The following is a 71,734-nucleotide window of genomic DNA, read 5'->3' as shown; positions in this document are numbered from 1 at the left end:
AACAAAGCAGTGGAAGTGATGGGCCGGTGCCTGGAGGATGTTAGGGCCTGGATGAGTGTCAACAAGCTCAAACTCAACCCAGACAAGACGGAGTGGCTGTGGATCTTACCTCCCAAGGACAACTCCATCTGTCCGTCCATTACCCTGGGGGGAGAATCACTGGCCCCCTCAGAGAAGGTTCGCAACTTGGGCGTCCTCCTCGATCCACAGCTCACATTAGAGAAACATCTTTCAGCTGTGGCGAGGGGGACGTTTGCCCAGGTTCGCCTGGTGCACCAGTTGCGACCCTACTTGGACCGGGAGTCACTGCTCACGGTCACTCATGCCCTCATCACCTCGAGGCTTGACTACTGTAACGCTCTCTACATGGGGCTACCTTTGAAAAATGTTCGGAAACTTCAGATCGTGCAGAATGTAGCTGCGAGAGCAATCATGGGCTTTCCCAAATATGCCCATGTCACACCAACACTCCGAAATCTGCATTGGTTGCCGATCAGTTTCCGGTCACAATTCAAAGTGTTGGTTATGACCTATAAAGCCCTTCATGGCACCGGACCAGATTACCTCAGGGACCGCCTTCTGCTGCATGAATCCCAGCGACCAGTTAGGTTCCACAGAGTGGATCTTCTCCGGGTCCAGTCAACTAAGCAATGTCGCCTGGCGGGACCCAGGGGAAGAGCCTTCTCTGTGGCGGCCCCGGCCCTCTGGAACCAACTCCCCCCAGAGATTAGAACTGCCCCCACCCTCCTTGCCTTTCGTAAACAACTTAAAACCCACCTCTGCCGCCAGGCATGGGGGAATTGAGATCCTCTTTCCCCCTAGGCCTTTACAATTCTATGCATGGTATGTATGTATGTATGTTTGGTTTTTATATTAATTGATTTTTAATCATCAATACCAAATTACTATTGTACACTGTTTTATTGTCGCTGTTAGCCGCCCCGAGTCTCTGGAGAGGGGCGGCATACAAATCCAATAAATAAATAAATAAATAAATTAGCAAGACTAAGGCAATAATAACTAACAACAGAGAGCAACACATCTGATTCCCTTTTATGGCTAATTGCAGCCCTAGCCCTTAAAATAACATTATACTAATTCCTCCAAACATACATTGCTGGTTAGTTCATATATTGACAAACCCAACCGGTGAAGTACATAGTACTGACAAACATTAACTTTATTATAAGGTATAGTAATAGAATCTTCCAGGTTGAAAACGCTTCTCTCATTGCCTGTCTTTACTTTCCAGGAACTCCATAGGGTTTCTTTTCCCTATCTTCAGTGGGCTGAGCACTCCCTTGCCAGGCCATTGTTTATGCTCTGGCTCCTCCTCCTCCTGCCTCCCAAGGTTATTTTCACATCCCATTACTTCCAATGATATGATGCCAAGATGTTGGTTTCGTTACAGTACTGACATTGTTAAGGACTGCAAGAGATACTTGGAAATGCTGGAGTTGAACTATAATTTTGACTTTTATTTTTATGATATTCTTAAAATTCAGGATAACTCCGATTAAAATTGCAGGAGATGGGTTGGAAATTGTAGGTTAGCAGTGTTAATGCATTAAATTAGCTAATTGAAAAAAAATATTATAAATATTTACAAGAGGAATGTGCATTGGCTAAAATTGCAAATTGCACTATATTCAGTTTAAAAATCTCTTGATTTCAAAGTTTGGTCCAGGTACATAAGCAGCATTTAAAATTTCTAAACTACAATCATTCTGGAAATGTGTTTTGAACAACTCCAGGTAAACATTATTTGGTATAGATAATTAAAAAGTACTGTTAACGTATATATAACATATCTGCAAGAATATTCAGATTATAGATAAAATTGGGAATCTTTGGCATAATTTTGTTTTGTTTTAAAGTTTTAAAACATTGTCACTGAGATAAAATTCCTGCTGCTTCCAATAGGTGTCTCTGCACCATTCCCTTAGAGTATCATTTATTTAAAGAAGTCTAATTAAATTTTAATGGCAACAAAATTTCCTAGGAGACTGTAGTCTTAGACAGTTTTTCTTATATTGTTCTATCCTTTCACTGATTTTCAGAGAATTTTATGTTCCACTTTTGAAGTTACATCTCCTTAGTTTCTCCCTCACTTACCATATTTTTCAGAGTATAAGATGCATCTTTTTCCTCCCTAAAAGGGGCTGAAAATTTGGGTGCATTTTATACTCTAAATGTAGCTTTTACAAAGTTTTTTTTCCTAGCCCTAACTAGGTGCTAACAATATTCCCAGCTTCCTGCTCCTTCCAAAGAAGGGTTTTTTTCCAGCCCTAAGTCTTTGCAGGGTTGTTTTCAAAAGGCCTTTTTAGCCCTAATGCAGTGCTAAGGATCTTCCTGGCTTGCAGCATTTTTGAAATTCCTACCTTCTCTCTCCAAAGCAGTTTTTCCTGCCCTAAGTCTTTGCAGGCTTGTTTTCATTTCTACTCCCTCTGAAAAAGGCTTTTTCAGCCCTAACCAGGGGATAAGATAATGTACTAAAGCTGAAGAGACTAAGGACACTAGCCAGATGAATACCTGGTAGGTAGATTTCCCCCCCTCTATTTTCCTCCCCCAAAATTAAAGTGTCTTATAGTCCCATGCGTCTTAGACTCTGAAAAATACAGTACTTTTCCTCTGGTGCTTTTATTTCATTAATTAAGGTAATCATCATTTATAAACAATGACATTGTAAATAAAATTGCTCTGGAAGAAGAGATGGAGTAGCATATGCACATACTGTACTCTAGACGTCTTACAACCACTATAAACAATAGAATACCAAAACACAGCCAGAGTTAAACTCAAACATTCACCAAAGAGAATATATTTAAGTCATTTAACAGAATAAGGAGTTGTAAGGGACCTTAGAGGTCTTCTAGTCCAACTCCCTGGACTAGGAAATCCTATGGCATTTCAGACATTTATTGTTCAATCTCCATTTGCTCTATTGTTGGATTGTGTTCTGTTTAAACCATTTCAGAAGTGAAATGTAACAGTGTATTTAAAATATAAATCGATATACTTGACCATCTTTAATGTGGCTTTAAAAAAGTAAATGTACGAAGAAATTCAAAATACAGTGGTACCTCTACTTAAGAACTTAATTCGTTCCGTGACCAGGTTCTTAAGTAGAAACGTTCTTAAGTAGCAGCAATTTTTCCCATAGGAATCAATGTAAAAGCAAATAATGCATGCAAACCCATTAGGAAAGAAATAAAAGCTTGGAATTTGGGTGGGAGGAGGAGGAGGAAGAGGAAGAGGAGGAGGAGGAGAGTCGCTGCCAAAGGAAGAAGGTGAAATGAGGGGAATCAAAAAAATTCAAAACTTTAAGGCTTAAAAAAAAAAAAGAGGGACTCTGAAATGCTGAGGAGGAGCATGCGCCAATACACCCGGCGTGAGGCTGCCTCCCATATACTGGCTGCTGCTGCTGTTACCTGCTGCCTCTTCCTTCCCATGCTGAAGGGCTCCCCTCTCCTGTCCTTTGCTGTGGTGACTCCTCGGCTGGCCAGAATGAAGGGAGCGTTTCTTTTTTCTGGACGCTGGCAGAGGTTTACTCCCTGTCCAAGCACCCAGGGAAAGGAAAATGCTTCATTCACTCTGGACTGCCAAAACCTCCTTAAGCGCCACGAAAAGGCTCCTCTGGCAGCCCAGATGGCTGGGATTAAAGGGGAGGAAACTGAGCAGGCCTTTGTGCTGCTCTCAAATTTCCTGGGAAATTTTTCTGGGCTCCTGTTCTTAAGTAGAAAATGGTTCTTAAGTAGAGGCAAAAAAATCTTGAACACCTGGTTCTTATCTAGAAAAGTTCTTAAGTAGAGGCGTTCTTAAGTAGAGGTACCACTGTACAAAATTCACAAATTCCATGGTTTAAGTAGCATTCAATGACTCTGGCGTAGTTATGTCCCAGAACCAGCAGAGGGAAGTCTTGCCTATGAAGAGAAATCAGGCAGGCTGTATGACAGTCTTATAGGATTGCTCATAGTTTGGAGTTCTGTAAAAGTTTGCCCTAGAAGTCTGTTAGCAAACAACAGAACAGAAAAGCAATTTTCTTATTTTATTTTATTTGTTCTGCAATGCTTTTTTTTACTTCACCATTCCATTAGCACCTTCATGGTTGTGTATTATGCATTTTGCAATATGTACAAATAATTATGTGACTATTAGAACCTCCACTCTTGTTATCATTCGTGATCTGTACATTATGAAAGTTACGAAGATTAGTTTGCATAGAGGCTAGCAAAATCTTTAAACTGAACAAAAATATAATACAGTGATCCCTCTATTATCGCGAGGGTTCCGTTCCAAGACCCCTCGCGATAATCGATTTTTCGCGATGTAGGGTTGCGGAAGTAAAAACACCATCTGCGCATGCACGCCCTTTTTTTCTATGGCCGCGCATGCGTAGATGGTGGAGTTTGCGTTCCCCGCAGCCCACGCAAAGGGGAAACCCCATTCGGCTCCTTGCTGCTGCTGCGCTACCGAGCAGATCAGCTGCTGGGCGGCCGAAGGAACCTTCCCTGGGTCTTCCCCCTCTTGCTGGTGGGCGGGCGAGCGGCGGGCATCAGCGAGGAGCCGGGGTTTCCCCTTTGCGTGGGCAGCCGGGGAGACCCAGGTTGGGGGTTCGGGGGGGTGCTGGGAAGCCCCCCAGGCCGGCTGCGACCTTTTAAAACGGCCGCGCCGCTTCCCAGCTGAGTCCTGAAGCCAAACACGGAAGTGGTTTTTTAAAAAATTAATATTTTTTTAAAAATCGCAATATAGCGTTTCGCGAAGATCGAGATCGCGAAACTCGAGGGATCACTGTACTGTACTTTCATGATGCCAGTGCAACCAGCTATGTTTGGCTTTAAGGTGCATTGAACTAAGCACCCTGATCTTTTGGTTTCCAGATTGTGAGTTTTCCTATCTGTTGATCCTCATCAGCAAACACCACTACTACACAGAGCGATTCAAATCTAGATTTAAAATAATATTTGTAGTGGGGGTGGTAGAAAATAATACTTTTAGCCCTAGCAGCAGCTGAATATTGGGTACCGAGGCCTTTAAGCTGTTTTAGCATTTAGAACATACATAATATTTCCATGTTATTATTGTTACCATTTTCTAGTCTGGTTTATACTGTAATTAAATAAATGAGTTATCTTAAGAAAACATTCAGCTTTATCCAGTCACTCCGACTCTACCCCAAATTAAAAGATTACAGGATTGTAAAGAGAAAGGTTTAGTTGTCTTAAAACAAGTTAAGAAATCATGTTGACAAGGAAAAGAAGAAACTATTGAAGAAACTAACAATAATAAATAAAATAATACTGACGAAACACAGGAACTCACTGTGTTCCAGTTCAGTCAGTCACTCAAAGCCAATGTGTTTGCTGCTTCTGGATTGCAAAATGACTCTTTGAGTTCAGAAGAAAGGTCTCTCCTGTCATTTGTAATTAAAGCTGCCACGGAGTGGAACATTTTATATTCTTTACCACCCTGGTGCTTTCTGTCCCTAGCAGATCTTGTTAGTAATCTGTTTTGGGATGGAATGTTTCATTATCACATGTAGAGATAGGCAGGTGTGAAAAAAAATCAAATAAATAAATAAATATATAACACACTGCCCAGTGTAAGATTGTGTGAGATGATCAGCCATATAAATTCGATAAATTAAATAAATAGATACTGTATCTTGAGGCAATCTTGACTATTGATCCATTGACATATATTGCTTGCCCATCAGGCTACTCGTTTTGGTTGTAAACAATGTTATCATGCAAAGTGTAGAAAGGGAGTAAGAAATAGTAAGTAAAATAAGTTAAATATGACAATTACCGGTAAAATGTTTAGTGAAGTCTAATATATGCCAACACCCTCTCCTTACAAATCTTCCTTTCTCCCACCAGATTTATTCATGCAGGGCCTTTTGATCTTTACATTTCTTGCCCCTCTTTTTCTGAGGAACTCAACTGTTGCTTTCAACCATAACTTATTTTTCCATTTGCTCAATTCATTCATTCCTCATAATGTTTGTTTTTCAGTTCAATTCTCATTCATTTGCTGTGAGCATATGGATATCATGAAGAGTTTTGCATAGTTCCCAGTAAGAATTTGTACACTGAAATAAACATCACATATCACTTCTGATTTTGATTGGCACAAGACATTAACAATAGCAAATTAGCATATTGGAGTGGAAATATATCTTGCATATGGAAACAGTGTTTGGGACTTGATGTTAGAAGAACAAACTTTTGAAGGATAACATCTTTGGGATACAATGTGTTATGTTAAACAGATGGAACAGGTGTTTGACAATTACAGGGAGTTCCTAACTTACATTCAGTGACCACTCAAAATTACAAAGGCATTAAAAAAATGACTGATATCAAATTTTTACACAAGCATTGCAGCATCCTCATGATCACATTATTAAAATTTGGATGTTTGGCAACTGGTTCACATTTATTGCTGTGAGCCGCCCCGAGTCTGCGGAGAGGGGCGGCATAAAATCTGATTAAACTTAAACTGAACTTAAACTATGATGGTTGCAAATTTCTGACAAGCAAAGTCAATGGGGAAGCCAGATTCACTTAACAACTGTGTTACTATTCAGCTCAATTGTGGTCTTAATTTGAGGACTACCTATGCTTCTTCAGCCATAACCACAGCAACAGTGATAGGAACTAGAAGAAATACAACTTTCCTTTAAGCTTCAGCTCTTAGGATTCACAAGATTCTCACTCCTTACCAGGCTGGTTCACGAATTCTAGAATCAAAGTCCATTACAGGATAGAGAAAACGGAGTGTTTCATTCTATAGCAATAGCATTTAGATTTATATACCCCTTCACAGTGCTTTACAACCTCCTCTAAGTGGTTTACAGAGAGTAAGCGTATTGCCCACAACAATCTGGGACTTTATTTTACCGACCTTGGAAGGATGGAAAGCTGAGTCAATCTTGAGTCTACCGAGATTCGATCTGCCAAACTGCTGGCAGCCAGTGATTAGCAGAAGTAGCTTTTAGTACTGCACTCTAGCCACTGCACCACCGAGCCTCTGATATTCTCTATATTACTGTTAATAGTTATTTATGGAGAAACCTATGCCTGGGTACCATCTCCAGGGGTGGGTTCTTTTCTTATCCTGATGTTTTGTACGCGCACGCATCTCCTTGTGCAATTTCAATTCCACTCATGCTCAGTAGCAGGATTCAGCCTGAAACACAGCTAAGGAGCTGATCAGCTGTGCTTTGGATGAAGGAATAAAGGTCAGTATCAACCCAGGGGCAGGCAGGATGGCTCTTTTTCAAGCAGCGGAAGAGGAGAAGTCATCCAAATATGGAAAAAAATAGCCAAAAATTCCCAAAAGAGATGGCGGTATCCACAGATCAGCAGTGACAGAAAACCAGATCCATGACGCCATCGTCACATCATCAGTGGGTTGGCAACAGTTTGGGCGATCTGGTCAAAATCTGCAGGTACCCACCCTTGACCATCTCCCATGGGGAACATGGAAAACTTTCAACACGTTGAGAACTAGCATCATGATGCAAGAAGAACTTGAAGATATGAGGAATGCCTTCACTAAAATTTATTTATTTATTTATTCTATTTTTATGCCGGCCTTCTCCTTAGTCTCAGGGCAGTTTACAACCTGTTAGCAATAGCACTTTTAAACAGAGTCATCATATTGCCCCCCACAATCCGGGTCCTCATTTTACCCACCTTGGAAGGATGGAAGGCTGAGTCAACCTTGAGTCAATGATGAGATTTGAACCGCTCAGAAAATAAATAATTTCTTGTACCAATTAAAATAAAAACAGGTGAAGCATATATCAATATAACAAATCTTATTGTGAACAATGCATACACTTTATGCAGTTTATTTGTTCTCAACTGGATATTTCATGGAATTCTGGTGGTAACCAAATTATTAGAACTGAATTTGTAAAAGGCAAAAAAATTATACAATCTGAAGAGAAACCAGAGTATTTGAGAAGGAGAAAGGGAGGGGAAGTAAATTAAGAAATAGAAATACAAAGGGAAAGTAAGAAGAAATAAGGAAGGGCTGTATGAGATGGGAAGGGAGGATTGTAAAAAAACAACAACCTTGAACTAACAAAACAATAAGATAAATACAGTGGTACCTCATGATACGAACCCCTCGTCTTACGAACATTTCGTGATACGAACCCGGGGTTCATGATTTGTTTGCCTTGTCTTAAGAACCATTTTCACCATACGAACCCAAGCCAGGGGCGTGGGCTCTTCTACTGTGCATGAGCTCTACCTTGTGCTCTCTTACTGCAGCAGGGATTTCCCTGCCTTGTGACTGTCATTTCCAGAATTTCCTCCCTGCCTCCCTCCTCTTCCTCCTCCTCCTCCTGTATTCCGCCTCCCTCCCAGCCTTCGGGCAGCATTCACCTTCCTCCGCCGCCATCGGCACCCAGCTCCTCCTTGTCTTCTCACTTCTTTACAAGTTGACAGTTGGGCGGCGGCGCAGCAGTTGGGGGCGGCGAGGGTGTGTGGAAGAGGTCCATGGGAGAACTGGGGGGAACCGCAGCCACCGCTCCGTGGAAGGGACCCGGCTGGGAAGCTCCCGAAGGTGGTCTTTGCATCGTCCCAAGAAAGCAAGCAGCAGGCATGGGCTGGGGTCTTTCCCCTAGGGGCAAAGGTGGTGGTTGTGGGGTGGTTTTGCTGCAGGCGGGTGTCTAGGCACTGCAGCTCCCCCCAGTTCTCCCGAGGACCTCTTCCACACACCCCGACTCCCCCAGCTTCTGATCTTTTCTTTCGGCTTCTGGATGGATGGGAGGAGCTAAGCGGCCAGAGGAATTAATGTAAAACGCCACTGGGCTGGCAACATCTCCGTGCTGCTTAGCTCCTCCTGTCCAGCCCAAAGCCGAAAGAAACGTGTGGAGGCTGGTAAACAAAAGGCAGAACTTTCGGCTTCTGGGTGGATGGGAGCGGCATTTTACATTGATTCTTCCAGCCGCATAGCTCCTCCCATCCACCCAGAAGCCGAAAGTTCTGCCTTTTGTTTACCAGCCTCCCGAAGGTGTAGTCTGGGGTCTTTCCGGGAGAGCAAGCAGCCCGAAGCCGAAAGAAACGTGTGGAGGCTGGTAAACAAAAGGCAGAACTTTTGGCTTCTGGGTGGATGGGAGGAGATAAGCAGCCAGAGGAATCAATGTAAAACGCCGCTCCCATCCACCCAGAACCCGAAAGTTCTGCCTTTTCTTTACCAGCCTCCACGCGTTTCTTTCGGCTTCGGGCTGCTTGCTCTCCCGGAAAGACCCCAGCCCACACCTTCGGGAGGCTGGTAAACAAAATGCCTCTCGTAGCAGCTGCTACAGCCGCCGGCATTTCACCTTCCCTCCCAGCCAAAAAGGAGCTGCAGAGAGGGGCACGCCTTCCGCCTGGGAAGTTCTGCCCCTTCATCCCCGAAGGCAAGCCTTTTTGGCTGGGAGGGAAAGTGAAATGCCTCTCGTAGCAGCTGCTACAGCCGCCGGCATTTCACCTTCCCTCCTAGCCAAAAAGGCCGGCCTTCAGGGATGAAGGGGCAGGACTTTCCGGGCGGAAGGCGTGTCCCTCTCTGCGGCTCTAGCCCCAGCCCCTTTCAGCCGAGCCTCCCCGGTCAGGCGGCCGCCTTCCGCAGCTGAGCCTGGCCGGCCCGGAAGATTGCGGCATGCGATGCCTGCGGTGGCCAGGGAAGCTGAGCCAGGCGTGGTGGCGGCGCTGCTGCTCCAGTTGCCCGGTCCTCTCCTGCCTCTCGTGCTGATGTTCCTCGCTGTGTCGGGCACCGCGAGCCCCGAGTCGGACGCACCCTCGCCGCCATCGCCACCGCCGCGCCCAGCCGCTGCCCGCCCCATCCTCGCTGGAGGTCTAGCCGGAGCCTGAGCCGGGCCCGCTCGGCCACGCCTCTTCGCCCGCCGCCCGCCCAGGATGCTGACCTACCTTGCGGCACGCCCGCCACCGGCCCTATCCTGCGCCTCCTGCTTCCCCCCCCAGCCAAAAATACAAAGGCGGTCTGCTGCCACCCGCGGAGCAATGGGAAGCTGAAGCCGCCGGCGGTTTCAGCCTCCCTTTGCTCCACGCTGGTCCGCCCTGCCTGTCATCCTGGCTCAAGCGGGCGGCGGCAGACCGTCTTTGTGTTTTTGGCTGGGGGGGGAGTAGGAGGACCTTCCTGACTCCCTCCCCCCAGCACTTCGCCCAGGACAACAGGCAGGGCGAAGCAGCATGGGGCAAAGGGACGCTCAAGCCTCCTTCGGTGGTGGCGGCCGGCTTCCGGGTTTCTGAGTTTTGGGCTTGCACGCATTAATCGCTTTTCCATTGATTCCTATGGGAAACAATGTTTCGTCTTACGAACCTTTCACCTTACGAACCTCCTCCTGGCACCAATTAAGTTCGTAAGACAAGGTATTACTGTATAGAATATACAGTATGTATAAAGATTTTGTAAAAGAATGAAATGATAACTATGTGAAAATGTCTGTATAAGAATAAAAATAAACTTTTTCAAAAAAGATAGATGATAGATGATAGATAGATAGATAGATAGATAGATAGATAGATAGATAGATAGATAGATAGGCAGGCAGGCAGGCAGGCAGATAGATAGATAGATAGATGTGTGTGTGAGAAAGAGAGAGAGAAACAAGCCCATATATATGGGTAATTTTGTACCTCTTTTGTTTTGATATTCCATTCATAAGGAAATATTTTGAAGAACCTCTCATTAAAGGTTCTGGACAGATGATAGTGGTGTAAAGGTGAGAAAATGTTCAGAACAGCATGATGTAGCTTATGTGGATGCCAAGTATGTGATCTCATAGCACATTTTAAAAAATCACAACATATTCCAAATGTCTGCTAGGGCCAGATGCTTGAAGAAAAATCATTTTGGGAGAGAAAAGGTGATACATGTTCAAGTGCTGATTAAATTTTGCTCAACTGTGAAGTTAAAACATATTACTCAATTCTGAACTATGCCTTCAGGAATGCAGATGTTTTGTGCAACCTAGACTGTGATATCACGTTCCGTGACATTTGGTGATTTCCCTAAATGAGAGTCATAAACACTGAATCAACTGGAGATGAGTGATTGAGTGATTTCCCTTTCTAGGTATACTGTAGCAAGAGCAGCAGAAGAAGAATAGAGTCCCTGGGGCTTTCTGACATGTTTGCTTGCAGACATTTTCATCACTTGACTTGGTAGCATCATCAGTGCCATCATCCATCTGTGTGTAATGGTATGTGGGAAAGAATAGAATAGAATAGAATAGAATAGCAGAGTTGGAAGACATTAGAGGTCTTCAAGTCCAACCACCTGCTTAGGCAGGAAACCCTACACCACTTTAAACAAAGTTATCCAACATCTGCTTAAAAACATCCAGTATTGGAGCATTCACAACTTCTGGAGGCAAGCTGTTCCAAGGATTAATTGGTCTAACTTTCAGGAAATTTCTCCTTAGTTCTAAGTTGCTTCTCTCCTTGACTAGTTTCCACCCATTGCTTCTTGTTGTACCCTCAGGTGTTTTGAAGAATAGTTTGACTTCCTCTTCTTTGTGGCAACTGTTGAGATATTGGAACACTGCTATGTTGTTTTCCCCAGTCCTTCTTTTTATTAAACTTGACATACCTAATTTCTGCAACCGTTCATAAAAACATAAGAAGAGCCATGCTGAATCAGGCCAAAGCCCATCAAGTCCAGCATTCTGTGTCACACAGTGGCCCACCAATTGTCCATGGGGATCTTGAGCAGAAAGAGAAGGCAAGACTCTCCCTTTCCCCTGACCCCCAACAAATGGTACTCAAGGGAATCCTGCCTGCCTCAAGCAACATAGAGGCGGCACATGGACATCCTTTTCAATAACCACCGGTACTTGGCATCCATGAATCTGTCTAATCCTGCCTTGAAGCTACCAAGGCTGACAGCTGTCATGACCTCTTCTGGAAGTGAATTCCATAAACCAACTACCCTCTGGGTGAAGAAATATTTCCCTTGATTTGTCCTCAATTTCTTACCTATGAGCTTTAGGGAGTGCCCCCTTGTCCTAGTACTGTGTGATAGAGAAAATATTTTTTCTCTATCCACCTTTTCTATCCCATGCATGATTTTATACACTTCGATCAAGTCACCCCTTAAACGCCATATTTCAAGGCTGAAGAGACCGAGGCATTGCCACCTGGTTTCGTAAGGGAAATGCTCCATTCCCTTGATCATTCTTGTTGCCCTTTTGCTCCTTGTATGTGTTAGCATCCAATCCCCTAATCAGCGGTGGGCTATGAGCCGGAATGCTAAATTGCACTCACCACTGCAGCTTGTTAGTTCTTGTGGGGCCAGCATGATTTTGTTGCTGCACCTGTGGAGGTAGCAAAATTGTGCACGGAGTTGCAGGTGCGCTTGTGTTTTTGGTGAGGTTTTTAAAAAATATATCTTTGTCACTCTTCTCTGCACTCTTTCTAGAGTCTCCACATTCTTTTTACATTGTGGTGACCAAAACTGAATGCAGTATTCCAAATGTGACCTTACCAAGGTATTATAAAGTAGTATTAACACTTCACATAATCTTGATCCTATCTCTCTGTTAATACAACCAACTATTTTTGATAGGTCGGACTGTTTTTTCCTTTTGTGTAAGGACACATGCAAAAAATGGGTTAAGTAGCTCTGCTTTCTCCCTGTTGGTTTTCATCTTCTTGCCACTCTCTTCCAGCAATGGACCAATTATTTCCTTGACTTTTTTTAATATGTTGGAAGAAGCTTTTTTTGGTTATGTTTTACTTTTGTCACAAGCTTTTGTTCATTGTGAGCCTTAGCTTTCCTCACTTCATTTTTGCAGGCTCGGGCTATTTGCTGATATTCTGCCTTAGTTTTCCCCCTCTTTCCACTTTTTATACTTGTCCCTTTTGTCTTTCAAGTTGTCAGAGAGTTCTTTATGCAGCCATGCTGGTTTCTTTTGAGAGCTATTATTTTTCTTCTTCATTGGTATTACAGTGATCCCTCGAGTTTCGCGATCTCGATCTTCGCGAAACGCTATATCGCGATTTTTCCACCCGATGACGTCACTCTCTTCCTTCCTTTCTCATCTTTCTTTCTCTCTCTCTTTCTCTATCTTGCTTCTTCCTCTCTCACACTCTCTTCCTCCCTCTCTCATCTCTTTCTTTCCTTCTCTCTCTTTCTCTATCTCTCCCCCTCTTGCTGGCGGGCGGCGGGCGGCGGGCGGGCGAGCGGGGGCATCAGCGAGGAGCCGAATCGGGGTTTCCCCGCACGCAAAGGGGGAACCCCGATTCGGCTCCTCGCTGCTGCTGCGCTACCGAGCAGATCAGCTGCTGGGCGGCCGAAGGAACCTTCCCTGGGTCTTCCCGGCCGCCCACGCAAAGGGGAAACCCCGGCTCCTCACTGATGCCCGCCGCTCGCCCCGCCCGCCAGCAAGAGGGGGAAGACCCAGGGAAGGTTCCTTCGGCCGCCCAGCAGCTGATCTGCTCGGTAGCGCAGCAGCAGCGAGCAGACGAATCGGGGTTTCCCCTTTGCGTGGGCGGCGGGGAACGCAAACTCCACCATCTACGCATGCGCGGCCATAGAAAAAAAGGGCGTGCATGCGCAGATGGTGTTTTTACTTCCGCAACCCTACATCGCGAAAAATCGATTATCGCGAGGGGTCTTGGAACGGAACCCTCGCGATAATAGAGGGATCACTGTATACTAAACTGGGCTTTTTTAAGAGCCTTGGTGGTGCAGTGGTTAGAATGCAGTACTGCAAACTACTGCTTATCACTGACTGTCAGCAGTTTGGCAGATCGAATCTCAGTAGGCTCAAGGTTGACTCAGCCTTCCATCCTTCTGAGGTGGGTAAAATGAAGGCCCAGATTGGTGGGGGCAATATGCTTTCTTTCTGTAAACCGGTTAGAAAGGGCTGTAAAGCAGTGTGAAGTGGTATATAAGTCTAAATGCTATTGCTATAATCTCACTTTTGAACATTTCCCAAGCTTCTTGAGTTGTTTTCCCCTTGAGGATTCTCATCCATGGAATCCTTCCCAAGCTCTCTCTAAGTTTATTGAAATTAGCTCTCTTAAAGTCCAAGACTTTGACATTGTTCTACTGCTTGTTTTTATATAATGTTGAATTCCAATATTGCATGATTACTTGCTCCCAAGGTTCCTGTAGCTTCTATCATTTCATCTCGTGTTAGTGAGACGAATGAAAAAATGTACCCAGTGACAGATAAGAGAGATAGGAGACCACAATTGGTTAAGAGAGAAAGAAACTTGAGAATAATCCTTAATTATAGACTCAACCCTGCTGTTCTGTTCAAAAAACCTTCCTAATCTTCTGTTCTGGGTCTATTTGACCCAGACTGAAAATTGTTCATTTTAGGTACTTATATTTGGTCTTTTTGAAAGCTTTTTTCACTTGGAAACTAGTTTGAACATTTCTGCACACAATGAAATGAAAATTGAACTGAAAAAAATTGATGCTTATTGGTTTATTTTGCTCATAAAAGGGCCCCCATGCTTATACTCAAATAGGCCTATACTCAAGTAGGTTTATACTCAAGTATAAGACCCTATGGTCTTATATTCAAAAATAAACTGATAAGAATCAATTTATTCAGTTCATTTGTATTTTTCTTATGATCAGGAATGTTCAATTTTATATATCAAACCTTTTGGGGGGAAATCCGTTGGAGATTTGTAGCCTAAAAAAAATATAAATTGAGACAAAATGCTTAAAAGTTTGTGGGGGGCTTTTTGATCAAAATAAACTAATAAGCATCAATTTTTTCAGTTCAATTTTCATATCATTTTGTTCAGAAATGTTCAAATGAGTTTCCCAGTGAAAAGGGTTTATAAAAAGACCAAATTTAAGTACCTAAAAGATTTTTTTTTGTTTTGGGTCAAATAGACCCGGGAACAGTACAAGAATAGGTAAAGTTTTGCCCAGAAAAAAGTTAGCTCCCACCCCCCAAAAATATTTTTATGATGATCAGCAATGTTAAATTTAGTAAATCAATGCCTAAGATATTAAAAATATTTCTGATTTGGAGCCTAAAAATTTTTTAAGGTGAAAATGATTGCAAGCATTGGGGAGGGGGGTGATTATTATCCTGATAAATAATCCTGATAAAAAATCCCAATAAGCATCATTTTTTTCAGTTCATTTATATTTCTCTTATGTTCAGAAATGTTCAAGCTACCAATCCTACACCAACTTTAGTAAAATTGAATGCATTTTTCAGGCTAAACTATCTATAAATTTTAAAAAAGTTCACCAAAAAAAGGGGGCAGCCTTTTATGAGCAAAATAAACCAATAAGCATTATTTTTTCAGTTCAATTTTCATATCATTGTGTGCAGAAATGTTCAGACTACTTTCCAAGTGAAAAAAGTTTTCAAATTGACCAAACATAAGCACCTCAAATGAAGAATTTTCGGTCCGGGTCAGGGTGACCCAGGAACAGAACTTTAGGGACTTTTTTTCCAGCAAGAAATAAGCCCCCAGCCCCCCGAAAAATTCTCATAGAGAGAACCCCAGAAATAATCCAAAGTCATGACATTTCAAGTTTCAGATATGCAGGGAAAACTTTTTACAGGGTCTCAAAGTTCAAAAAACTTACAGCAGAAGGCTATAAGTGGAGGGGGCAGGAGATTATACTTTCAGACTTGAAGGAATCTGCTAATGTAGACTTACAATAAAGTTGAATTAGGTCATCTGGTCAGGTTTCCTGTGTGATGAGATTAAGAGTTTTCATCATGTCTTCTGACTGCTTATTGGTGTTTGTGGATATATTCTGCTAGACTTCTGCCTGCCTGCCCTACCTACTGGCTCATAGCAGTCCTTATTCTGTATACTTTTTATACTTCTGTATAAGTATATTCTTATGATGATGTATATTCTTATAGAGTTCTTTTGGTTTTGTAGGACTAGTTGATTTGTATGCAATAGTGATGTAGTGCAGTTGCAATAGTATGTTGGTTGTTTCTGAAATATTTTTGATGTATGGTACGCTTTCCTTTTCATAGCTTGTGTTAGTTGTGCTGTAGTGGGTTGAGTAGTCAGGCACTGTTTGATAGAGTTGGGTGTGGGGTATCCATTTTGTTGGAAGATGTTGTATAGGCAGTCTGGGTCCTTTTCCTGGTGTTCTAGATTGTTGCAATGTGTTTCTACTTAATCTCACACCCATGGACAAACTAACCAGGAAACAGTGAACATCCCAGACAAAGCTAAATTTTAAAAATGTTTTTAGAATTTTTTTGTAAGTTTGGCATTGAGACAAATCAGCCAACAATAGACATCTAGAGATAAAGCATATTTAACTCCATTCAAAAGAGCCAATAAGGAAAGAACCTAAGGAGGAATCAAAAAGACCAAAATGCATCCTTTCTAGCAGCCTACAGCCAGAAAAATGCTGATAAACACAAACAATAAAGAATAAAACCATACCCTATTCAAGGAACTACCAAAGAGAAACCCAATACTGGCAGGGCAAGTTACTGAGCAAAACCTACACTCACCATCACTAATGATGTTAGCTAGTCAGGTGATAAAATGTTGCCAAGCAAACAACTAATGTTTAGACAGCATCAAGAAATCTACAGTTCAACTATGTGTTACATATATTCTTTTCTTTGGAGAGGTGTAATAAGAAATAAGAACCTATATCCTTTGGAAAATTTAGAAAGATATATTTTAGGATCTGGAGCTACCATGTTGAAAGCTTAAGTGCAGGAAGCCAAGCCTGTATTTTTGTGCTTTTGAAAATGGCAGTGAAGAACTTAGTCTCCTGGGCTTTTCTATACAGTGTTCCCTCGATTTTCGTGGGGGAGGCATTCCGAGACCGCCCGCGAAAGTCGAATTTCCGCGAAGTAGAGATGCGGAAGTAAATACACTATTTTTGGCTATGAACAGTATCACAAGCCTTCCCTTAGCACTTTAAACCCCTAAATTGCAATTTTCCATTCCCTTAGCAACCATTTAGATTATTACTCACCCTGTTTATTTATTAAAGTTTATTAAAAAAAATATTTATTAAAGGCAAACAAAAGTTTGGCAATGACATATGATGTCATCGGGCGGGAAAAACCATGGTATAGGGAAAAAAACCATGAAGTATTTTTTAATTAATATTTTTGAAAACCCGTGGTATAGACTTTTCGTGAAATTTGAACCCGCGAAAATCGAGGGAACACTGTACAGCCAATACAGTCTCACCATTAGGCCTGTGAGCCAAACTGATTGTGTGTGTGTGTGTGTGTGTGTGTGTGTGTGTGTGTCTGCTTCATGCATTATATTATGCCATGGTCTCCCTAATCATAGTTTACCACTTCCCATTTGATAACAAAAATGAGATTCCTAAAATATAGCCCTTTTTATAGTTCACAGAACTGTTTCACTCCTGAAATAACAATTGGCTCAAAGCCCTGTGCCCTTTTAAGCACTGCCCTTGGTACTCTATGCATACTAAACGAAGTCATAAACCATTATTTAGATAAACCCACCATAATGCCAAAACTTTATTAAGCAATACCCAAATAAACCACCCTTAAAAAAACCCATTGTGTCAATATGTCCATAGTTGGTTGACTGTACTAACTGGAGTCTATAAAGGACAATTATTTTCTCTTCTTTAAAGCATCTAAATTTGTCAAAAGATGCCCTATTTTGCCCTATTTGCCATCCATATTAGTAATCTTATAAAATGAATGAGATTAAGGTTAATTGATGTCTTAATCACAATCCAACAATGGTGCCTCTGGGTCCTTCCACTGTTTAAGAGGCACTACATCATGGCTCAATAATTACTGAAAGTGAAATAAGAAAATAAAAATTCAGTTTTCTGTTAGGTCAGGCTCCACGCGCTGAAAAGTTTAATAAATTGCTCTTGGTGGGTGTCACACATTGGCAATTGTGACACATATTTTGAGCGACAGGGAGCTGCAGCCGAGGGATGAAAGAGCCACATGGGGCTCCAGAGCCGTGAGTTGCTGATACCCGACCTAACCCCTTCCCTTGGAGCACTAAGCTTGTGCAGATTTTGCTTAATGGTTAGTTCAGAGGTGATTATGAAGCACAAGGAATCCTGAATATTGACAAAGTTTTGACACAACAAAAACACTGTCTTCTCTGAAAAGGAAATACCGTGGAGATTGATTACTGTAAGATTTAATAACCATCAGTTTCAGGGACAATAAAAAAAGATTATACCTGTTCAGAAAGAACAAGACTATATTTTTATTTTATTTTATTTATTTATTAGATTTGTATGCTTCCCCTCTCCAAAGACTTGAGGCGGCTCACAACAGGAATAAAAACAATATAGCAGTGGAACAAATCTAATATTAAAAACATATATAACCCTATCATTACTTAAAAACCAAACAGCAACATTCATACCAAACATAAAACGAAGTATAAAAAATAGCCTGGGGGAAAAGTGTCTCAACTCCCCCATGCCTGGCTAGTCATTTTTCTCACTGAACATTAATGCTGTTCTATACATGTTGAACAGGAGACTGTGTTCAAGTCTTATCTCAGCCATGAAAGCCAGCTGGGTTACTTTAGGCCAGTCCCTCTCAAGTCAACTCACTTTACATAATTGCTGTTGTGGAGAAAATAGGATGTAGAAGGTGTGCTCACCACCTTGAGTTGCTTGTGAAAATAATGATAGATAGACAGACAGACAGACAGACATAGATGATAGAAGATAGATAGTAGAGAGAGAGAGAGCAGGATGATAGATGAGAGTAGATGGATAGATAAATAGATGATAGACAGACAGATGATGGATGGATGGATGGAGACAGACAGACAGACAGACAGACAGACAGACAGACAGACAGACAGAAAGAATATAGATGATAGAAGATAGATAGTAGAGAGAGAGCGCAAGATGATAGATGATAGATAGTAGATAGATAGATAAATAAATAGATGATAGACAGATAGATGATGTATGTATGTATGTATGTATGGATGGATGGATGATAGATAGATAGATAGATAGATAGATAGAGACAGACAGACAGACAGACAGAAAGAAAGAAAGAAAGAAAGAATATAGATGATAGAAGATAGATAGGAGAGAGACAGGATGATAGATGATATACAGTAGATAGATAGACAAATAGATGATAGACAGACAGATGATGGATGGATGGATGGATGGATGGATGGATAGATAGATAGATAGATAGATAGATAGATAGATAGATAGATAGATAGATACAGACAGACAGACAGACAGACAGAGACAGACACATAGACACAGACATATTGAAAGGCAGAGACAAATAGACAGACAGGCAGATAGATGTAGATGATCTCATACTCACATCATATTTCTTGATATCCAATAATAATTTGCTTAATCCTTCATGAACAGAATGTGATTAGATTAGATTGGACTAGACTAGACTAGATTAGATTAGATTAGATTAGATTAGATTAGATTAGGGCTGGGGGGAAGAGTTAATAGAAAGTAAGGGTATTTCTTTCATGCATGTAGTGTTTTGAAACCACTGCTTCAAAGGGCTCCAGGCACCTTGGAGATGTAGCACAAACCTAATTTGACTTGCCAGTTGTTGGGAAGGCAATTTGGTCTTAAACAAGATGTTAACAGTTTGGATGAGAAGGATTGCTAGTCCAGATCTGACCTGTGAGCAGACATTCCTTGTCACGCTTTCATTGCTATGATTACTAATGGGTGAAGAAAAGGCCTTTTCACTTGATTCCTTATTCAGTTCTCCTTACAAATAGCAAAACACAAGAAAAAGAGACAGATGATAGATTTCTTTCTTTCTTTCTTTCTTTCTTTCTTTCTTTCCTTCCTTCCTTCCTAACTTACTCACTTACTTACTTACTTACTTACTTACTTACTTACTTACTTACTTACTTACTTACTTACGTGTTTATTAAACCATGCTCACTAGTGAGTACTTAAGGTGTCTAATTTTTTAAAAACACAGAATGTAAAAGGTTTAAAACAGATCTACAAGTTACCAATAAACCATCCCTTAAAATTCTGTAGTAGTAAGAATCCAGGATGAAGAGGTTTACTGATAAAATGCCTGCCCACCCACCCATTCCCAAAGGAGCATGTTTTGTAGCCTGAGAGCAATGCAGGAGAAATCCCTCTCTTGTATGCCAGAAAGCAAGAAAGGCCTTTCTTACCAAATCTTAGAGCTGGGCAGGTTCATTGTTTATATAATGTGAAATGTGTGCACTTGTAACTGCAGATCTAAGTGGCCCAATATAGCTTAACATAAAGAATTTCAGGATAGGAATCAGTCATGAGGTCACCAATTTCACATTTGCGTATTTTTTCTACTCCTTTGAAGGCTGAGCACTTAATAGTAAGGAGAACTCATAGCATCTTTCTTCTTCTTCTTCTTCTTCTTCTTCTTCTTCTTCTTCTTCTTCTTCTTCTTCTTCTTCTCTTTCTCCTTCTTTTTCTCCTCTTCCTTCTTCATCATCATCTCTCAATAACTCTGCCAATAGGATAAGACTCCAAGTCCTTAAATCACTAAAAACATTTTAAAGCCCTGTAAGTGGACCATGAGGAGATAGCCTATTATAATAACCCTTGGCTAATGACTAAATAATTTTGTATAGTGGTTGGAGGATGATAATTTCAATTTGGCCTTTCTAATCCTATATTACCTTTAAAGTTTTCATTCTTTCTTTCCCAGCTGCTTGAATTTTTTTTTCTTTATTTAAAATGGGATTCCTGCCTATAGAATACAACTTAATACAACTTGAGTTATATTTTTATATGCTTTTACTATTGAGATTTTTAGAGTATTTTAATATTAGATTTCTTCATGTTTTGTATTTGTTTACTGTGAGCCGCCTGGAGTCCCAGGAGAAGGGTGGCATCGAAATCTGATTAATAAATAATAAATAAATATACATCAGAAAATCAATGCGCTTCATTTGATTTCTGGTTTAAATCCTTTTCATAAAATTAAGGAGTTTGTATGCCCCTTTCCTGATTTCAAAGTTGTTTGGAACAACTTCATGACCTCTTTTAGCCTAAGATAGTGTGTGTGTTTTTGTGTGTGTGTGTTTGTGTGTGTGTAAAGTCATTTTATGATTCGCAGACTGTTAAGTCTGTCAATTAGACTTACTCCTTACTTACTCCTGTTAAATGTATGGGATTGCCATTTTATGTGAATCTGTGGAGAGGTAACCCTTTTATTAGATTAAATGAAACTACTGTATACAAAATTGCTATAAGCTTTAAACCATTTAAAGCGTTATGAATTTTTGTTCTGATTTAAGGACAGATCTTATTTACAGTTCCGGATTACAGTATTATGAACCGGAAGGTATTTTAAATAAATCCTTTTACATTTATTCTTACATTATCTCCTAAGCGTCTGCATGTTCCTCAGGCTCTGCTGCTTTGGAGGCTCAACACCTTACCCTGCAAAGTAGCCAAGCAACCACAGATAACCCTTCTAAGTTACAAGTGGGAAAGTGAGTGACAACATTACAGGCGTTGATTTTTAGTCCTTGCTCTCTGGAGTCCCTTTGCAACCAACCAGCAAAAGCGAAGCCCTATCTAGCCTCAAGGGCCTGGCTCATTTCTTTTCTGGAAGCCCAGAATCCTGTGGTAAGAGAGGATTCTCTCTCGTTCAGAGATAAAGGGAGATGGAGTGAAAATAAAGGTATTTTTGAAGGGCAAAGTGATGGGAAGAGAAATCTTCAACCTTAGATTGTCTACAGTTGACCTCTCTCCCTTTCTAAGAGGTTTGTAAGGGGTGTGCATAAGGGCACCATTGTGCCTACCTTCCCTGTCCTATTGTCCTATTGCCTTTTTTATGATTACTTTCTATGTTATGTTTATATAAACTACTATCCTATACTTGCTAAAGAAAGGAAGGAAAGAAAGAAGGAAGGAAGGAAAGAAGGAAAGAAAGAAAGAAAGAAAAAGAAAGAAAGAAAGAAAGAAAGAAAGAAAGAAAGAAAGAAACAAACTGGAGACTACTGGCTAGTTTTCTAGACTTCTGGCTTCCCTGAATATAGGAGTGGCAAAACTTTTGGATCTGGAGTGAAGGAAGACAGATTAACTTGGCGCCCAAGATTGGTGTCGATGGTCTCTCTCCCCCAGTTTGGTGCCGCTTTAGAAAGTTTCCTTGGTTAACTGGGCTAACCTGGAGAGAAGATTACTGGAGAGAACACGGGAGTTTGTGCTCGAAGTCCAGGCTGACTTAGGCGTCTAAAGAATGTGGGAAGCGTGGGAAGGACTCCATTTATCTCGGCTTCTTGCGGCGAGTTATAAATTCAGTGAAATTGCGAATTGCCTTGCCATGGCATGGCATGGCATGGCATGGCATGGCATGGCAAGGAAAGGAAAGGAAAGGAAAGGAAAGGAAAGGAAAGGAAAGGCAGCTGCGAGCTGCGGTTCTGCACCCGCTTACCAGGGGAAAGACTCACGTACTGAACTTGTGCTGAATTCAACTGTCTGTCCTTGAAATCTGCTAAAAAGATTAAAGTCCACAAAAATAGTTCTGGGTCTTGTTAGCTTTGTCCATGATGGCTAGAACTGAGGAGCTCCAGAGGATTCGCCGCGGGCATGGGTCGCCTCTTTCCATTGACGATACAGGCTGCTTCCTCTATATACCATTAATTAGGTCAGATAAAGGATAGCATAGGACAGACTGGACTGGAATAGAATAGAATAGAATTTTATTGGCCAAGTGTGATTGGACACCCAAGAAATTTGTCTTTGGTGCATATGCTCTCAGTGTACATAAAAGGAAAGATACACATACAAAGATATATAATGAGCCTCATCATTGTAAGCGACTCCCCTTCACGCTCGCAGAAGGAATGAGGCCAATGTCCCAGCAAGGTAGAGATATTGAAATTTTGAATTTAATGAGGCTTGGGTTCCCCCCCCCCAAAAAGTATTTAAAAGATTTTTTTTTAAGTATTCGACCTGGGTGATTTCTTTCCAGGAAAGTCAGCAGAGCAGCCGAGCGGCAGGACTCGGGGCTTTTGAAACGGCTTCTGAAATCAGACGCAGAAGGAAAGAAAACTCGCAAAACCCGACAGCCAAATCCACCAGAGCAGGTCGGCGACACTCGCGCGGCCTAGAGTCGCTCCGTGGGCAGCTTTTCCTTTTTCCGGACGCGAGGAAAGCGCCTCTGGATGGCGCAGCGGCCCATTTGCGCTCGTGGCCGGTCTTCTCATCCAGAGGCCGAGTGGGACCAGGAAAGGCGATCCTTAGAGCCACCGCGCGGAAGCGATACTCCGGGACCTTTATTCCACTACTGTGCTCGGGCAAAAGGGCGACCTCTGAAGCCCTCTTTCCGGCCACCCAAGGTGGAAGAAGGAGGCCGAGGAGGCGGCGGCGTGGTCTTCGCATCTTTGCAAAAGTGGTTCGGGGAAGCTGCGATCTCCCACTGGGCGCCTTTCTCTTTCTCCCCCGGGGAAGACGGGGAAAAACATTCGCCTGGACCTTTTCTCGAGAGCGCTTCGGATTCAGACGTGGCTTTGTCTTTGGGATGGTAAATTAAACCCGCCGTGTTCCTTGGGGAGGCGGAAGAGGACAGCCCGGTCAAGTCCAGAATGCCGCGAAAGGAGCACGGACAGTGGCTCTTCAAAATTGCCTCCAGATGGGGAGTTTTGGAGAGTGAAAACTTCAGAGTGGGCAAGGGCGCGCTGGAGGCGCTTTTGCAACCCAAGTTTTTCCCCCCTTCTGAGAAGACCACCATAAGAAAAGGGGGCAGCTTTGGGCTAAGACCTCTTCTTCCCAATTCCTCGAATGGCTTCGGAAGACAGGATTTTTCTCTCGCCCTCCGGGCTCCCTGGAAAGTGACTAATCTGGTTTGCCTTGCTGCCAGAGGGAGAGGAGCACATTTCCACCCTTCCCTTTTGCCAAAACCGACACTGCTAAGCGTGGTCTTAGTAGTCCCCACTCCACCTGTGTGAAAGTCAAGCCCCAGGCCGAAGCTACCCTTATCTTTAAGGCACTGGAATGCTATTGCTAGCACTAACAGGCCTCTATTTTATTTCGGCTCAAGGGAGAATCGCACTGGCCTTGTTGAGCTGTGCCTATAATAGGAGAACAGTCTACTGTACTCATTCACCAGGAAGAAACTTCTTACCAACTGAAGGGTTACTCCTTAGATTAGTTATCAAAGATGGGGCTGTAGATAGAATGAGCCCCCCAGGTTTGGTTTTGCTTTTTTGTTTCAAAGACACCCTCAAGTACTTAGGGTTTTTTTATTTCCACAAAGTATTCTATTATAATGTAAAATAAAAAACGTTGAACGAGACAAAATAATATCTATAATTAGATATTTGTGATGTGAAATAACTGCACAGCAATGTGGAATATTCATTTATTACTAAAGAGCAAACTTAAAGACGACATTTCAATATCTGAGATGCTTACTTGACAGTTGGCAAAAAAGGATATCCTGAATCCTACTCTACTTGACCCTATAGAAGCCTACATGGGAATACGATTGTAGGCTTATTAACTTGTCAACGCGTTTCAACAAGATTTTACCGTTTGGGGCTAAAACTTTATTCATTGGGTCTGTCAACTGCTTCAGAAAACAAATGGCTTATGAATTGCATAATTTAATAATAATATTTTAAGAGAACTAGAGTGTTTTCCCCCTCTGCTTAGTTCCGCGTGTGTCCCTCTTTGTACCTGAAATTTAATTAAGAGGAACAACACAATACAAGAAGCCAATGCACCATAAACATCTCCATATTCAGGGTATATAAATTGAACGATTACTATGAGGTCTTGTAGTATTTCCTCAAATGCAATACTACATATAGATATAAATCCAAGAAATGATGGTGGTGGTGGTGGTGGTGATGATGATGATGATGATGATGATGATGATGATGATGATGATAATAATAATAATAATAATAATAATAATACATATCCCAGATAAAGATTGACAGAAAGGCTAGCTGTGAAAATTGCTAGCTTGAAAACTTCTTTTTTGAGAACTCAGTTAAGGGTGGAAAGTGAAACCAGTCCATGATAAATCAGTCTGTATCAAGTAATATCTTCTTTCCTTTTTATACACCTTCCTTTGCTGAATGCTCCCAACTTTTCTTTCCCCCAGCATAAAGTCTTTAAAATTAAGCTCCCTTTGCTACAGATGTATCGCTTCCAGCTAGGGAAAAGTTTCAAGCTTCTTTGGAAACAGAGCATCAATATAATCCCCTTTTCAGGACCAGTTCATGAGCAGTTCACATGTTCTGTTTGTTGAAATGCTTTGTCTGGCATGGCGGGCTTCTGCTTGCTTCCCAAACAAACTTCTGTACTAAACATACTTTTCTATAAAAAGGTTTGACTCTTTCATTTGAATTCTCGATTCTTCTTTCCTAAGCTGTCCTTCGTGGTCAATGACAGAAAAACAAGGATATTTTGTCAGCATTACCTTGAGTAACTCCATCCTGACTTAGAGTGTTTGGCATAGATGTGACGTTGGTTTTGATGATGGGGGAGCTCATGCACCAACTAAATCCTTTTTGCAGAGAGATCAGTAATCAGTAGCGAGGAATAATTTCAACCAGAAAATTGGCATTCCAAACAGTTTTCAAAAGCATGGTGGATTCTTAAATCCATACATTGAACATTATATCTAGAAGGAGCTTTCCCTAGAATGGCTCAGGCAGAGAAGTCCTGTGACCCTAAGCCAGTGCTTTCTTTCAACAAGCCAGCTTGAAATAAAAGAATCGGGTCTCCAGTTAAAATAAGTCTCTTCAGATGTTTTGGACTTCTTTCTCAGTCAGCAAGAATTATAGTAGCCGTGTAAGCCCTCTGGAAAGGTTGCAAGCTGAAAAAGATCGAACAATTTGCAGAGATTAAAAAAAAATTAGGCTATCGGTGAGAATTAAATGTGAGCAGAAATGTGTGCAATTGCACGTTTACAATGGGGCTCTCTTGTCTCGTGTTAATCTTGCTTTCAAAGACATAAACCAGGTTGATTGAATCTGTGTGACCGCATTAGTGATTTATAGCATCTTAAACCACACTGCTATATAAGTAATAAAGTATTTTTTTTAAAAAAAAAAATGCATGATATGGACTTACGCACTTCCAGAAATATTTGCATGATACGATAAATGTGGACAATGGAATTTCCTTTTCCTTAACCATTATATCACCAGAAAATTAATATGCCGTTACCCCGGTTGGTTCCAGGTTCAACCACTTTCTCTTTTGGTGCTGGTGCAGCTCAGCCATCCTTGCTTAGTCGTCATTTTCACCTAGGTGTAGGGTTGGCTGTCCAAGGTAAAGTAGAAGTGGGGAGCAGACAGATGAGGAGCCGTGTGGTTGGGACAACGAATTAGATCAGGGCGATCACAATAAAGTCTATAACTTTCATCATCTTGGTAGATCGTTACCTAGACTAAAATAGAGGGAGATGCATTTGCAAAATTCCTTAGTATATTTGATAACAGGACTGGGCTGGATCTCATGCCAGTGGTGAAATCCAATTTTTTTTAACTACCGGTTCTGTGAGTGTGGCTTGGTGGGTGTAATAGGGGAAGGATATTACAAAATCTCCATTCCCTCTCCACTCTGGGGCCAGCCAGAGGTGGCATTTGCTGGTTCTCCGAACTACTCAAAATTTCTGCTACCGGTTCTCCAGAACTTGTGAGAACCTGCTGGATTTCACCTCTGATCTTATCACCATATTAAAGATAAAGGCAGGCAAACATGACTTTTCTGCTCTTGTCTTCTCTGTCAAGAGTAGCCAGCAGGAAAGGGAAGGCATGTAACTTTTGTAAGTCTTACTTTCAAGATAAGTGATCCTTCCCTAACAAAACGAGTCTGGTACCTTTAGCGTGATGAAAGCTTGCCATTTGATCAAGCCTTTGGCTTGGTTTAAGTCCAACTCAACTGCAAAACTTCAGACATGCCAACTATCCCTCACCCCTTTTGATTAGACGTTACCAAAGGATTATTGTCCTCTTACTATGTCAAGAAAGATGGGAACTGTGGAAGACCTGCGTGGGCAGATGTATTGTCCCCAGAATTGGATCCCTTACACCTATGACATAGAATGACAACTTCATCCGGAACTTAAGGTTGCTTCTGAAATAAAGTAACAGAAAGGGAAACTTAGTATAAAATATTTGGGACATAATAATATGGATGACTATAATACAAATAGCGTGAAAGAAATTGAATCCATTTTCCAGATTGGCCTCTTACTTAAGCACATCCGGGTCAAGTGTGGCCCTTGGCTGGAGAAAGCTGTGATTTCCTGTGAAAAGTTGCCTGCCTGTTATTTCCCTGGGCCTCAGTAATCCCGCCTCACTTTGCTCTGTAAAATGGATCCAATAAAACCTCTGTCTTTGGTCCCAGGAGAGGAACCCCAACACACATGGGCGTCTGTTCTTAAGATGGTGCTGCCCAATGGAACTTGGGGTTTGTTTCTTTTGTAATTATTCTGTCTTCCTACCCTTTGCTTAGGTAAAAGATTTTTTTTTAACCTTCATTTTGAGATGGGGCAGGGCTGAAGATGTTAGATTATCCTTCCTGCCAAGCCAGACTTTGAAGAGGCTTATTTGTTTAGGGCAGGGGGTAGGCAAATTTGGCTCTTCTATGACCTGTGGACTTCAACTCCCAGAATTCCTGAACTAGCATGATTGGCTCGGGAATTCTGGGAGTTGAAGTCCACAGGTCATAGAAGAGCCAACTTTGCCTACCCTGGTTTAGGGTTGGGGGGTTGGGGTTTTGTTTTGTTTTTGCGTGCTGGTCACTGGGGAACTCAAATGTTCAATCAGACACGCAGAAATGCACAAAGTCGAGAGGGAAACGAAGCACAAATTAAATCAGGATTTATGTAACACCAAGCCTGCTCTAGGAATTTCCTTTGAGCCCATGGGCAAGCCATGGGAACGCTCACCATTTCCCATTTGAAGCGTCCCACCGGGTTTCCTGCCCCACTATCAGTTCTGAAAATCCACCACCGCGTTTGGGTGGTTCCTTCAACCTTCAGGACCGCTTCCTTCTACTCTTCTCACATGGGCCTCCTTCTATTCCTATATCTCTTCTTCTATTCTTTCATTGATATGTTCTATTAGTATACCTTCTTTTCTATTATTTCTTAGATATATTTTACTATGAGTATCTCCTCTATAACCTTCATCAGGTATTTTACTATGTGTATATAGATATATACCCACTAAAACTCGCATTGTGTATTGGACAAAATAAATAAATTTAAAAAAATACAAATACCCAGCTGGAACAGGAAGAGAGACACAGACATTAGGGGTGGGGGTGGGGTGGGGGAAATCCCAAACCTCAGCTATTCCAGCATTGCCATTTGCTCTGCTCACCCTGGCCCTTTGATTTTCCAAAATTGATACTTTAAAAAAAATACCTGAGCAGGTCTGTTTTCTGACTGCTAGATAGGGGGGAAATAGGTGCGTTAATTTAATAGGATGAGCCCTGGTGGCGCAGTTGTTAGTAGTTAGAATGCAATATTGCAGGCAAATCCTGACCACAGCCTAGAGTTTATGACCGAAAATGCTCTCACCATCCCCGATGGGCCTGCAGTCGAATAAAATTAGAAGCCCCTAAGTCCCGGATTCTGCCTTATTATATTGGCAGATCGAAACAAAAAACAAACAAAAACCCAGAACGGAATTGAGATCGATTATTCACGTCGGGTTTTAATCGGATCCTACTTGTAGTTTCATGGGAGGGGGGGGGAGGGCGATCGGAGACAATTAGTTGGGAACCAAAACCTCTTTCTCTACTACTACCGTCCACGTTCGTGTTTTTCACCTTTTTAGAAAAAGTTCCACGGAATTTACTCCACTTATTAAAGAAAGACTAAAGACGTTTGCGCGCCCCGAAAAATTATTCACGGGACCTCCACACGCACAAAAAATCTTCCAGATCTCCGAGATCCGAAATCTGTCGGACTTGGGCTTGCAATCCATTTTCTTCCGTGGAGCCTAGTGAAGTGGCGGGGACGGCAGTCTTTGGGAAGACGTTTTTGTCTTGTCCCGCAATCTGATATCGTGCCTACGAAGCGAAGGCTGGCTAAACATGCAGCGGATCGCCCTGCGGGACTGCGCAAATCCCGGAGGATTCCCCCTCTCCCGCGCCCAGACATCGAGGTGAAAGCGAAGGAGGAGCTCGGTGCGCGGTCGTTTTATAGCAGAACTTCAATATCCTTGTACTATATAGCCTTTTATTGATTCCCTCTTTGTTTCCCTCCCTTAGAACCTGGCGATTCAAATCCCAATGGGATTGGGCGGTATGGAAGTCAAATCAATTAAAATAAATCCAAATATTTGGGTGGCGTTCACTTTAAATAAGAAAGTCCGACGTGTCCCTTACAATTGTCAGCAGAATAGGTTCTGATATTGAAAGGATGGTACCTTAAGCATATGCACCAAGACAAATTCATTGCGTGTCCAATCACACTTGGCCAATAGATAATTCTATTCTATTCTGTACTAAGATAAAACGCCAGGTAGCCAGTTCAATCTTACCGAGGGGGTCTCCATTGAGCAAAGGTCCCCTCGATTGGAAGTCCGGGGTAAGGGAGAAAAAAGAAGGTCGAGCGAAGCTTAGCAGTTCCGGCGTAGTTTAAAACCATTGAGCAAAGAAAGGGGGACGTGAGAAAATGGAAGCCCGCAGAAATTTCACATGCTACTTTAGAAAGGCCAAAATCCAATAGATAGATAGATAGATAGATAGATAGATAGATAGATAGATAGATAGATAGATAGATAGATAACAGAGAGCGTGATGATGATGATGATGATGATGATGATGATGATGATGATTATTATTATTATTATTATTATTATTATTATTATTATTATTATTATTATTATTATTATTATTATTATTATTATTATTATTTTAAAAAGATAGTTCCCTTTGCTGACCTTCTCACCGAACCTTGGATTGGCCTTTACATTTCTGCCTACCAAAAGTGCGGACAGATCGTACAGAATAACACGGCGCTGGATGCAAAACGAGGATTGGGCAAGGAGACGGCCCGACTTACCTATTCTAGCCAGGGATCTGTCCACCTCGTGTTAACAAAGAAACGGTGGCATTTTCTAGGATTCCCTCAACTCTTGGCTAGGTTGAGCACAGGAGGCGTCCTTTCTGATGTTCGGGGCAACTTTATTATCTTAATCACTGATTATTCTTTTTCCCCCTGTTGTTGATGTTTTTAAATAGCTTCTATTCCACACGCCTTTCTTCCTGGCCTTTGGGTTTTACTTTTAGTTTGGGGTTGGTTTTGTTTTGCTTTTAATCGGGAGGGGGCCGTTTTCAAAGAGTGGGCGACGGAGTGGATGTTGTTTCACGCTGATTTCAGAAGCTTTTTTGGGCGTCGTTTTGGGGATTGCTTTTAATCAGAGAGTGGTTAAGCGATTCTATTAAATTAAAACGTAAATGAATTGGCCGGCGTTCGGAAACAAATCCAATTTCTAGCCTACACTGAAACCAAGCCTAGACCCCCCCCCCCACCCCTTTCCTCAAACAGCAGCAGAAAATAAGCAAGCTCAAAAAACATGCCCAGCTGTCAAAGGACCTGAGCATCCAATCAAAGGTAAACAACTTTTTAAAATATACTGCTCAAAAAAACTAAAGGGAACACTCAAAGAACACATCCTAGATCTGAATGTATGAAATATTCTCATTGAATGCTTTGTTCTGTACAAAGTTGAATGTGCACAACAGCATGTGAAACTGATGGTCAATCAGTGTTGCTTCCTAAGTGGACAGTTCGATTTCACAAAAGTTTGATTGACTTAGAGTTATATTGTGCTGTTTAAGTGTTCCCTTTCTTTTTTTGAGCAGTGTAGGTTGAGGAGAGACAGTGAGATGCGTTGCGTGTTCCTAAGAAGGGGAGCCCTCGGGTTCTTGCTTCCGAAGTAAACCCAGTAGTAAGGACGCTTTCGATCCTATGCATGCCCAGCAGTTATCCTGCTCCCAGTGTACCCAAGGGGAGTGAAGTCTTGCATACATCAGACTAGAATGGCCCAAATCCTTGAATGGTGAATTGTTGCTTATAGCCATAAATTAATACTGTACATTGAATTTAGAGGTTGCCAAGAATCATAAACTGGCCTTTTTGTGATAAGGCCAGTTGTTTCTTGGTTAAGCTGCCTTCTTTCTCTACCTCGAAATCCTGGAGGCTTCTCTTGAGGAGACAATAACACACATATGGACAGAAAAGCAGGCCCTTCCTTCTGCTTGCTCTCTTTCCTCCCAACATCTTGGGCACTAGCTGCGAAAGAGGATTCCCTGTTCATAAAAGCTCGGTGGCTCTGGGATAAATATTTTTGAAGAGGAAGGGAGGGGGAGAAAGAGGGAGGGAGGGAGGGAGAGAACTGATTAAAAGAAATACATTTCCGTGGCAAAATTTTAGCTAAATTCATACTTGATTCTCCCTCATCGATTCAATCCGTGTTGCCCAAATGGTTTACCAGAAAACTCCTGCGGAAGGACTGATCTACTCCTAAGAAGGAGAGGAATGCAATTTTTTCCAGTTGTATCTGGAGATGGGGGTTCTTTTTTAGCATAATTGCTTCAATGCTTTCCCTCTTTTGTATACTTTCAACCCAGCGGGAGATGCTTCTGGTTAAACAGGCATAAAAGTGTTGGGGGCGCTCATTTTGTTTTTTAGTAAGATGGACAGTGCAAGTTTACTCAGCTCCAATTAGTTGAATGGCACTCATTCCCAGATGGGTATTAGGTTGCTGCCGTCTAACTTCTTCTTCACAAAACGTCCAAGTAATTTTACATAATAGCGTTGACCACCCTGAACGCTATTAGGTAATGATTCTCAGATAACCTACAAGATACAATGAAATCTACAACGTTTTTTTAACATCGTTAAGCGGGGTGGTTTCTGCTGCCCCAAGCTAAATAGGGATGGTGGTCTTGGTCTTCAAAAGTCGCATCTTCTGACTTTGGAATCCTATTTCAGGGGGGATGAGGATGGAGTGGGCCAAAATCTAGCGGGAATTATTCATGGGGCCCAACTTTTTACTGTCAAAGGAGCAACCCGCATTCAAAAATATTCCCATTATCGTGATTTAACTAATGATAATGGGCTTGGAACCCAGGCTAGGAATAAGTACAACGTGAGTTCTAGTCCGGCTTTAACCATGGAAGTTAGTTGGTTGACTTTGAACGTCTCTCTCTCTCTCTCTGTCTCCCTTCCCTCCCTCTCTCCTCCTCACAGAGTTGTTACTAGGAGGAAGGTGTGTTGGATATGTTCAGTTAGCTACAGCGTAAAGAAAAATAAAATAAAATCCTCATATTCTTACATCTCATTATTAACAAACGAAGTTTCCCTTGACAGTCAGTCAAGAAAGAAAGGAAAGGGGTAGAAATGACTTAAGTTCGTCAGAGCGAAAAAGTTGCAGAATATAAAGACGATCTCCGTTTTAAAAGCCCCCTTCCAAAACGCAAGTCGAGATAAGTCTCCTCAGCGGCACCAAGTTAAAATGCTCCCCGAAAAATCCGTAAACGCTTTCAAAGGGGCGGGGGTGGGTTTTAGCATCTGGGACTTTTGGGAACCTGAGAGTCAGTCTGTAAAATTGACGAAACTAAGCAGACGGTAGATGCCTTGGGGATGGGGATGGGGAGACAGGATCACTCCCCTTTTTTCTTTTCCTCACCTTTCATCTAAGGCCTTGGCCCTCCCCCTTTCAGTTCCTCGAGATCGACCTCTGGATCTCCCCTTTTCCTTCCCTTCCCTTCCCTTTCTTTTCTCCTTCCTTTTCTCTCCTCTTTCCTTTTTTCTTTCCTTTCCTTTCCTCTTTCCTTTCTCCTTTCCTTTCTCCTTTCCTTTCCTCTTTCCTTTCTCCTTTCTCCTTTCTCCTTTCCTTTCCTTGCCTCCCCCTCCCCATTCCCCCAGACTGTGCGGGACACTCGGCCCGCAAAGCAGGGCAGACCGGGGAACTTCCTTGGTAGACCGGAGTTGCCAAAAGGGGCGGGCGCGTTTCAGCCGGCCACCCCAGCCGACCAATCCCGCTTAGTTTCGCCCCGCGTCGAGAGAGCGCTTTGCCAAATACTCCCCGCCCCCTCGCCACCCGCCTCCACCCCCGCGTCGACATCCCAAGCCCCCTGCGCTCCCGAGCCGCGTCACTCTTATAATAGGCTGTTGTCCGAGAGCGGCGCTGGGGGTGGAGAAAAGAAGCCGCTCTCCTTCCGAGGCCGCGCCTTCGAGCAAGCCCAGCGTGCAGGCTTCCCCGCTCGGCCTTGCCACCAGTGGAAGAGCAATAGCAGCAGCAGCGGCGGGGTGGTGGTGGTGGCCAGCTGTTGGCAAGGCGGGTCAGTTGAGATCCCCGGAGCCATTCGCCAAAGGCTCAGCGCCCTCCAAGCAGCGAGGATGGGCCCGGCCTGCCCGAGGCCTCCGAGGGTCCCGGCCGAAGCGCCAGACGAGCGGCTGCTCTGAGTTTTGTAGAGTGGGCCACCAGGGAGGGAATTCTCCCCGAGAGGAGCCATGCAGCACCCTTTGGATCTGGGCGCCGCCGCCCACTATTTCCCCGCAGATCCTTTCGGGGACCACCGGTCGCATCGCTATCGGAGCTTTATGATCGAGGAGATTCTGACGGACCCACCGGATGCCAAGAGCGCGGCGCCGGCCGGGGAGCTGCTCAAGTTCGGGGTGAAGGCTCTGCTCTCGACCCGACCCTACCACAACCCCTTAGGTAGGTCTTTCCTTCGCCTTGGGACAAGTTCCTCTCTTGGTGGACCCGTCTCTCCCTCGCTCTTTCTCTCTCTTTTCTCTCTCTCTTCTCTCTCTCTTCTCTCTCTCTCTCTCTCTCTCAACGGGAGGGGGCAAAGACCAGTCTTTATGGAGGGAGGGGCTCAAGAGTCCTCTTTAGGGGGTTGGGCGGCATATAAATAATAATAATGATAATGATAATAATTTATTAGACTTGTATGCCGCCCCTCTCTGAAGACTTATTTTATGAATGAAATTAATATTAATGAAATTCATTATTAATGAAATTAATACAATCAATAAATGAAAAGCGGGAATCAACCCGTGGTCGAGGATGAGGCTGCTCACTGGACCGGAGGGGAAGAATTTATTTATTTTATGTTTTTTAATTCATTTATTTGTCAAACAAGCATAGTACTGTATTATGGTATGTATTAACATAACAAAAGTAGAAAGTAGTGATAGAAAGGATAAAAGGACAATAGGACGGGGCGGTAGGCACAAAGATGCGCTTAGCACGCCCCTTACAGACCTCTAAGAAAAGGGGAGAGAGGACGATTGTAGATAAATGTAAGGTTGAAGATTTGGGATAATTCCCCCCCCCCCCCCAATTCCTTTCCCCGAGCCTGCCTGCCCTGAAAACAGTGGTTTGGCTCCCATTGACCTGGAGAAGAAGTCCTACTCACTCACTCACTTCCACCCACCCCACGTAGCCTGCCTTTGGGGAGGGTCGCCCCGAGCTTACCCTCTCTGCAGCTGGAGACGGAAGCTGCCCTCTTTTTCAAGGCCCCTCCGGACTCAATTGGGAGGGCTGGCCGCAGCTGCGATCCTGCAAATCACCTGCAGGAAACAAAGGGGGGGGGGTCTCTTTAGTGCCCTGTAAGACCCGGTAAGACCCCCCCCCGTGCGACTTTTTAAAGTTTACGTTTGCCTGCTGCGCGGAGTGATTCTTTCTTAAAAACCGGTGACAAACGACGTTGAAGTAGGTTTAAACGAGGACAGCCTCGTTTCCTCGGCGCGTTCTCTTTTCCACGGAGGGTAATGTTTTCCTTTCCCATTGATTCAAAGCCCCTGGAAAATGTCAATCCTTTCCCGGCCTCGCCTTCGCCGCCTTCAAAATTAAGGCTTCGGGCTTAGTAGTGCGAAACCTCTCTTTATGGGTGTCTGAATTTTTTAATACTGTATGCATGCATGCATGTACGTATGTATGTATGTGTGTGTGTGTGTGTGTGTGTATTGATTGATGATTTGATTTGATTTGATTTGTATGCCGCCCTTTTCCGAGGACTAAGGGCGGCTCACAGTATATAATGTAACAATACAGTACAACGGCAAATCTAATGAAATTTAAAATTACAATCTAAAAATCCAATATTTTTTTTAAAAATCATATCAGTTGAATCATACAAAGTATATCTCATTTCGTTGGACAGGGGGCTGAGACCTAATGGCCCCAAGCCTGGTGATATAAATGAGTCTTAAGACTCTTGGGGAAGGCGAGGAGAGTGGGGGCAGTGGGAATCTCCGGGGGGGGGAGCTGATTCCAGAGGGCCGCCCCCCCCCCCACAGAGAAGGCTCTTCCCTTTGGCCCCGCCAAGCGACATTGTCTGGTTGAGGGACCTGGAGAAGGTCGACTCTGTGTGACTGTCTTGTTCTTCTTTGTTGTGAGCGGCCCAGAGTCCTTGGGGAGTTGGGCGGCATACAAATGGAACGAAATAAATAAAATGAATAGTCCTGTTCTGAATAAAAGCAGCATCGACGGTCCTGCGTAAATATCATTCCAGTCTACCTCTTGAAACTTTCGGGATTAGAGTGAGGGGTCCAAGTTGACACCTTTATGTTAAACCATGAGTCGAAGGATACACAAGCAATGTTTATTGTAGAACAACTTTAAAACAAAGGCCCAGGACGCATTTAAAAAGCCTCACTAATTGACCAATTACCGGGCTATTATGACCTCCGCCCGTACACGCCCCGGTAATTGCCTTAATACATTACACCTTGTGCAAGCTTTCAGGAAAAAAATGTGGGTTTTTAAAAATTGTGAACCTTATAGAAGTCCAGGGACCCCAAACTCAGCTGGGGAGTGGAAAGAAACGAGCGGCCAAATTGACCAAAGCTGCATCGGACTTCCTTCGGGTGCAACATGAAGGGTCAATCTGGACCAGCAAATGGAAGAGAGTTCTGCCCCAATGCTCTTTTGGAGCAGCGGCTGGGATAGGGAGGGCTGAAGAAGACTTGGGCAGGCGTTTGTACTTTTTTGAAAGGCCTGTGAGCTCCCGGACCGTTCTTTTCTCAGGGGAACACCTCTTTGGCGGCTTCTCTGCTCCGGGTATCTATCTCCAGACTGCTGCAGAAGAAGGTCCCAGAGGTGTGCCAGAAGTGAAGGAGTCCTCGGAAGTCGGGCTTGATTTGTAGGCCAGAGGTCTTCAAGCTTGGCAACTTTAAGAGGTGTGGACTTCAACTCCCAGAATTCTCCAGGAATTCTGGAAGTTGAAGTCCACAAGTTTGACGGGCCTGACTTTAGGTCAGAGGTCTTCAGACTTGCCAACTTGAAGACTTGTGGACTTCAACTCCCAGAATTCCAGCAGAGCTGGCTGGAGAATTCTGGAAGTTGAAGTCCACAAGTCTTAAAGTTGCCATGTTTGAAGACCTCTGGCCTCTGTTTTAGGCCAAAGTGAGCAATTTCCTCAAGAGGGACCGGTGGGACCGGTCGAGGCTTGGAGGAAAGAGAGACGGGGCAGGGGAGACAGCGCGCGCGTACCACTGGCTTTTTTGATGCACTCCCTCCAGTACCTCGGATCTCCTCGGTGCCTTGGAAAAACTAAGGTGCCAAGGCTGAGGCTCTCAGCTGGGTCTCCTTGGCTGTCAAATCCTTGTCACCTGAACTTCCCCGGTGTCCGAATCGTGGCTTGTACCTTGAGGAGAAGCGGAAAGCGCAAGGAGAGACCGATCTTTTGAGCGGGTAGTTTTGCCTTTGTCTGAGGTTGACCTAAGACGCACCGTCAATAAATCGGGTTCTATTCCACCCTCCGTTCCGTTGCGAGTACCGCGGCCGAGGGTTGATTTCAATCGGTTCTCTTGAAATTAGGCCCCCCACAGGCTTCAATCTCTCTTAAATTCTGCGGAATCGCCTGTTTGCCCTGTTTTGCTTTGTTCTAATTGGGGAATAACCCCGAAGAAGGCAGGAATCGGCTCCTGTCCTCCCCCCTCTCTCCCTCACCCCCTCCCTCCCTCTCTTTCTCTCTCTCTCTCCCTCCCACCACTTTCTCTCTCTCTAGCTGTTCGACAAGAGATCGTTTAACACTGCTGGGAGGAAGAGGAAGGAGGGCACAGTGGAGGAGATAGAGGCTAGGGAGGAGAATCATTTTGTAAAACCAATGAAGACTGCTCTTCAGATAAAAGGCCGTTTCTTCACTACGAATACGCGTGGCGTTAGTATCGCTGTTATATCAGTAATGAGGACCGTTGATAGATCGCCAAAAAGTTGGCCCGGCGACATTATTCGTACAACCACAAACGCGAGAAGTTGATTAGTCGCCGTAAGGAAGGGGTGTTGTTCTATTCTTTCCCCCTCACTTTTTTCATTTTGAAAACACCACCTCCCTGAAACACACGGGCCTAAGGAGATACGAATAGATGGAGGCGCTTAGATCAACCTTTGGAATATGGTTTTTATGCAGGGCTTCTTTTCTCTCATTACCCCCCTAGCCTAAAAAAACCTTGCAGCATTTCTCCATCCTAGCTTTATGTCAGAGCAAAACGGCGTTGGGTATTAAGGACAGGGCCCTTGGTTTGCAAGAGCAGCTCTGCTTTAAGGCCCCCTCCCTACACACAAAAAGTTTGCTGCTACGGTAAAAGGGGGTTGGGTTGGTAACCAGAGGCAAGGAATGAGACCCTGGGTGGAAGACTGGCCGTGAAACTGATTTCAGCAAGGAAGGCAGAAATATCCTGGGTCTACAGGGAGATTCTCCAGCTCTCTCTATCGATTAAATCAATCAATGGTTTAATCCAGAGCGGAAATTCCAGAGCAAGACATTAGCAGGCCAAATCCGGCGGGATCTCCGCTACGTTTTACATCCCCCACCCGCTAATTTTACCGTTGTCAACTTGCGTATCGCCTTTCAGAAAGCCTTCGCGGGAAGTAAAAGGGACGCATTTCCACGAAATGATTTTTCACCCGTGCCTGTTCTTTTAAGACCTTATCACCAAGAAGGCTGAGGTTGGAATTGGAATTCGTCTTGGATAAAGGAAGGGGGTAACTTTTGGCACTAGGGTTCAGGAATGAACGCTTCTAAGACGGAGACAGCATACTTTTATTCGAATTTCTTTCTTTGAGGCTTCTTGACCTTCAAACAGACCTTGAAACTATAAGCACTTGAGTGTTTGCTTTTTTTTAAAAAACACCCAGAAAGAAAATAGACATTGATTGGACGTTTCCGTGATCTATCTCCATCCTCTCGACTTCCGAAAGATCTAAAAGACGCTGAGTGATTGGGGCCTTGCTTTTTGTGCCTGTTGGCTCGGCAAGATGCCGAAGCTAACGTGGCTTCTTCCTTCTATGAAATCTGGGTGGGTGGGTGGGTGTGGGGGAATTCCTCAAATTTTGTTCAATTCTGTTGTGTTTGCTTCTGCGTAAATGTGCCCACGGAGATTTGGCACTAAGTAATAAGGCAAAATAATTCAGACTGGTTCTGTTCCAAGTTCCAGGGATTTTAATTAATAGGTATGCTTTAAATGCACATAGAACTGAACCGAATTAGAGAACTTGCATAGATCCTGGATGATGATGACGACGACGACTGTAATGTATTCACAGCAATGTGAAGTCACAGCTGCCAATTCTTTAGTGTTTTTAGTGTTGGCCTTCTTACGCACCAGGTCCTTCCCAAGAACCTAGAATGTCATTATGTATCGGCTACTATATGTGTATATCCAAGCATTTTGCAATTGACTGATGGGTGCACTGTTCTACAACCGCAATAAATTGAATTGAACTGAATTGACTGATGGGAATTTTTGTCAGTGTACAGATTTTCTTAAATGTTGCCTAAGATTTTTTTGGGTATGGCACCCAGTGTGCCAATATGGTCAATTGCTTACTCGGCCAGATGTTTAGACTAGATTTGGCTTTTTTTTTTTTTTTTTTAAAAACCATCTATCAATTCCTTTCCAAGGATTTGGAATATCCGTATTCTTATTTAATAGTAGTGATTGGCGCAAAACTAGGAAACGTGGTTTAATGCAATAATATAAATTTGATGCCCTTTAGTGTGCAGTACTGAGAAATATTGAGAAGTAAATCTGTATGTTTTCAGTTGTTCCTCAAGTGAAAAAAAATGTATAATTGCAGGTTCTTACAAATTTATTTTTTGTATCCTGCTACACCTAAAAGCAATTTCTCATTTCAGCTAAAGATCACAGAACAGTTCTGATTATTTCTAGATATGCTTATATAATTGAATTGAAAGCTATCCTCAAGGAGCAGATGAAATTGTCATCTACATAATTGTCATATATTTATGAAATACGTTTTTTGTGTGTTTGTTTTACAATGGAAAGTTTTATGCTTCATTTTAAAAGATAAGGCTTATACACTGCTCAAAAATAAATAAAAAAATAAAGGGAAAACTTAAACAACACAATATATCTCCAAGTAAATCAAACTTCTGTGAAATCAAACGTCCACTTAGGAAGCAACACTGATTGACAGTCAATTTCACTTGCTGTTGTGCAAATGGAATAATCGTGCAAATGAAATATTTAGTGAGAATATTTCATTCATTCAGATCTAGGATGTGTTATTTGAGTGTTCCCTTTATTTTATTTTTTTAGCAGTATATATTGCATATATAGCTGTAAAAATATGTGATATCCACATGTTATTATGTAAAAGTACATTCTGATAAATACAAATTTAATGTTCTGGGGCTCTTTTGTGCTCTCTGAGTTTGGTTGTTTTCTTGCAGATCTTTCATTAACTAGGTAAGAACCTGAATTTTATTTTTGTCTAATTTAAAAAAATGCACTAGTTGCATTTTTTGAAAATTTTCCTCCCCGCCTCCATTTTTAACTTGCTTGCTAGCATTTCTAAGACTAATCCGTTGCTTCTCGTCCCAAAAGAAAGATTGAAGAAAGAATTCCATGATTTCTGGGAGCAGCTTAATAAAATAATAATCTTTCAGGGAGCCAATATTGACCGCAGGCCCGTTTCAAAACCCTCAAACCTCAAACAAAAACAGAGTTCAATTCCATACTGGAAATAACTAGGCTCTCCTGACGTCACGGGGGTCTATTTAACGACCCTGGAAGGATATAATTCAATTTCCATAATCAATGGAAAAATTCACTGTACTGATTTACGACGCAAGGGCTCCCTTTGAAGTAAACCGGCTGCCGATTCCCTTGTTGGAAAGGCTTCCAAGTAAGAGGCCGGAGATCGCGGCTTTTAGATCTTCGATATCTGCGGTCCAGCAGCACCCGCTGTCCTGACCGCCCCCCCTTCCAGAACAAGCGCTTTCTTCGATCCCCGAAGAGCTCGCAAGGGGGCTCCGTTCGCCTTCAACCCGGAGCCCTTCGGCATAACCCCCCAAAACTTTGCACCGCAAAACTTGGTGTTGCTTTGCCCGCGCTTCTCGGTCCCTGTGGCTTTGATCGCCGGCAGAAGAGGCGCAGGGGATTGGATGTCCACCAACGCGGCTTTTTTTCAGCCAGCCACAATTTCTCAGAAAGAAACTCAGGTCTTTTAGATTTTTTACAGGGGCCCCCAAACTTGGCAACTTGAAGACTTGTGAACCTCAACTCCCAGAATTCTCCAGGAATTCTGGAAGTTGAAGTCCACAAGTTTGACAGGCCTGACTTTGTTAAGAAAGCGGCCCTTGCGGTTTGGGGACAAGCCCCCAACCCCAGACCCGGACCCTGTGATGGGCTACCAAAATTTTTACTACCACACTGTGGGTGTGGCTTATGCATTTTGTTTCAACATCTTTCGGTGCAAATTGGGTGCTTTGGGGTGCAGCTCCAATTTTTGCTACCGGTACTGCGTACTTGACGGTACCGATAGGAGCCCATCACTGCCCCGAACTGGAATAGAATAGAATAGAATTCTTTATTGATCAAGCATGATTGGACACACAAGGACTTTGTCTTTGGTGCTTATCAGCCTTCTTCAATAGGGAGGGCTAAATGTGTCAGCACCTTGAGGCTAGTACAGCATAAGAAGTCACCAGATTGAGCAAAGAAAGAAACGGCAGGGTTGGGATTTTTATCGCTATTCCTGAGTTTATTTCTCTTAACCCCCCCCCATCTCTCTCTCTCTCTCTCTCTCTCTCTGTGTGTTCAAACAGGCATAAAATGCCCCTCCTTGAGCGCATCATTGTGCCTACCGTCCGTGTCCTACTGTCCTATTGTCCTTTTTTGTCATTACCTTTTACATGTTATGTTTTTACAAATTACTACTGTACTACTGTCCTATACATGTTTGACAAATCAATAAAATAGAAATAAATATTTGAACCAACTTGTGGGGTTAAAGAGGAAGCTTACCCACCGGACAGTCCTGCTGAAATCGGGTAAGGCTCCCTATTTTACGCGGCTAGAGCTTACCCTTACTGTAGTCAAACCCCAACCAAGCTTAACTGTCCAGAAGGTGCCGCCCTGTAGAAGGGAGGTTGTGGCCCTCTCGCCCCCCTTCAGGTCGTTTCCAAGATGCCACCAGACCCCCTCTCCCCGGGTAAATGCAGAGAGCTGAGAATGGGGGCCTGTCCCAGAGAACTCAGGGGGCTTTTTGCCTTTCTGGGAGAATCTGATGGCGGGTAAGGCAGCGTCAGGATCGCTGCTAAAGGATTGCGCTTGAGAACAGTGAGCCGTTTCCGTGAAGTAAAGCAGGGCAGCGGCTACATTCTCACGAGTTTTATTTCCCTACTTATGACTGTAATTTGTTACTTGTATCTTCAAGATTTCTATTAACATTGATTGTATCCCGATTGCTTATTTGTACCCTATGACAATCATTAAGTGTTGTACCTCATGATTCTTGTCAAGTGTATATTTTCTTTTATGTACACTGAGACCATATGCATCAAAGACAAATGCCTTGTTTGCCCAATCACACTTGGTCAATAAAGAACTTCTCTTCTCTTCTCTCCTCTTCTCCTGTCCTGTCTTCATCTCTTCTCTTCTCTTCTCCTATGTTCTCTTTTCTTCTCTTCTCCTCTCTTCTCCTTCTCTTCTCTTCTTTTCTCTTATCATCTCCTCCTCTCCTGTCTTCTTCTCTTCTCTTCCCCTCTCTCTCCTTCTCTTCTCTTCTTTTCTCTTATCATCTCCTCCTCTCCTGTCTTCTTCTCTTCTCTTCTCTTCCCCTCTCTCTCCTTCTCTTCTCTTCTTTTCTCTTATCATCTCCTCTCCTGTCTTTTTCTCTTCTCTTCCCCTCTCTCTCCTTCTCTTCTTTTCTTTTATCATCTCCTCCTCTCCTGTCTTCTTCTCTTCACTTCTCTTCCCCTCTCTCTCCTTCTCTTCCCTTCTTTTCTCTTATCCTCTCCTCTTCTCTTGTCTTCTTCTCGTCTCTTCCCCTCTCTCTCCTTCTCTTCTCTTCTTTTCTCTTATCCTCTCCTCTTCTCCTGTCTTCTTCTCTTCTCTTCTCCTGTCTCCTCTTCTCTTCTCCTCTTTTCTCCTGTCTTCTCCTGTCTTCTCTTCTCCTGTCCTCTTCCCTTCCCTTCCCCTCTCCTCTGATCACACACTCCGGCTCGGTACAGCGTGGCACCCCATCTCCCATCTCGGTCTTTCTGCTTTTTTCTCCCTTCTCCCCAGCTGTGCTGAAGGCGGAGCAGGCGGCAGTCTTCAAGTTCCCGCTGGCGCCGCTGGGCTGCTCCGGGCTGAGCTCGGCGTTGCTGGCGGCCGGCTCGAGTCTCCAAGGCGGTTCCGGGTCCCCGCATCTGCCGCTAGAGCTGCACCTCCGCGGGAAGTTGGAGCCGGGAGTCCCCGAAGGGGGCGGCGGCAAAGCCAAGAAAGGCCGTCGGAGCCGCACGGTTTTCACCGAACTGCAGCTGATGGGCCTGGAGAAGCGCTTCGAGAAGCAGAAGTATCTCTCCACGCCCGACAGGTGGGCATTTCCCTCCCCCAGGTCAGAGTCCCGCAAGGAGAAGAAGATTGGGCGGGGGGGTTACCGTGGGGAAGTCCTAGCTCGCATGAGAGAGAGAGGGAGGGAGGGGGGGGGAGAGGACCAGAGGGGTTACTTGGAGGCAATAATTCCTTCAGATCCGCAAGAGAAGGATCTGGGAAGCGGGGAGGGGGACGAGACCTATATCAGTGCCGGTGGTCCAGTAACGTATCGTGTAAGTGTGTGTGTGTGTGTAAGTGTATGAGTGTGCCCTTCTGACAAGGGAATCCCGAGATCTTCTCCCGCATGAAGATGGTGCGGTAGGAGTCCCGGTGAAGGGCAGGAGGATTGTTCACGTCCTCCAAGTTCTGTGTGTCTGTCTCCGTCCCCCCCCACTCTCTCTCTCTCTCTCTCACTCACACACACACACACACACACACAACATACCCGTGGGATCTTAGAGCGGGGTGGTGGTGGCGGCGCAGTGGTTAGAGTGCAGTGCTGCAGGCTACTACTTCAGCTCACTGCTAGCTGTAGTTCAGCAGTTCACCAGGGGTTCAAGAGTGACTCAGCCTTCCATCCTTCCGAGATGAGTAAAATGAAGACCCAGATTGTTGGGGCCAATGGGCTGATTCTGTAACCCACTTAGGGAGGGCTGTAAAAGCACTATGAAGTGATATGTAAGTTTAAATGCTATTGCTACTTGCCATTAAGCTGCACAAGAGAAGTGCTTTCTGAGCAGGAAGCAGGCCGGGAGCTGCTTATTTATTGGATTTATTTATTTATTTGATGTATAAAAAAACCATTTTAAACCCCTAAAGCAGTAATTTTCAACCTTTTTTGAGCTGGGCACATTTTTTACATTTACAAAATCCTGGGGCACACCACCAACCAAAATGACACCCTCCTCTCTTTTTCCATCCCTGTCTCCTCCCCACTCTTGTGTGTGTGTGTGTGTGTGTGTGTGTGTACACACTCTTAAACCATTTCTAAAAACAGGTGAGGGCTGGGGTTTTTCTCTTATTCTTGATTTAAAGCATATGATAAAAAGCACCCAGAGTCACTTCTCTCTCATTTTTGTTTCCCTCTCTTTCCGCTCATTCTCTGTCTCAATCATTTTCTCATTTCTTTTTTCCTCCCCTTTTTGCTCATTTCTCTCTCTTTCTCTCCCTTCCTCTCCTTTTCTCTCTTGCTTTCTTTCTCTCTCTTTCTCTCTCTCTTGCTTTCTCTCTTTCTCTCTTTTCTTTCTCTTGATTTCTCTCTCACTCTCTTTCTTTCTTTCTCTCTTTCTTTCTCTCTCTCTCTCTCTCACTCTCTCTCTCAGCAAAAAGTTGCGAGACCGGAACCTGAGCTTCCTTCTTCGCGGCACACCTGACCATGTCTCGCGGCACACTATTGTGCCACGGCACACTGGTTGAAAAACACCGCCCTAAAGAATAAATCATTCATATCCTCCTAGCCACAGGGCTGGATAACATAGCTCACTGGTCCCAGGCCTGCCAGCAAAGCCAAGTTTTCACAGCCTTCCGGAAGGCCAGGAGGCTAGGGGCAAGGCATATCTGAGGGGGGGGGGATTGGTTCCAAAGTGCCAGAGCCACCACACAGAAGGTCCTCCCACGTGGCCCCACCAATCGACACTGTCTAGCTGAGAAGGCCAACCCTGTAGGCCCTAATTGGTGGCTGGGAGGTATGGGGCAGAGGACGTAGCCTGGCCCTAAGCCATGTAGGGCTTTAAAGGTGATAAACAACACCTTGAATTGTGTCTGGAGACTGATTGGGAGCCAGTGTAGCTTCCAGAGTGTTGGTGTAATGTGGGCGTACCTAGGCAAACCCACATGTCCTCGCAGCTGCGTTCTGGACCAGTTACAGTCTCTGAACCCTTTTCAAGGGTAGCCCCATGTAGGGCGCTTTGCAGTAGTCAAGAGGAAGCTTGTCAAAACAGCAACCCATGCTCTACTGCAGTGTTTCCCAACCTTGGCAACTTGAAGCTATTTGGACTTCAACTCCCAGAATTCCCCAGCCAGCATTTGCTGGCTGGGGAATTCTGGGAGTTGAAGTCCAAACAGCTTCAAATTGCCAAGGTTGGGAAACACTGCTCTACTGTTCTGGGTCGTGTCTTTCTTGGAAGCCAGCTGGCCTCTCAGGGTTGCTCCCAGTGCTTCTTTTTCGGGTTCTTGGTGGGAAGGAGAGCCCAGTGCTTTGCCCTTCAGTGATCCAGACACTTAAGAGGGGGACCATGTGGGAGAGGCAAGCAGAGCGGACTAACAATCTGTGCCTGTTTCTCCTCCCTTGTAGGATAGATCTGGCGGAATCCCTGGGCCTGAGCCAGTTGCAGGTGAAAACCTGGTACCAAAATAGAAGGATGAAGTGGAAGAAAATAGTAAGTGCGCTGTTTTGATGGCTATGAACTTTTCACCCAGCCCTTATTTACAAAAGCCAAACTGTGGAGGCCTACTCTCCGATCAAAAGGACATTCTTGGAAAAATACACCTAGGGCTTCAGTCCTTCCTCAGGGATCCCCTTCCTTTGGGGCACAGCTCCCATGATTCCCAATCAGCATGGACATTTCAGATTGGAAAAACAAGCTGACTGCATGAGGAGTTCTGGGAACACAATACAGAGGCGGGATTTCTTCCCAGGCCTCCAGCCTTCACCTACGGAAATTGTACCACTACAGCAGTTAGATCTCTGCAAGAGTTCATATGTAACCCCCATTGATCATCCCAAAGGTGCTTTTCAAAAGGCAAAGGACTGAGGAAAAAGAAACGGAGAACCAGAGTCCCTGGGGAGTTGGGCGGCAGAAAAAAGGAATAAATCAATAAAACCGAACTGAAGTTGGGAACTGAAGAAGCTGCTTGGAGGAGAAGAGAAACCTTTGCAGGGTAAAAAAAAAAGGACAGAAAGTCAAAGTTGCCTTTTGAAAAGCACCTTTGGGGCAACCAAATCATGGATGGCTGAGAAACTCCATAGATGTTTAAACCCAACCTTCAGGCATGATGGCCGGACCCGGGTTTTTCCTCCATCTCAAGGGCTTTGTGGCAAAACAATAGGACCAAGACTGTTGCAGTCCCTGAAAAAATAGGGGAGAGCCACCTGGTTTTAGGAACAATACCCTTGCGCCCAAGAAACGGATGCTGGGAGGAGATTTAGGAAACGTTGATTATTTTGGCTTGGGGTCTTCAGCTAGACAGCAGGGGTCCCCAAACTTGCTTTATAAAATCCATCACTCGTGGCCATTTGCAACAGATGAAACAGTTGCTGATTTATTTACCTCCCAGTTTCTAAATCACATCCACGTGGAAGTGAATTTGACGCAGGGGCGCCACAGCTAGGAAAGGCCCCTTTGATTTTTTTTCACCCGCCTGCAATGCACAGGGTGGAAGATGGGGTGAAGAGGAAAGGAGTCCAACAGAAAAGGTTTTTCTCCACCTCGAGGTTCTATTGCTGAGTTAAAGGCTGACCAGTTCGGTATTTGCCTTGCAAGCTCGTCTTTGGTAGCTACCATTAGTAACCTTCTAGGGCAGGGGTAGGCAAAGTTGGCTCTTCTATGATGTGTGGACTTCAACTCCCAGAATTCCTGAGCCTATCATGCTAGATCAGGAATTCTGGGAGTTGAAGTCCACAAGTCACAGAAGAGCCAACTTTGCCTACTCCTGTTCTAGGGCAAAGACAGATGGGCTGCCGTCTGTCTCAAATGGTGTAGGAACTCCTGCTTGAGGAGTGAGGGGTGGACTAGATGACCTACAAGGCCCCTTCCAACTCGAATAATAAATAAAATAAATAAAATAAAACACGCCTGGCAGAAATAGGGAAGTGGCCTGCTGTGCAGCACTAAACAGCAATAATAAACCTCGGCGGTGCAGTGGTTAGAGTGCAGTATTGCAAGCTACTTCTGCTGATTACTGGCTGCCAGCAGTTTGGCAGATCAAATCTCAGTAGGCTCAAGGTTGACTCAGCGTTTCATCCTTAGTAATATGCTTACTCTCTGTAAGTAGAGTAAGAGAATAATATGCTTACTCTCTGTAAACCGCTTAGAGAGGGCTGTAAAGCATAGTGACGGTATATAAGTCTTTTAAAAAATATGAATGATGTACTATCTTAATTTAAGAGCCGGAATGGCGCAATGGTTAGAGTGTAGCAATGCAGGCTACTTCAGCTAACTGCTAGCTGTAGTTCAGCAGTTCAAATCTCAATAGGCTCAAGGTTGACTCAGCCTTACATCCTTCTGAGGTGGGTAAAATGGGGGCCCAGATTGTTGGGGGCAATATGCTTACTCTCCATAAACTGCTTAGAGAGGGCTGTAAAGCACTGTGAAGCAATATACAAGTCTAAACGCTATTGCTAATAATATCTCTTCATTGGGCACGAAGGTGAGTTTCATAAGCCAACTCCAACCCACAAACTTTACTCCCCAGCATTTAACTATTTACTGTGTTTAGATTTAGAATAGAATAGAATTCTTTATTGGCCAAGTGTGATTGGACACACAAGGAATTTGTCTTGGTGCATATGCTCTCATTGTACATAAAAGAAAATATAGATTTGTCAAGAATCATCAGGTACAACACATAACGATTATCATAGGGGTCAAATAAGCAATGAAGAAACAATCAATATTAATAAAAATCTTAGGATACAAGCAACAAGTTGCAGTCATACAGTCCTAAGTGGGAGGAAATGGGTGATAGGAATGATGGGAAAATGCTAGTAGAAATAGATGAGCAGACTTAGTAAAAAGTTTGACAGTGTTGATGGCGTTCCGGGGAGGGGGGGAATGTTCTTGTGTCTAGTTGTCTTGATGTGCGGTGCTCAGTAGATTTGAACCTGTCAGACCTTTTGCAAACCTTCCAGCGTGGGGTATTGGTTTATTTATTTTTATTTATTTATTTATTTATTTATTTATTTATTTGTTATTTAATTATTTATTTATTTATTTATTACTACTACTACTACTACTACTACTACTACTACTACTACTAATACTATTGTTATTATTATTATTTTACAGGTTTTGCAAGGTGGAGGCCTGGAATCGCCCACCAAGCCCAAAGGCCGCCCGAAAAAAAACTCCATCCCCACCAGCGAGCAACTGACCGAGCAAGAGCGAGCCCGGGAAGCCGAGAAGGAGCAGCAGGCGGAAAACCTCGACTCTCCCTGCCAGGTCATCCAGGAGTAAACCAAAGGGGAGCGCCGCACGTCTCCCCGCGGACTATAAAAAAGGTCCGGCTTCCGGATTTTGCGGATGCTGGACTGCAGGGCCAAGCTCTCCCTCCGCGGAAGAGTTGACTGGGACCTTCCAAGGCCATCCAAGATTGAACCTCAGCCCTGCGCGCCTTACTGAGCGATGAGGCCCCCGCCGGCTTGCAAGCAGAGGTGTGCTCGCCCTCGTGGCTCTGAATGCTGGCGGAGTCCAGCGCAATGATGCTACTGCACTTGGGCAGGGAGCAAAATCGCACGCGGAAACGCAGGTGCGCACCTGCGTCTCCGCGCGCGATTTCGCTCCCTGCCCAAGTGCAGTAGCATCATTGCGCTGGACTCCGCCATCATTCAGAGCCACGGGGGCGAGCACACGTCGCCGTTCCACCTTAGCAGCCCACCTCTGTCCGGGGGTCGCCTGCCTTGAAGCATGGACAGCAGGGGGTGGGTGGGCGCTGAAGCCCCGGGTCGCAGGGGTTTGCAACCGCTTTCACCGCCGTTTCCTCGGCGGAGGAAAGAGGCGCGGACGATGCGGGGGGCTTGGAGAGATTGAGGTTAGACCCTCTTGATTCCGTTGTAGGATTCCCGAGGCGTCTGGCTGAGCCCTTTTATCCCCTCTCCCTGCGGGCGCTTCCTCGGAAGGGGGCTTGCTTGGTGGGGGTTTTCGACCGTGGCCGTTGGAGAGAGAGGAAAGGGCTCGAACTCATTCGGCGAATTCGTTTTGCGACCAAGTGTGGATTGTTAACGTGAAGATATTGATTTTTTAAAAATTTCAATAAAGTATTTTATGAACGATGCTTGCTCCAAGGCGCGTGAGTCCGTTCGTTTCTTAGGATCTGGCCAAAACGCCGCCCTTTTCCTCCGCGGGCCTCGTGGCGAGGAGGAGGTGGAGGAGGCTCCGCTGCGATCCACAAAAGGAGGCTTTTCTCCCAGGTAAAGCCTGCCAGAAGTTCGTAACTGTGAAGCTAGCCCGGTCTCAAGGTTGACTCAGCCTTCCACCCTTCCGAATCCGAGGTGGGTAAAATGAGGACCCAGATTGTTGGGGGTGGTGGTGGTGATATGCTGACTCTATAAACTGCTAAGAAAGGGCTGTAAACCACCGTGAAGCGGTATATAAGTCTAAATGCTAATGCTATCTCGCAAAACGAGAGACTCGAGTGGCACGCCGAGCAAGTTGCGAAAGGAAATTTGGCTCGAAGGAAGGCTCGCGCGGCCCAAAGTTTAAATGTACTGCTCAACATAAATAAATAAATAAAGGGAATATTCAAATAACACATCCTAGATATGAATGAATGATATATTCTCATTGAATATTTCACTTGCACAACTATTCCATTTGCACAACAGCAAGTGAAATTGATTGTCAATCACTGTTGCTTCCTAAGTGGACAGTTTGATTTCACATAAGTTTGGCTGACTTGGAGTTCTATTATGTTGTTTAAGTGTTGCCTTTATTTTTTTGAGCAGTGTAGTTATGATCAACAATGTCTGAGCTCGCTCCGAATTGATTCGGAACTGAGCCTGCTTTAAAATCGGAATGGCAGGAGTTCGGCAAATTCAAGGATTTTAAACTAGATCAGAGAGGGGTGGGTTTAAAAATAATAATAATAATAATAATAATAATCTGAAAACACAGCGAGAGAGAGATGCTACTTTTTGCCTTCTTGCCAAGAAAAGCACAGGGACCTGCCCAGGAGTTAAGTAAGTGTGTGTGTGTGTGTGTGTGTGTGTGTGTGTATGTGTGTATGTATGTATGTATGTATGTATGTATGTATGTATGCATGCATGTATGTATGTATATGTGTGTGTATGTATTTATGTATTCATTTATACTATTTGTATGCCGCCCACTCCCGGCGGACTCAGGGCGGCTTTTAATTGATTTATAAGCCGCCCAACTCCAAACGGACTCTGGGCGGACCACGGAGGAGAGAATCATTTGTAGAAGACTTGGCTTTTCTCATTAAACCCCTCGGAGCTGCAATTCAGCAAAACAGAACCGCTCTGAAACAGCCTCGGAACAGGATCCAAGCAGCCTTCACCCGGTGTATCTCTGCTACCCTCTTCCTCCCGCCCCGTCCCTCCCCCTTTAAATTCTGCCCGGAAAATCAGTGGCATCTCACTAGTTTGGGAACCTGTCTTTCCCTCCAGCTTCTTGAGAGGAGCAGCTAAACCTGGTGAGAGCTCAGTAACGCCAAAATGCCACTCAACAGGTGTTGAAGCTAGTGGCCCTCATTGTTTTAAGAAAGGATCACCACTGCTGGATTTCACCCAGAGACTAGTTTGATCAAGAGTTCAAGAACCTGAATAAATGTGGGGTTTTTTTCGAAGGGGGGGGGGGTAATATTAATCACAGAACAGCTCTCTTTTCCTGAAACAACTACTACAACAAAAAGATTGACTTTAGACTAAAGAACCCCAAGGCCATCAGACTGAAATCAGTTAAAGCAAGCAGCTCGGGGAATAAAAGGTTAAGAGTTCGCTGGCTGGAGAATTCTGGGAGTTCGAAGTCCACGGGTCTTAAAGTGGCCAAGCATGGGGACCTCTGAGTTAGCGTTTTGAAAGTTCCCGCGTAAAGGCAAAGCAGATTCTCGAGCAGGGCAATAAAGATCAGCGGTTGCCTTCCCCGCGTTCGTGGGCTTATTCTTTCGCTCTTCTGTAGGGCACGCCAGGGCCAAAGGGCCAGGGCCTAGACGATGGAAAGCTATCAAACCATGATACATTGCATAAAGTTAGTTGAATTTAGACAGCTAACTAACTAACTTAACTAATAATGTAGCGAATATGAACCCATTCAATAACAACTCTTCTAAAACTTTAGCACAGCCCCTCGAACTGTGTATCTCGGAAAATCTAGATGGGTGGTTCTAAGCAGGCAGCAACTGAGTGTTTTTGTTTCCGTTGTTGTTTTATTACAAATGGGGTGGGGCTTGGATAATTTCCTTTTCTTCTTTCCAGCTCCTAGGAGCAGAGTTAAGGTACTCCTACCCTCAAGCCGTTTCATTACCTAGTCCTGCAGAGCCTAATTCGAAGCCTGCGGGAATCCTATTTCCCATTTTAAGGCAGCCTGGATGGCTTTCAAAATTCTCTCTCCTTTTGGATTCTTTGTGGTTTGGTTTAATGTTAAGTTTTGGGAGAGACTGGAGCCCGTGCATCCTTTTGTGACCCCCAATGGGCCCAGAGGAGGGATCACTTTGAGCCTCACTTCCAACAAACTTACCCCCGCCTTAAAAACAACAACCCCAAACCAACCTCTCACTGGGCAAAACCGAGAAAATGCAGAGAGAGTCTTTTGGGAACTAGGCAATCCTAACCGATAAAACAAAAACAAACATAAAGCTTGCATTTTCCTGAAGTATAAATTGCGGTGGGACCAGCCTTATTTCTCTCGTGAATATAAGATGCTTTCATCCTATAGAAAGAAGGGGGGAGGGCTTATTTCCAACTATTTTTGCAGCATCCAAGATAAAGCCAGAGATCAGTGGATTCCTCGCGATATAAAACCGAAGGTATTTTCTGCTAAATTGGGCGAAAAAAATCTCAGTATCCTAAGTAAGCCTTCAGGAAGACTTTATAGGTGATGTACTTTGGCAGAAAGACATCCCGCCCCCCAGAAAACGGGGTTTGCAATGCCTCCCTATCACCCACCTCGTATTCTTCTTGGTATTCTTCATTATACCAGATTTCTCTAGTCTGGTGTGCCGGATTTCAATAGGGCAGCTGGAAGTTTTGGCAATGGAAATCTAACACATTCGGAGGGTGTAGGGCGTTGTTAGTCATCCTAATTCCGACTCAAAATTATTTTTTATTAATTTTTTTGTCCCGCCTTTATCATTATTTTTTATAAACGGCTCAAGACAAGATAGCATACCTGATACTTCTTCCTATTTTCCCCACAACAATATCTCTGCGAAGATAGGGGGGACTGCGAGAGAGTGGCCCCAAATCATCACTCAGGCTGCTCTCATGCCTGAAAAGGGACTAGAATTCAGAATCCCATAATTTTTATAGCCTGCTTGCTTAACCGTGACTAGATTAAACCAGTGGCGATATATGACATGACAAATGAGATGATGCGAGGAGGCCAGTAGCAACAGGACTCTGTCTTGACTTTCCCCCACAGGACGGTAGTCCCGATCTTTGAAGTTTGAGACTGGCACAAATTTCCCCCTTAATGGGAATTCCCCCATTGAAATTGGTGGTCTTAAAATATGCAGGTAATCTTTGCGGCGGGTGGTCTCGCAATTCCCCTCCCCCCCCAAAAAATATTTCCAACAGCAGCCCAGGAGCTTTGGTGGGGAAGCTAGCAAAGCTGTCCGGAGACTTTCTTCGGGCTTTCTGTCTCCAATACCTAAACTCAGTTTGCATTTTGAAAGAGGATGGAGCAGCCTATTTTGAAGGCGAAGGGGGTTTATCGGAATCAACGGGGAAGTAAGTGAACGTGTGAAATGGGCCGCAGTTAATGGAACGGACTCGGAGGCCTGGGGAAATCAGCTGTTATTATTCGGGGTGCATTCCACCTTCATTTCACGGGCTGTCGTTTAATGCAGCCATAAGATTTACTGACAATCCCGATCCCAAATCGTTCTTTCCACAATTTTATTCAGACAGGAGCCTTTTCAAAGCAGAAAAAAGGCTGAGAAAAGAGGTCGGCCAGATCTGGCGAGGGCGGATGTCCGAGTGGGAATATAAATCCCTAACCAGAAGGCAGCAAAGGGGGGGGGGAGAGAAAAACGTCCCCTTGGCTACCATCTAGAGTAGTGTTTCCCAACCTCGGCAACTTGAAGATATTTGGACTTCAACTCTCAGAATTCTCCAACCAGCGAACTGGGGAATTCTGGGAGTTGAAGTCCAAATAGCTTCAAGTTGCCACGGTTGGGAAACACTGATCTAGAGATCCTCCAGATTTCCGCAGCCCTTCTCAATGTAACCTTCCCCATTGGTGGATATCAGGGTTCAGTTTGAACACGAGAGAAGAGAATGGAAACAAAGCGGGGCGCCTTTGAACAGCCCTTTTAGCAAGGCAGTCAGTTCTCAGCTGGCTATTCCTCTTCTTTTAAAAAAATAAACTTTATTATATTATTATATATTATATACTGCTCAAAAAAAGGGAACAGTCAAAGAACATATCCTAGATCTGAATGAATGAAATATTCTCATTGAATACTTTGTTCTGTACAAAGTTGAATGGGGACAACAGCATGTGAAATTGATTGTCAATCAGTGTTGCTTCCTAAGGGGACAGTTTGATTTCACAGAAGTTTGGTTTACTTGGAGTTATATTGTGTTAAGCGTTCCTTTGTTTTTTGGGATTTTTTTTTAGCAGTGTATTATACCCAGCTATCTATTCTTCAAAGTAAATCTTTAGAAAACTAATAGGAGGTGGTGGTGCTGGGTGAATCCCAGAAACGGGGAAAGACGTCTGGAGCCTTTATTTTATTTTAAAAGTAGAGTAATTTGCTTCGCGATCCATCCAGGCACCTATTTGTCCCTGGCCCGAGAGGACTTGAACGTCTCAGAGCTAAGCGAGGAAGAGTACAAGTGACTTGGGAACCCGAAACGGAGCGGTAGGCCTGGAGCGTGGATCGCTCTCTCTCTCTCAGCTTTCGGAGGATGTTGGGCCTGCTCGGATTTCGTGGCGAGGATTCTCAGTCTGCTTCATTTTTCTTCGTTAAACTTGGCTGTCTTGGGTTTTCTCCCAAGTATGGGCAGAGGAAGCCGCTGAACCTGTAGAGGAGCGGTGCCCTGACAACCGGTCAGAATTGGCGATCTGAAAGTGCACCACACGCTCTTCCGCGGCACCCTTGCTTGCCTTAAGGCTGGGAAAAGCCCGCCTTGTCTCCTGTACTAACCCAACAAGGGCCTAAGATCCGAGAGACTGCCCAGAGGGCCTTGGCACTTGTCGCCAGAGCGGGATTTGGCTCAGACAAAATGGCGGATCGAACGCGCCTTTTTTTCTCCTGCCAGAAGCCCAGCCGCTTAGGATTCATTTGTACCCGGGCACTTTGGAGGCGCGTTCCTTAAATTCGGGAGATTAGTTTTGTTTCAGGATGTCTGGCTTGTCCCATTTTGGTTACTGAAATATTGATTTTGATTTCCCTCTACAGAGGAGGCATTTGCTGGGCCAGAACAGACCAGCGGTTTCCCGCTCTTGTGAAACCGCGCCAATAAAAGCCGCGAGAGAAGTGGAGGGGAATCCTGCTTTCCACAGAAATGACAGACAGGGTGACACTTGATTCATGGCACTTGGAAGGGGTAAATTGATATAAAGGTGATGGCTAATGGTCCTAAGGAGATTTCTAACAAAATGCTCTCTCTCTCTCAATATCTACCTACCCACCCACCCACCCATCCATCCATCCATCCATCCATCCATCCATCCATCCATCCATCCATCCATCCATCCATCCATCCATCCATCCATCTATCTATCTATCTATCTCTATCTCTCTCCAAATAGTATACAGTATTAACATTAAAATAACTAAAATAGAAACAATTTAAAAAGATAATTAAAACTCATAATAAAACCATGCATGTCTTTTATGACCGGATCTAGATAATACATCATATGATTATATGATCATTATGGAACCTGCAACGTCTAATTAATACAGTACAGCCCATAATGCCATATATTTTTAGTGAAAGCAACTGAAGCACCTTCTGATAATAAATGTCATCATGGACCTATTCTTCAAAATAAAACAATGGAGTGGAAGGGTGGGGAGAGTTAAGGATGACACGATAAAAGTTGCTGACAAGAATAAATTAACCTCACAATATTCAGATAGTGGTAGAAATTTTGAAAAGAGCAAGCGTGTACAAAAATGGAAACCAAATGCAGCAATTACCAAGAAATCTGATTGTCTATTTTCAGTTTAATTGTTGGTACTGTTACTGTTGTTAACTGTCAAGTTAATCTTGACTCCCACTGCCTATGAGGGATCCCTGGAGTTTTCAAGTTTTCTTAGCAACAATTTCAAAAGTGGTTTGCTCTTGCTTCCTATCTAGGTTTGAGGGAACCCAGCTGGCATTTGTGCTTGTCTTCCCACTATTCAGTCCTAGCCTTGTACCTTTTATTATTATAACAAACTCGGACCTAACAGGATTAGAAACAGTATTTGGCATCCCTCAGAACAAGTTGGTGAGGTCTTGGATGGGTGAATAACCATCATGGCAACAGAGCAGCTTGTTCAGAATGGAATGAAAGTCTCACGTACAAAGTATCCTTGTGCAAAGGCAGCATATAAAAAGAGCAAACTTTTTGTTTCACAAAACTGTATCCAGCTGAGAATAACTTCTGTATGACTTTATGTTTTTCTAAATGCTATTTAGTAAGCTACTTTTTATTATTATTTTTTCTTTCCAAAAAAGTGGTCAGTTGGGTAAATCATATGTAGAAAACAAGACTTATATTAAAATTATCTTATCATAATAAATATATTAAAGATGAACAACTTCCACTCTCTCATCTGTATCAACTAATTTTGATCTTTAAAGACTATGAAAATTGCTGGTGTTTCTACTGAGGGCAAATAAGAACTTTCCCATTAATTTGGAGAAAAGTCCTCTCAGGCAATTTGAATTTAGCATGATCATTTTCTAATCTGCTTGTCATACTCAGGGCAAAAATATTTTCTATATGGAGTGTGTTTTACCATGAATTCAGTTTGTGGTTCAATTCATTGGACATGGTTGTCTAAAGTAAACCATGGATTACTGAATGACTTAAATTTTTTGAATTATCAAAACAAAAATAAACTGATCAGACTATCTGCATTGCCACAACACATTAAGCTACAGCATGGTTTGCTAAGTGCAGCCAAATTCTTATAAACGTTATTGTGGGGGACAATTTTTTTCCTATACAGGCTAACTTCCTATATAAATCTCTTTTTTAAAAGAGCTTACAGTATTTCTCTTATTTATTTGAGTCTGGTTCATCTCAAACATTGAAAAGATACCCTCCTTTTCTGATCTGGAATTCAAAGATTTTTGGGGAATAATTTAACCGGGTAAGTCCCTATAATAAACGACAAACTATGTGTGATTTCACAGAATGTGTTGCATAAGGTTATATTGTCTAGTTTAAGGATGACGATGTTGTGCAAACTTAAATAAATGGAGTGAGTAAATCAGGAATACATTAGTCCCAGTCCAACTTAATCTTTCACAAATGAAGCCAATGTGTCTTTAGGCCGGGCATGCCAATGCTTCATAGATATTTTCCTCTCATCTTGAGTGTGTTCTCATTACATGGCAACATTTTCTTTTTCTAAGAGCAATGACTATGCCAACTTGTTCAAAGTGTTCTTAAGGAATTCTCCCATGAACGCAGCTGAATATTCACTGCAGCTGCTGACAGATTCATGAAGTAGGTCTATTAGATTTCGGCACTCAAAACACTTTTACTGCACAGGTCTTTGACTCTTGTGGAAATTTCTCCCTTTCTTTCAACCTTTTCAATCTGGCTCATGAGGATGATCCATTTCTTTGTAACTTGCCTGCTGTGTGCCTTGTTTCATTCATTTTAATTGATTGTGTGCCATCAAGTTGACCTCAACTCTAAGTGGCTATGTAATTTTTTCCCCATGACTGTCGCTAAGGTCTGTCACTCAGATCTTCCAATGATGCTTCAATCAGCTCTGTAACTAAGTGTATCCACTTTGCTATTGGTCATCTTTTCTTTCCTTGCACCTTTCCTAGTATGAGAGCCTTTCCAGAGGAATAGGTCTTTGCATAATGTATCTGAAGTAGAGTAATTTGTGTCTGTCTTCCATTAAGCAAACTTCCAAACCTTCTTGTCTTTAATTGCTCAGGGATTCCCTAACTCCTATCTTTCCCCAACTGCAGCCTACTTGAAGATAAAGAACCTTTGTAGTTAAAGCCTCCTGCTTCACCTGAGCTCACAGAACCGCATCTTCCTTCTTTTGAATTGGCAAGGCCTCCTTCCTGTGTTAAAAGGTTAGAGATTGAAGCATTCAGCAGTTATTGAGATAGGCCTACACTGGTTCATTGCCTGCCTATTTAATTTCCACTTCACCTGAAATCCACAATGAATGGGGTTTTCTTCTATAAATACTACAATATATCTGTAGGCCTGACTCTTCAGGGTAGTAGAATTTCCAGTCTGTAGGCAACTGGTCCCCATCATTTACCATTCATTCACCTATAGTAGGTGGAGACCTGAAACAAGCAGACGACCTCCTCTGGCAGAGAGATCCAGATAATTGATATCATTCCTAGATCCATTTCCCCAAGGGCGGAAGGAATCATGTTTATTGTCCCAAGATAAGGCAGGTTGGGAGTCCTGACTCTGTGATTTCATCCCCAACTCTCCAAAACTTTACCCTTAGACTGTGTACTGTTGACTTCACCCCATCCCTAAGAGGTCTTTAAGGGGCATGCATCAGCGCACCAGTGCGCCTACCGTCCCTGTCCCTTGTGTTTGTACCCATATTACGTATTCAATACTTATGTATATTATCAAATATGTACTTGACAAAAGAAATAAACAAACCCCACAAAATAGGCAATACTGTATTAGAAAGCAAGAAGACATTTGAGGATAATGCCAATCTTTCATTTTCATTAACATTATCTTCTGCTTCTAGTCTCAGGTTACAAAAAAACTCTCCAGCCTCAAAGAAGGTATTTCAGCTTCAGTTTTTTTGTGGGTATGAATTTCCCCCCCTTTTCCTGTTTGATATGAAATTATATGGCTGAGGAAGCAAACAATTACGGTACCTTCCTTGTGTAAGGAAAAATACAAACAATAATAAAGCAGAAAGCCATTTGGTGGAAAATAAAGAGAGTAGGTGAGTAGAGGGGGAGAGAGAAGGGAGAGAGAGAATAAGAAAGAATGAGGAGAGAGAAAAACTACAGTAGATGAAATATATGCTGATTTCCTTCCTTCCATGCATATTTTATTCCAATCTAATTTGCTGAAGAGTCATGCATATTTATCTAGGAATATCTGGATTCAAATACTATTGGATTTATTCCAAAAGAGGAAAATGTCCTGATATATAAAAGGCACATATCCACGCAAACCAAGATTACACTGGAGCCAATATTCCTAAATAGAATTAAATTTACTTCCAGGTTGATGTGGAAAAGCTGGTTTTTGCAGTTTTTTTGCAGCTGAATAGTGACCCTGTAACTTTGTGTGGCTACTTCTCAGTTCTTTTATCCTCTTCATTCAAGATGTAGAAGAATCTTTTCTAAGGACCCTGGAGGATTACAGCACATATAATTTTGGCCAGCTGCTTCATTGGTTGTGATTACTAGAAGCTGAAGTTCCAACACTGTTGGAGAATTATCAGTTCATAGAGAGTTAATACAGATCAAGGGTGTCAAACTCCCATCATCCCAGTGGTGCCATGTGATGTATTGGGATACCCCCTCCCCCCGCTTTGCTAAACTGAGCATGGGTGTGGGTAGCATATGATGCATCTGAGTCATGGGACATGAGTTTGACAGCCCTTATACAAATGATCCTCATTTAACAACTACTAAGTTACGGTTTGAACTTGCAACAGTGTCCTGTGTCCATCCTGAGATTATGACATTTCTGCATCCTGAAGCGATGTGATTATGATATGTGACCTTGCCAACTTCTGACAAGCAAATGGGAAGCTGCAAGTTGTGGACACCTGAAGGCCTTGCTTAATGATGGCATTGAGCCTGCTAAAACTGATATTGTTAAGTAGCATGTTAGTGTGGATTTTCAACTTACTACCATGTCAATTAATGATGGAGTTTCCCAATTACCATAATTAAGGGATGACTACCTGTATAGAATATTTCAATGTTTTTAAAACATCCAAATTGGAATCCACTCCGCAGAAAGATCAAGATGTTTTCTAAGCAAAATAGAGGGGGTTCAGAAGCTGAGAAGTGTATGGACTGTTTAGTATTTTGAGGACAGAGTTGAAAAAAAAATACCACAAGGAATATACACCAGTTATGAAGAAAGCACCCCAACTTTCTGACCTACTATTCTGATTTTATTTTTCAGGATTAAGGTTACAGTCCTTATCTGAAAGTTAATGCTAATACAATCAGAATGATTGTAGAAAAAAAATTAGTATCATTATACTAGACAACAAAGATTTTGCTTTCTGAACACTTGGCTATGTCTTATAGGTTTTTGACTGCTAATCATGAAAATAACCTGTAATTTAACATGTCACAATAGAAATCTGTTTTTGCAACGTATAACTTCAGTACCTATTGGCTATGTTCCAGGCATAAAAGAAACATACGAAAACATGGAATTGTTGTTAACACACATTGAGTATACCAACTGAAATATCTGTGGAGATCTAAGAGTAGTGGTTCTGCTTCTTGGAATGCAGCTTGGGTATATCGAGTACTGTTGTTGCATATGTGAATGGGACAGCCATGCAAAAGAGTTCTGTTATATTTTTTTAAATGGCCACTCCAGAAGAATTTGGTTCCAGAGCAAAAAAATATGGCATGTGAATCACTTGTGACCTGAAAAAGATATTTTTGTCTCCATTTCACATACAAGTCAAACTGATGAAAAAAATTAGGAAAGCAATGAACAAGGAAGCTGAAGGTTTTCATTATTTGAGACAGATGTTTCTAAGAATAACTGATGCCAGGATTAAGAAAGGCATTTTTGTTGGTGAGATACATCATCAATGGCAAATGATTCAAAGATCTGTTAGTGGGGCCAGAGAAAATGGTCTGGAAAGGATTCAAGGTTGTCATTGAGAATTTTCTTTGCAACTGCAAAACACCAAACTACATTCAGTTGGTTGATAAACTCATAGCATACAAGACTTTAATGGTCAAGACCTAAAATGGTCACCTAACATCAAAAACATCATCAAAAAAGCACAACAAAGAATATTCTTTCTGTACCAACTCAGAAAGCTGAAACTGCCCAAGGAGCTGCTGATACATTTTTACAGAGGAATCACTGAGTCTGTCATCTGCAACTCTATAACTGTCTGGTTTGGTTCTCCAATCCAACAAGACCGACACAGATTTCAGAGGATAATCAGAACTGCAGAAAAAGAATTGCTGCCAACCCGCCTTCCATTGAGAACCTTATACTGCACAAGTCAAAAAGGGGGCTGTGAAAATATTTTCTGACCCTTCATCCTGCCCATAAATAGTTTTAACTCCTACTCATAAAACGATACTATAGGGCAGTGTTTTTCAACCAGTGTGCCGTGGCACACTAGTGTGCCGTGAGACATGGTCAGGTGTGCCGCGAAGCTCAGAGAGAGAAAGAAAGCAAGAGAGAGAGAAAGAAAGAGAAAGAAAGCAAGAGAGAGAAAGAGCGAGCGAGAGAGAAAGAGAACAAGAGAGAGAGAAAGAAAGCAAGAGAGAGAAAGAGAACAAGAGAAAGAAAGCAAGAGAGAGAGAGAAAGAGAGGGAGGAAAGGAGAGAGAGAAAGACATAGAGGGAGGTAGGGAGGGAGAGAGAAAGAGCAAAAAAGAGAGGAAGGATGGAAGAGAAAGAAAGAGGGATGGAGAGAGAGAGAGAAAGGAAGGGAGAGAAAGAGGGAGAGAGAAATATAGTGAAATGGAGGAAGAGAGAGAGAATTTTTTGTCCAAACTTTTTTTTGCCCCCACCCCCACCCCGTTCAATGTGCCCCAGGGTTTTGTAAATGTAAAAAATGTGCCGCGGCTAAAAAAGGTTGAAAATCACTGCTATAGGGCACTGCACACCAAGACAACTAGTTGCAAGAACAAGTCTATGTGCATATTTCTTTAAAAAGCTCTCCAGAACCATAGCTGAACCTATAAGCATAATTTTTGAAAAATCCTTCAGGACTAGCCTGAAAAAGGAGATTCAAGTAACATTGAAAATTACAGACCAATCTCTTTATGTTGCATCACCTGAAAACTCATGTAATCAATCATAAATCAATCCATCATCCTTCACCTAGAAACTAACAACTTACTTGCTAACAAAGAATTTGGTTTCAGAAAAAAAAATCCACTAACCTGCAACTCCTAGACTGTGAAAACATATGGACTTCACAACTCGATCAAGGTAAATCAACAGATGCAATTTGCATAGACTTTTGTAAAGTCTTTGATTCAGTAGTACATGACAAACTACTTCAAAAACTAAAATCTTATGCCATCTCTGGTCCCCTTCATGACTGGATAACTGTGTTCTTGTCAGAGACAACAAATGGCTAAAATAGGGAGTGCCCTATCAAATCCTACCCCTGTCAACAGTGGTGTCCCTCAAGGCAGCATTCTAGGACCAACACTATTCATTCTTTACATAAATGACCTTTGTGATCATATTATAGGTAACTGCGTTCTCTTTGCTGACAATGTTAAAATATTCAACACCACCGACAATACTTTTACCCTTCAAAAATCCTAGATCATGTTTCACAATGGTCTGATAACTGGCAACTTCAAATTGCAACCAATAAATGATCTGTCTTACACATTGGCAAAAAGAATCAGAACACAAAATACAACCTTAGAGGACACTTGTAGATGGGTAATATACTGTGTATCCACACTACAAATTGAACTTATTGAAATTTAGATGCAGAGTGTCCTTCTACTCAATAATAATAATATTTAATATTGCTTCAACAGAAAGTTAGTTCCATAAAATAATTGTATTTGCTGCAGACTTTTAAACTTGGGCCATTTTAAGGCATCCCAAGCATTCACATATATTGAAGAAATATTTGCCATACTAGCAAAATAAAACAATGGCAAAAATTTTAAATATAAATAAATATTTGAATCTTTTCTTTGTCTTCATCTGTATTCTACAGTGGAACTCTAAGAACTTATGTGAAGTGATATGTATTTTTTAATGTCAAACATTAATTTATTTCCCAATAGTTTCCATTATGGCTATACACCAAGTCTAGAAAACATTAAAAATGTCTCATACCTCATACAATACAATCCACCAAAACAAAAAGAAGCAAAGTAAACAAAACTGATCAAGGAAAGCGTCAATGATGATTCCTTATTCCCCAAGAATAGAGTATAATAGAATAGAATAGATTTTTATTGGCCAAGTGTGATTGGACACACAAGGAATTTGTCTTGGTGCATATGCTCTCAGCGTACATAAAAGAAAAAGATATATTTGTCAAGGGAGTGAGGCGTAGAGGGAGGGATCCTTGAGACTGTTTCCCAGCTGTAGACATGGTCCCATAGGCTTTCTTAGGTCTATACTGTTATAAGTAGTCAGGGAGCCATTCCATTAGAGTGTTAATTTCATAGAAACATAGAAACATAGAAGTCTGACGGCAGAAAAAGACCTCATGGTCCATCTAGTCTGCCCTTACACTATTTTCTGTATTTTATCTTAGGATGGATATATGTTTATCCCAGGCATGTTTAAATTCAGTTACTGTGGATTTATCTACCACGTCTGCTGGAAGTTTGTTCCAAGGATCTACTACTCTTTCAGTAAAATAATATTTTCTCATGTTGCTCATTTCACTGAGCCTCTTTTTCTCTTTTCAGTTACATAATGTATATTCCCAAGTGACTCACAATTTAATTGACTCCTTAATGGCTATTGCCCCCTTGTTTGAATTATAACTTCTCAAGTCCTTAGAGTCTCTAATAATGCATGCTTAGGAATGTGAGTGTTATGCAGGCTATGTATAAATCTTGAGCAGGGTAGGATAAAGATGATAAATAGGGTTAGTTTGCCGTGCTGAGAAACCACTTGTCTTTTCTTGTCTCATACTTTCTTCAAACTTTTATTCAGATAGACCCATTAATAACTTTAACTCTCAACATTGGGGCTTACTGATATTCAAATAGCGTTTAATAATCTAGACTAGGTTATATGAAATAATTTCTGTACTTTATGGGAATGAGACTGGTGGAAGAGGTGCATGCAAAATGTATCTCAGCATCTTATAGAACGAGGGTGTCAAAGCCTTGTCACAGCGGTGTCACATGATGTATTGTGACTTTGCCCCCTTTGCTAAATTGGGTGTGGCCAGCGCATGATGCATCCAGCCCACCAGCCGCAAGTTTGATACCCTTGTTATAGACAATCCTTCCTAGTTTTCTGAAAAGTAAAAGAGACAAGTGCTTTGAGATTTACAAGACAGGAGAGGGAGACAGCCTCCAATGATTTCTGTAGAACAGTAATACTAACTATTTTTTAAGCCCAAAATACCATCCCGCTATGTTTATTTGGGATTGGCCAGGAATATCTGCAGGGTGTAGTAAAAAAAATCAAAGTAGGGGCAATGCTTTGATCAAAGATCCATCTGGTTTTCCAAGATGATAAAAATACTTTTAGAGGATTTTATTTTATCTTCTAAAGAAGACTGTCTTCATGAATAAAGATCAACATGGGCTTTTGCTCAAAAGACTTTTGAAAGATAACATGAGAAATATATTGGACATTATGGAATATATAAAACACCATAAAGAAAAACAATCTGTATGGATCTTCCTAGATGAAGAATAGGCTTTGACAATTTGAACTGAATTTTCTTGTTTAAATTTTTGCAAGACAGTGGACTTTGGTAAGAATTCTATTAAATTTATACTTTGAAAAAGGCACAGATAATCATAAGTAGAGCATTAAGAAAAGTTTGAGAGACACTGAAAGGGAGAAGACGAGGATGCCCCTTGTCACCGTTGTTATTTATCGATGGAAGTATTCAAGAGACCTAATAATTCCTGGAGTGAGAATGAAAAGGAAACCTACGAATTGAGACCTTTTCGAATGATTAGGTAATAATTCTGGAAAATCCTTCAGAAAGAATAGAAATATTAGAAAATTAAAGGATTTGTAAGTGTTGCAGAATATGGAATAAACACAGATTGTTCCTGAAAATGCCTTTATGTGCCTTAGCACAAGAGACAGTCTATAGAAAATAAACAGCAGGCAAAGAGGGATAGTTAATTTAGTTAAAGTTATTACAATAATAGCATGGAGAATTTAAAATGAAATAAGGAATCAATTGACTGCAGTTGGATTTAGTATTCAATAGTTTTTCAATGCAGAGTTAAGAGAAACATTTAACATATCTAACAATATATTTGTAATTGAACAAGTCAGAATTTGAAACTAAACTATGAACAAACTATGAACATGGTGGGAGTGGTGAAGAATTATTAAATTTGTTTGTACTTTGGATGAAAATTGGAAGTTACTATTTTACATATTTCTTTTCTCTTTATTATATTTTTTCTTTTGGTTCTTTGATCTCTCTCTCTCTCTCTCTCTCCATGCCTTATTCTCACAGGTGCTTTTTAAAAAGATCACTAGACTGTTATTTTTCTTGAAGAAGATGTTTTGCATATCTTGTGATGAACTGATGAAGCTTTTTGGATAAGAAGCGTAACATCATTTTCTTTCTCAAGGGAATACAAAGTCCAGTTGCCAGGGCCGCAATCAAAACAATTATGATCTGGATGGCTAAGAATCTCCATAGACATTTTTACTCCTTTCTATTATCTTTGCTTTAAGATTGTATTAGATTTTACTATTTTTTAAATAAAGGTTTATTAAGTATTATATATAGTATGATAAAAGGCATTTGATAAAGTAGACCATAACCTACTAAATTAAGTAGAAAAATGTGGGTTAGACAACAGATGGATTTGAAACTGGCTGACCAACCGCACTCAATGTGTAATGCTTAATGGAACTGCATCTACATGGAGGGAAGTGTGCAGTGGAGTACCCCAAGGCTTTGTTTTAGGCCCAGTACTCTTCAACATCTTCATCAATTACTTGGATGAGTGGATAAATGGGGAACTTACAGATGACAGCAAACTGGCAGGAATAGCCAGCACTCCAGATGATAGGCTCAAACTACAGAAGGATCTTGACAGACTTGAACATTTGATACTATCAAACAAAATGAAATTCAATGGTGAAGAAAGTGAGGTTCTACATCAACAGTGGGATAGAATCAAGTTCATGTGAATCCCAGCGGCCGACAAGGTCCCACAGAGTTGGCCTTCTCTGGGTCCCGTCGACTAAACAATGTCGTCTGGCGGGCCCCAGGGGAAGAGCCTTCTCTGTGGCGGCCCTGGCCCTCTGGAATCAACTCCTCCCAGAGATTAGAACTGCTCCCACCCTCCTTGTCTTCCGTAAACTACTTAAGACCCACCTATACCACTAGGCATGGGGGATTTGAGGCATCTTTCCCCCAGGCTTATTATAATTTATGTTTGGTATGTATGTGCTGTTTGGTTTTTAATTATGATAGGGTTTTTAGTTTTTTAATATTAGATTTGTGCCATTATAATATTGTTTTTATCGTTGTTGTGAGCTGCCCCGAGTCTTCGGAGAGGGGTGGCATACAAATCTAATAAATTATTATTATTATTAATACCACTTTATAATGCCTTGGTAAGGCTACACTTGGAATACTGCCTTGGTAAAACCACACTTAGAATATTGCATTCAGTTTTGGTCACCACCACTGATGGCCTGCTACTGGAACGGTAAGGTGCTATGTTCCAGGAGCGATTTGGGGGATGTATGCGCAGCTCTGCATCCCTGATGGGTGCATGCGCACCCCCGCATGAGATTTGGCTTCTGTGCATGTACAGCAAGCAAAATGTGTGAAGACAATTGCACAAGCAAGGTTTCTGTGAGATTTCTGCATGCATGGAAGCAAAAATATCAGCAAAAATCATCGAACTCTTGCTCACGCACATGTCCTAACACAAGGTTTCGCTTGCTGCACAGGCGTAGAATCCAAATCTCATGCCAACAAGCGCGCGCGAGCCTGCGACGACTTCAGAAGGCACACCGGTAGTGCCGAAGATGGCAGTCCATTCCTGGTCACCATGATATAAAAAGTATGTTGAAACTCTAGAAAGAGTACAGAGAAGAGTTACAAAGATGATTAGGGAGGCTAAAACATAAGAATTGTTGCAGGAACTAGTTATGTCCAGTTTAATGAAAAGAAGGACTGGGGGAGACATGATAGCAGTGTTCCAATATCTCAGAGGTTGCCACAAAGAGGGAGTCAAACTATTCTCCAAAGCACCTTAGAACAAGAAGCAATAGGTAGAAACTAGTCAAGGAGAGAAGCTACTTAGAACTAAGGAGAAATTTCCTGACAGAACAATTAATCCATGGAATTAATTGTTAATTAAATGGAATCTAGCAGGAGCGGGCTACCATTCCCGGCCCTACCACAATAGGCCAGGAGCGCGCCCCCGCTCCTCCCCCCTTGCACGTGCACATGATTTCTGGTTTTTTTTCACTTCTGCGCATGCGAAAAAACCTGGAAATGGGCAAACAAGTAAGCGCCTGCTCGCCACTGCAGCCATTTGTCCCCCACCTGCCGTTATTCACCTCAATCGCCTCTCACTCTTGGGACTAACGGCAAGAGCATGGGCGGTGGGGGGAGCTAGCGCAAGAAGCGAATGAGGCTCACAGCAGGGGAAGGAAGGGCTCGCAGTGGAGGAAGGCAGCATTCGCAGCTGGGCAGGGCAGGTGTAGGTCCGGGGAAGCCCCGGTGGCGTTTGCATGCGCGTGCACGCCCAGCATCGCCACCTGAGATAGGCTACGTGCTACATTGCCGCCGCCAGAACTGCTTTCCCCACCGTTTAGGGTTGGGCCCACCACTGGCCTCCAGAAGTTGTGAATACTCCAACACTGGAAGTTTTAAAGAAGATATTGGATAACCATTTGTCTGAAGTGGTGTAGAATTTCCTGCCTAAGCAGAGAGTTGGACTAGAAGACCTCCAAAGCACCTTCCAACTCTGTTATTCTCTCCTCTCCTATTCTATTCTATTCTATTCTGGGTTAAGAACATTGCATCTAATATACTGATAGAACAAAGGAAAAATGTGTGGCTGAAAAAATTGAAATTTATCTTATGCTATATTTTAAAAGATAATTTTTGAAGTGTAAAAGAACTGTAAAACATTTAGTCTATGCAATAAACAAGGAAAGATGGTCTGTTGTTAAGAGAAGTGGCACCACCAAGGAAACAATACAGGCTGAATTTTAACTTTAACTTTCATTACTGAGCAATCAGATTTCTGTGCATGTGTAAAATCAGTTAAAAAACAAACCAGACCGTTTTTCTCCAGGCTGATTCTGGCTTCAAATTGAGTTCAACTGAAGAGCACCAGTTTAGGGAAAATGTTTGTATCTGAATCATCAAGTCAGAATCCAAATATAGTGATGCAACTTTCAAGATAATTTGGACATCTTTCTTTCCTAAACTGTGGTGGGAATTAAATTGACTTCATTAATTACGAAGATACTACATCTATTTTTTAAAAAAATACATCAAGTCCAGGTTACTTCTATAATTTGTCTCCATTCCAAGCACTATCCTGTGTTAGGTAGAAATAAGACTTCAGTTAGTTATATTGTTGGTATATGAGTATACATTAAATCCATGTAAAGTTTAAGTTTAAAATAAAGATTCCATTTAAACCAGAAAGCCTCAAATTGGAGGCTACCAGTTTCACACCAGAGAAATTTGGCCCATGGATATATTTCCTTACTTTAAAAGCGCAGAAAGATGTTTTTTTTCTGGTACAACAACCATAAGGCTTTCTTTCTTTGACATGTTGTTTATGTAAGTCATTTTTCCCAGTGATATTTTTATTAACAGGCATTTGGTCAACACGACTCTGACTGTCCCACAGAGTCTCTTCAGGAGGGGTTCTATTAGATGATATTGACTTTGCGGGAAAGCTGCATGGCTAAAAGCACACTGTATAAAATCTTCTCAGAATTCCATACAAGGGGACACATGTCATATGCATGATAGAAATAGGACACTGCTTTTTTTCAGTAGAACTGGACTCCCTCTAGGAGATCTTTATTTGTGTACACATTTTGCCAAAGAAGGTTTGTGCCTAAGTAATCTCTACAGGGAAACAGATCAAACTCTTAAAATATCTGGGCAAAGGATAGGGAGGATGGGGCAGGTTGTTTTTGTTTGCCCTCTACTGTTGAAATGGGTTGTAGCCAAAACAACATCTTGCTTGTGTCAGGACTGGCTTCTATCTTCTCCTTAAAATACACCAAGTCCAGGTTGCTTCTACAAATAGAACTTTCTCTCCCTATTCTCAGCACTATTATGTGTCAGGTAGAAGCAAGACTTCAGTTAGTTATATTGTCGGTATATTACATTTGAATCACAGACTAGTAACGTTTATCTGCTGATGGCTGTCTGGTTAGGAATAGCACCTTCATTCCCTTACTTCACACAGAAATGTCACCAATTACAATATATAATATTCAAGGGAAACAGTTAATTGTATGAAGTCATGTAAATACCCTATTTTAGCCCAAATAAGACATCCCCTGATAATGAGCTCAATCGGGCTTTTAAATGCATGGCAAGGCCAAGTGCTTATTTCAGGCTACAAAAAAATATATGACAGTCTTATTTTCGGGGAAACACGGTAGTTACATTGGTGATATAAGATTTCAGAGAATGGATGCTGCTTGACTTCTTATTTTAGTTTGGAAATATGGGAATCAGTATCATACAAATGGAGAAAATAGTTTAATTCTTCTAGAACTGCAGGCAAAACCTTTTGCTTATGATTCCATTTCTAGACTGGTTCTGTTTCCAAACTTGTTACAGGAGTAGCAATTCAGGTAAGAGAATGTGGGTATGCGTGTGTGTGAGAGGGGGGGGAGGAGGGAGGGAGGGAGGGAGAGGGGGGGGAATAGACCGCTAAGGGGACTTTATAGGATGGATATCCTATAGAATATATCCAATGACCTAAGTGTCGGAGCTCACAACATTGCTAAAATTGCAGCACCGGACTTACCCGGCAGCAGGCTTTGCTGGAGGGACCGGGAGACACCGGACCCTCATGGCGGCAGCCATCTTGAATCCCGAGCGAAGTCTCGTGAGATGAGACTTCGCTTGGGAGTTCGGGCCTGTCTGGCCCGGCTGCTGATTGGTCCGGGCGGGGCCTGCTTGCCCTATATAAGGGCGAGCAGGCCCGGGGCTCTTCCTTTTCGCCCGGACAGCAAGCCACGAGCAGACACCCGCCCGCCCTCCCTATTTTGCAGTGTGCTTAGGGGTTGCCATTAGGGGGCCGAATGGGAATTTTTTGCAGTTCTGCCTTTTAGCCGGGCTGTTTTTTCGCCCATTCCACACTGAGGAGATGGATGTGCGGTTAGGGGGTGCTTGCATTTATTAGGTTAATTGGCTTACCTTTGGTCATTTGGGTAGGCAGGTTAGGAGCGGAAAACTGGGGTGGTTTAGCAACCGCGCGTTCTCCCTTGGGCATCTTTGGGGATGATTGACAGGTTCTCCGCAAGCTCATGGAGGGAGTGCCTGCCTGAGCAGCTGGGGGGAACCTGTCTTTGGGTCCTGCACCTTTAATTCCCGGATTCGGGGTAGCCGGTGGGACCCCCCTCATGCAAAGCATGGCAGGGTCGCAGGTGATGGACTGGTCCCTCACCTGGGCTTGCATCGAGATACGCCCATGAGTTGCCCAGGAAGTTTTTTGTCATAACGTCATTTCCGCCCCGGAAGTATTTGTTTGACCCTGCAGGTCCATTTCCGGGTCATAGTTGATTATGCTAATTTATGCAAATTTAATGAATAAATTATGCAAATTTATGTTAATAAAATGACCCAGTTTAAATCCAGCTCTTGTGTCCATGTCGTTACTCCGTCTCTCCAGCAAAAACACTAAGAAACTGATTTAAATGTTGTTCAGAAGATCATACACCATAACGTCCTTCCTGTTAGTGACTTCTTCACATTCATCATCAACAACAACACAAGAGCATGTAATAGATACAAACAAAATGTAAATCGCTCCAAACTTGACTGTAGCAACCAAGTGATCAATTCCCGGAGCTCACTACCTTACTCTGTTATTTCTTCCCCATACCCCAAGATCTTCAACCTTAAATTATCTACTGTTGACTTCTCCCCTTTTCTAAAAGGCCTGTAAGGGGCGTGCATAAGTGCACCATTGTGCCTACTGTCCCTGTCCTTAGGTCCTATTATCCTTTTTATCACTTCTTTACACTTTGTTATGTTAATACAAACTATAATTCTATACTTGTATGACAAGTATATAAATAAATAAAATAAAGATCTGAGCATACTGGGCCTTCATTACGGTCCCCTGAGTAGATGGTTACATATATAATAAATCTTTTGGTTCAGAAGTGGATTGGGAATTAACAATCATTTTTCAAACTATAGAAAAATAAGTTGGTTTTCTGAACCTAAGAATAACTTGGGGAGGATGGAGAGGGAGAAGGATCACTTAGATAAATTGCTAATCAAATGCTATTTAAGATCAACTGCTATTTCAGCTTAACTTTATATTTATTTTTAACACTGGGGACCAGGAGATTATTCTAATGGATTGAAAGAATTAAATTTATGTACTTAACTAGATTAAGATCAAATTGTGCCATTCGCAGCACCAATTCTCTGAATTTAGAAAACACAAGTAATTATTTATATGGTATGATGATGCTTTTAATGAACAATGAATTCGTGAATTCTATTTTCAAGGTGATTAATATTATTATTTTTGCCACATTTATTTTACCGATACTGTGGCTGAGTTTTTGACTGTATGGTCTCAGTATCAATGGCAAATCTCAGTATCAGTGGCAAATCACTTCCTAAATCCTGCCAAGAAAATTACAAGGATTTTTCTAGGCAGTCACCAAGAGCAAAAAAACCTAATTCAAAGTCATGCGCATATATGTACATGCATACACCTTAGGAAAAAAAAGTTTGTGTGTATATCTCAATATGCTGCTCTGGTTCTAATTTTTTCCTCCTTCTGGACTGGCATTGTTGCCGTTAGAATCTCTTGTTTCACACTAATTACAGTCCTTTATCGTTAGATTTGGTGCTCTGAAATTATAAATTCCACCTCAGAGATGGTTTTCACTGCCCCCTTCTTAACCAACACTTCCTTAGGAGGAAGATTTCTTTGGCCAAACTGTTACAGGATCCTATACAAGGCTTGCGTTTGTTCCTTATTTGATGTCTCTAATTTTATTTTGAACTATAACATCACATACATACAGAATCAATCTAGCAAGAAGGAAACATTAGGACGGGACGGAAGATATGCTGGTACACTTGCACGTGCCTTACTGACCTCTTAGGAATCGGATGAGGTCAACAGTGTAAGGCTAAGGTTTTGGGGGTTAGGTGATGATACTACAGAATCAGGTAGTGAGTTCCTTGCATTAACTATTCAGTTACTAAAGTTGTATTTCCTATGACTTTAGTCGAGTTTGGAGCGGTTTGTATCTCTTGTGTATTGTGGTTGAAGCTGAAGTAGTCATTGATGGAAAGGATGTTGTAGCAGATGATTTTATGGGCTACGCTTAGTGATGTAGTTCTAAGTTTTCTAAACCTTGGATTGTAAGTCTAATTGCGTAGGGTATTCTGTTGCGAGTGGAAGAGTGGAGGGCTCTTCTAGTAAAGTATCTCTGGACGTTTTCTAAAGTGTTTATGTCTGAAATGTGGTGTGGGTTCCAGAAAGATGAGCTGTAATCAAGAATTGGTCTGGTGAAAGTTTTGTATGCTTTGGTTAGTAGTGTGAGATAACCGGAGAAGAAGCTACATCGGATTAGGTTAACAACTTTTGAAGCCTTTTTGGACATGTCATTGCAATGGGCTTTGGCACTTAGGTCATTTGATATGAGTATTCCAAGGTACGTTTTTTATCTTGCTACTTCAGGTATAAAACAATGGCTATTTGCAACTTGAAGGGGACACAATGGTTCAGAGGAAAGCTGACAGCCCAGGTTCAAGTCGTGAG

The 71,734-nt window shown here is 42.7% G+C and overlaps 1 protein-coding gene and 1 long non-coding RNA gene across 7 annotated transcripts; one reads left to right on the top strand and one right to left on the bottom strand.

The window, feature by feature from the left end:
* Positions 1-24,404: 24,404 nt before the first annotated feature.
* Positions 24,405-34,578, bottom strand: LOC139160537 (uncharacterized). 2 transcript variants are annotated; one of them, XR_011557953.1, is made up of 3 exons: positions 34,428-34,578; positions 26,143-26,365; positions 24,405-25,789 (listed from the first exon to the last, which is right to left on the bottom strand). It is a non-coding gene; the product is annotated as an uncharacterized lncRNA (long non-coding RNA). The 2 variants fall into 2 exon arrangements; XR_011557955.1 differs by lacking the exon at positions 34,428-34,578 and adding an exon at positions 26,936-27,028.
* On the top strand, positions 33,060-48,771 carry BARX1 (BARX homeobox 1). 5 transcript variants are annotated; one of them, XM_070738536.1, is made up of 5 exons: positions 33,060-33,665; positions 42,491-42,803; positions 45,075-45,159; positions 47,788-48,216; positions 48,292-48,771. In XM_070738536.1, exons 1-4 carry the CDS (start codon positions 33,458-33,460, stop codon positions 47,953-47,955), a joined length of 774 nt encoding a protein of 257 aa, XP_070594637.1. In that variant the 5' UTR covers positions 33,060-33,457; the 3' UTR covers positions 47,956-48,216; positions 48,292-48,771. The 5 variants fall into 5 exon arrangements, with proteins under 5 accessions (XP_070594637.1, XP_070594640.1, XP_070594641.1 ...); XM_070738539.1 differs by having other exon boundaries at positions 33,064-33,665; positions 42,491-42,782; positions 47,788-48,146; positions 48,331-48,771; XM_070738540.1 differs by having other exon boundaries at positions 33,064-33,665; positions 42,491-42,782; positions 47,788-48,152; positions 48,346-48,771.
* The last annotated feature ends 22,963 nt before the right edge of the window (positions 48,772-71,734 follow it).

The sequence above is a fragment of the Erythrolamprus reginae genome, chromosome 2, assembly GCF_031021105.1.
Source record: "Erythrolamprus reginae isolate rEryReg1 chromosome 2, rEryReg1.hap1, whole genome shotgun sequence".
NCBI lineage: Eukaryota > Metazoa > Chordata > Lepidosauria > Squamata > Dipsadidae > Erythrolamprus > Erythrolamprus reginae.
The sequence above is the reverse complement of the archived record's forward strand: the minus strand, read 5'-3'. Positions and strand labels throughout refer to the sequence as shown.

Coding starts and splice junctions, on each gene's coding strand:
- BARX1 (XM_070738536.1), top strand. CDS start 33,458: ATGCAGCACCCTTTGGATCTGGGCGCCGCCGCCCACTATTTCCCCGCA. Junction 42,804..45,074: donor TGGGCATTTCCCTCCCCCAG/GTCAGAGTCCCG, acceptor CCTCCCTTGTAG/GATAGATCTGGCGGAATCCC. Junction 45,160..47,787: donor GGATGAAGTGGAAGAAAATA/GTAAGTGCGCTG, acceptor ATTATTTTACAG/GTTTTGCAAGGTGGAGGCCT.